At 40.7% G+C, this 67,840-nt stretch overlaps 1 protein-coding gene and 1 pseudogene across 1 annotated transcript; one reads left to right on the forward strand and one right to left on the reverse strand.

Annotated features, from left to right (window-relative positions):
* The first annotated feature begins 8,993 nt into the window (after positions 1-8,993).
* Sec62 (SEC62 preprotein translocation factor) lies at positions 8,994-29,687 on the forward strand. The gene is made up of 8 exons (XM_076573916.1): positions 8,994-9,153; positions 15,960-16,068; positions 16,948-17,053; positions 20,125-20,329; positions 20,761-20,853; positions 22,747-22,807; positions 24,965-25,084; positions 28,137-29,687. The coding sequence occupies exons 1-8, from the start codon at positions 9,118-9,120 to the stop codon at positions 28,598-28,600; spliced, it is 1,194 nt and encodes a 397-aa protein (XP_076430031.1). The 5' UTR covers positions 8,994-9,117; the 3' UTR covers positions 28,601-29,687.
* A 14,774-nt stretch (positions 29,688-44,461) lies between these two features.
* LOC102914076 (ATP synthase F(0) complex subunit g, mitochondrial pseudogene) lies at positions 44,462-47,559 on the reverse strand (annotated as a pseudogene).
* Between the last annotated feature and the right edge of the window lie 20,281 nt (positions 47,560-67,840).

A 67,840-nucleotide genomic window follows, 5' to 3' on the forward strand; every position in this document is an offset into this window, starting at 1 on the left:
CTGACAACCATCTCTAACTCCAGTTTTAGAGGATCTAATGCACTTTTCTGGCCTTCACAGGTCCCAGTCACAGGCATGGTACAAAGACATGTATGCAGGCAAAACACCTACACACGTAAAAATAAATTCTAAAAAAAGAATATAAGACATTCTATTTTAGCAGTTTCCTTTAGGGAAATACATGAATAACTCATAATGTAATTCGAGGGTAGATTACTAATTGCTAATTATAATAGCCTGCAGCAAATTATTTAGGTAACTGACAAAGCACCTGTTTTCTGCCCTGTTACTCTTCACTCCTCAGATATGTCATCAATGTACACCAGGTGAACATCAGCACTTGGGCAGAAGTCGGGAAATCATGTAAGAACAATGGGAGGTGACAGTGTCCATCTCCACATGGTGTCCAGGTCTAGCCCTGGTTTTCATGGTCCCCACAACTCCTAGGAACTTTGTGCCAGTTGATCCTCTCACATCTGTCCCCCATATTATTACATGTAACACAAATTGCTAAACGGTCTTATTAATTAAAAAAAAAACCCAGAGCCAGATATTGGGGTGAAAGCTGAAAGATCAGAGAAGCAAGCCAGCCATAGTCTTACCTCTACAAAATCTTCAACCTCAAGAGAGTGAGTTCCTGTTTCCTCACACCTTATATACCTTTCTGTGTCCTGTCATATTACTTCCTGGGATTAAAGGTATGTGTCACCACTGCCTGGTTCTGTTTCTCTCATGTAGCCCAGTGTGGCCTTGAACTCACAGAGATCCAGACAGATCTCTGCCTCCCAAGCAATAGGATTAAAGGTGTGTGCCACCACTGCCTGACCTCTATGTCTAATTTAGTGGCTGGCTCTGTTCTCCGATCCCCAGGTAAGCTTTATTGGGGTACACAATATATCACCACAATTACCTATTATTGTAGATGTTTAGTTTGCACAGAAAACAAGTTCAAGATTCTACTAACCTATGAGGATCTGTTGGCCTTTCTTTAAAAAAAAAAAAAAAAAAAAGGTTTCATGATTTAGGATTTCAAAATCTTGCCTCGCTTCTTAAATTTCTGGTAGGAAGCAGGCTTGTGGGGGAGTGATCTCCACAGGTCTCTGTTCTCAGGTAAATTTGCGCTGTGGGAAGTCAAGCAAAAATGGCCAGTTACTAGACTCGGGAGTTTTGCACAGTGAAATGTTTCTTTAGTCAAACCTAGGGGAACCTCTTAAAATGGTTCTCTCTAAATTCCACAGAGCCTTGGGCAATAATAAAAGCATCCCAACAGAATTATTTCTCTGTTCTCTAAGAAAAATAAATGGACTAAAGTGCCAGAGGACATTTTCATCATTTCTTACTGTCCCACCAACACTCATTTAGCTGAGCCAGATGACAAGTAGGAAGTGGAAAGAAAAATATCAGAAATGCATGGTCATGAAAGTGTGTATGGCGAGAGGATCCAAGTGTGTTCTAAGATGCTCATGGATCCCTAGGAGAGAAGAAAGGTAAGGGGGATGATCACTCCAAAGAAGAAATTGTGATGTTGGGAATAGGGGACTGGCACACATCAGCAGAAAGCCTCACTCCATTTCCCAGGCTGCCTTTGGACCTCGAGAGCTGATGAAATGCACTGGGCAGATATCAGGAGACCATCCATCTACCTGCTACTGCTAACAAGATCATAGAGTCTCGGGATTTCTCTGCCCGGAGTCCATTTTCTTATCTTTGTGGGAGAAAGAGCAACCTCAAAAATGCTAGAAGCAAGTGTCCAATCTTGGCTTCCTAGTAACTGGATTGAGGCTTCTCGAGAAGTTTCCTGAATGAAGCTGGCATTGCTGTCTTGAACACACTCCCTGCCCAGACACTTCTCCAGCAGCTGGCGGTCATCCAAGCAGGCCCAGCCTGCTGCTCCAACCTCCACATGGTTTTGTAAGCATCCATTCCTTTAATTAACATCTCTTTCGTGTTGAATATCTTTGCTAGTTTCTCTTTCTTTACTAACCTTGACTAATATAAAATAAAAATCTAAAACTCAATAGGCATCTATATGTAAATTAAAATATGATTAAGTTTTTAGTGATATTAAAAACAACAAAACAGCCAGGCGGTGGTGGTTCACGCCTTTGATCCCAGCACTCAGGAGGCAGAGGCGGGCGGATCTCTGTGAGTTCCAGGCCAGCCAGCCTGGTCTACAAAAGGAGTTCCAGGAAAGGTGCAAAGCTACACAGAGAAACCCTGTCCCAAAATAAAATAACAACAAAACAATATTTCAGTGAAGAGCACAAAATGATTTTGTGTGTGTTCTTACCCTCTGCAAAAATGTGTTTATTACAGTTTTTCAAGGGTACATTTCATTGTGTTTTTGTTGTTGTTTCCATTTTTTTGTGACAGGGTTTCTGTGTAGCTTTGGCTGTCCTAGAACTCATTTTGTAGACTAGGCTGGCTTTGAACTCAGAGATCTGCCTGCCTCTGCCTCCTGAGTGCTGAGATTAAAGGCATGTGCCACCTCTCTCGAATTTCATTTTTATTAAGAATTCAAAGAATCAACTCTTTTTAATATTTAAATCAAATTTCAGACAAAATTAGGCTTATGATTTATATTAAATTTGTTTTTGTTTTGACAACAGTACTAATTTATTAACAACATATTCCAAAACAATTTTTTTTTTTTTTGGTTTGCTTCTCTGTTGGTTTTTAGTAATCATTCTGACCAAAAGCAACTTGGGGAGAAAAGGGTTTTTGTTTTGGTTTTTGTTTTTTCGAGACAGGGTTTCTCTGTGTAGCTTTGCGCCTTTCCTGGATCTCACTCTGTAGTCCAGGCTGGCCTCGAACACACAAAGATCCACCAGGCTCTGCCTCCCGAGTGCTGGGATTAAAGGCGTGCGCAACCACTGCCGCCCGGCCGAGAAAAGTTTTTTGGCTTACAAGTTACAGTCCCTCATTAAGGAACAAAAAACTAAGTATTATCATTTCCTAGATACTATAAGCTGATCAGTGGGAACACATTTCTGTACTGCTCACTTCTGCTTACTGAAGTAGTACACCCTAAGAAATTGAATTTTCCAATTTCTATTCTTTAGTCATCCAGAGAAGAGATCCAGACTGGAGGATTTTTGTTTAGCAGCACGCGGTAAAAATTTTTCTCAACTTTCAAAAATATTTTCAACCAAATCGACTCTAAACAGTGAGATGTATCTGTTCTCTTAAAGCAGAGGAAGTTTGGGGTTTGTGAGGAACAGATGAGAAACGTCCTGGAGAGAGTGGACAGAGCAATGCAAGTGTACCAGAGCAACGAGGAGGAGCTACAGCGATGGCCAGGGAGCCCCTGCACAGGAAGACCTACTGTGAGCACCCCAACATTGGTAGGAGGTGTGGAAGAGGAAACCAGGAAAGAAAGATTAATTACAGAGGAAGAAAAGTAGAAGGCTGTGAGGGGTTCCGAGGAAAGAAAAAGGTAGCCTGTGTTCTTGGGTTTCAATACCATGTGTGCTCTTGTGATTTTCCCTGGCCCTCTGAGGTTCTTTAATGAGGGCCTTTGACAAAACAAACAAAACAGATGAGCAGAAGAAAATGCTGACCAGCCATGAAAGGGTAACAGAAAAGAAGTGAGAGCCTCACCATTCCGTTCCCAGCATACCCCTCACTCAAAATGTGCAAAAGCAGCCAGTAAATACACTTGGAGATTTTCATTTTAACAGAGAGAGATACAATTGTGGAGAATGGCTAGATAAAGGGCAAGGAAACTATGAGGAGGTAGATATGGGCTTAGATAGTAAGCCTTACTAAGGCTTGTTCATCTAGACTCATCTCAGTTCTACCTCCATTACCAGTTAGATAAGAGATGCTTCCCTCATCCTAGTACAGGGCAAGGGAGGGAGGCACTGTCAAGGCACATGTATGTCCTGATCTTATAGATGGATAACGGAAAGGCAGAGAACTAATTCTTCCAGTGTCTGCTCTTTGATAATTCTTTCAGGTCAAAACATTCCTTATACCAATATGGTATCACTAGGCATGATATATTGTTTCTCATATATCCAGCTAAGCACCCACATATCCACTCTAGGTGTTCACTAGACTTCTCAACATCAGCACCCCATTCTCAACACCAAATGCCACATTCCTGTCCTTCCCACAGGAAACCTCCTCCAGTCTTATCTTTCCCATTTTAGTAAGTTGCAAGCTCGTTTTCTAACCAAGTCAAAAATCTTAGTCATATGTTTTAGAGAGGAAGGTTATTCTAGAACAAGTCAGAAAAGCTGTTGGACACATTCTGAGTCATAACACTTTAAAGTTGTTTTGATTCTTCCCCTTCCCTCCCGTTCAGAACCTAGAACCCAGGCAATTTCCTACCACATCTGCAGCAACCACACAACTTCAGCCCCCCTCTCACATGTACAACCTCTACACTGAAGTCCTTCCTTTAATCCACGCATCTGCTCCCATACTCTACTTCAATACAATCCGAATCTTAAAACATGTACACCATGTCACTCCTTCACCTATAATTCACACTGCTGCCCACTGGAGCCCTATTTTAGAGTAAATCCCAGGCGTTAAAGTTGTCTCCGAAAGCCTGTACAATCTAACTCCATCTCCTCCAACCTACATCCCGGACTCCACCCTTCTTTTGGATCTACTTCAACCACCTATCTCCTTATCATTGCTCAAATACAACCTGACTCTACCAAGCCTAGATTTTATGAGTACTGCTCATTCTGTCTGTAGGTACAGTTTCCTTAGGTACTGCCTGGCCTTGCTCTTTCTTTCCTGTCTTGATCTGGTGCAAGATACCAAGAGGACTACTCTTCTCGTTGAACTGCACCCTCCTTCCAACAGCAAACTGTGGTGATATCATGTACCCTAATAAAATGTGCCTGAAGATCAGACAGAGAACAGAACAAGCCACTAGATTAAACATAGATGTGGGCAGTGGTGGCACACATCTTTAATCCCAGTACTTAGGAATCACACACTTTAATCCTAGCACTTGAGATCTCATGACTTTGCTACCAGTATTTGGGAATCACACGCTTTTAATCCCAGCACTAGGAAGGAAGTGATATGGCTGGGCGGAGAAAGGTGTGTAAGGCGTGAGGAGATGGAACTAACCCCTTTTTGGCTGGCTCCCTTTCGGCTAAGGACTCAGAGACATTCAGTCAGAGGATTCATGGAGTTGGCGAGGTGAGAAGTAGCTGTTGCTTGTTCCTTTGTCTTTTTGATCTCTCAGCATTTACCCCAATATCTGGCTCCAGCTTTTTATTAAAAGAATCATTAGGAATTTGTGCAGTAGCAAACAGTTCTTTCATGTCTCTACATTTCTCTCATAAGGCCTTTTAAGAAATTTTACAACTTACTTCATGTATTTATCTGTTCTCCCTAAAATATAAGTTCCATGAGGGTAGGGATAGTCATCTCATTCCTGTGTCACTATTATATCCCTTATTGCCTAGAAAAACACTGGTAGCAATCCCTTAGTGAACAGTGGATAAATCTTTTTCTAAAAAACTTGCAGTAAAGTCACTTATAGTTTTGTTTGTTTTTAGAAAAACAATGTAAGAAAGCTAATGCTACACACTTGGGGGAGAAATGGCAGCCAAACAGGAACGAGACTGCAAGGTCAGGACAAGAAGTGGCTCAGAGGAATGCCTCACTGCCACCACCAGTGGCATCGACGGACGTCAGCCACTGTACATGAGCAGTAACTAAGAGGGATCCAGAACTTTAACTCTTAGGCTCTAAGTACAAATATGAGCTGTTATTCATGTTTCTATACATGATAGGGAGCTGTGGCAGGGAGGTTAACAAGAGTACAAAAGATGGGATGGTGTGCAGAGAGGGTAGTTAAGGACAATGAGGAGGCTGCCACAGTAATTGCTCAGTGAGTAACCAAGATCTGATGAAGACAATGATAAGGAAGGGAAGAATCCCAAACATCTCGGTTGTACAATCGGCAGGCTGATGAATGACTAGCAGTAAGGCATGGTTGGGATACTTTCAAGGTTTCTAGCATGACTGAGTGGATAATGTAGTGACCAAAATTACAGACATGTAAAGGTGTTGCTGGGGAATGGAGATTTCTAGATCAATACCCAGTGCAGACATCCAGAAGAAAGCTGGAAATAAATATTCATGCAGGGTTTTAGCATTAAGCTGAAAGTGAGGCTGAGATTCTCCAGAATATGCCAAGAGGAGAAAGAAGCAAAAAAGAACAAGGAGGACATTTCTACAGGTTGAATATTCTTTATCCAAAATCCCCATGAACGTAATTGTCTCAAGTTTTGGTTTTTTATGGGAAAATTGAATCTTTTTATATGTGAGCTGTATTGGTTCAAATATATCTGGTACATCTAACTAGAAATTAGTGTGTCTGCATTTTTCCTGCAACTCATTACTTAAAGTCGGATATGGTCTTTCCTCCTGGTAGCATCATGCCAATATTCAAAATGTTTGAGATTTTGAAGCATTTTGGATGTTTGGATTAAGGATGACCAGCTGAAATTGCAACACCATCTTTGCACACAAAGCCCAGTGTACGTGTCTTGTAGGATTGGGAAGTAGGTGAGGCAAAAGTTCTGAGACTAGGGCCTCTGTGTCTCACACACACACACACACATCTTAGGAGAGAGCTGCCTAGTGTGGAGAAATTTTAACACTAAACAACATAGGGTGTTTCATAAGGGGAGATAGGTAGAGGTGGGTAGGTGAGGAGCCCTTTCTTCAGACCCCTACTAAAAATGAGTATTTGATGTTGAAACTTCTATCATCTAATTTTTGCACTATTAACATAAATCTTGTGTTTCCTTGTTTCGTGTAAATGGACCCTTTAAATGATTTTTTAAAAACTGACAACTGCTACTACAACTGAAATACACATTATCACTTTTCAAAGACAGTATGCTGTTGCCTGCAAAAGTCTCTGAACAAAGACTTGCTTAGCAAAAAAGGGGATAGGTTAAAGACATATTGTATCATAAAGGCCAAGACAGAGAATATGTGAATAATCATATTCACATATCAAATCAAATACCAAATATAATGCTAGCTGAAAGAACAGTGGACTTGAGAAATGAAATATTATGGATGGGAGAGAGAAAGAAGAAACCGAATTGTGGTCTAGAGTGCACAGCATGGAGAGCGTGAGGACAGTAAACTAAATTTCTTCCAGAGGTAATAAAGCTGTAGTTTGAGAAGGAGCTCATAACGGGTAATCTTGATATTCGACTTGGCTGAATCTGGAATTAGCTAAAAGCCAAGGGACACATCTATAGGGGATTTTCCTCATCGGGTTGTTTGAGGTGGGAAGACCCACCCTAAGTGTTGGTAGCACCTTTTTTGACAGCCCTTACAAAGGAGGCAGAAGGAAGCTTTGCTTTCGCCTGCCCTACTGATGCTTCTGCTGCTGCTGCGTTCCTTCCTTGTTCTCAGGATGCAGATTCTCCCAGGTTCTAAAATGTACCAAACATCTCTAGGAATCCTCCAGGTTTTCAGCTCCAGAGTGGGATGCTTAGCTACACAGCCTCAGGGACTAACCAACTACCAATGTGAGACAGCTGGACAACCCAAACCGCATTAGGTAAGCTGATGTAATAAATTCCCTTTTAATATACATTCAATCCGTCTGTTCCTCTCGAGAACCCTGACCTACACAGGACCACAAAGGAATTTCCATTCCTCGCCATCTACAGTACTTGCCAAATCCTCTGCACTTAGTAAGCACTCAGTCTCTACTAAATGAAACAGTGTTTCCATTTACATCGACTGTGCTATAGAAACAGTCCAGTGTCTTCCAGATGCAACAGCACAGGACAGAATCATCATTTAGGTAGGAAGGACTATCTTCTAAGTTGTGGGCTAACTGGTAAGAATCATTAGAGTCAGGTGGTGGTGGCTCACACCTTTAATTCCAGCACAGAGGAGGCAGAGGCAGGTGGATCTCTGTGAGTTGGAAGCCAGCCTGGTCTACTGAGTGAGTTTCAGAACAAGCTCCAAAGCTATACAGAAACCCTGTCTCCAAAAAACAAAACAAAACAAAAATAATCAGTTCTGCTCGCTGACAGCGCGCACCCAATGCTGTCGATGGGAAGGAAAAGAAATGGCCCCCTTGAGAATAGAATCGAATAGTTAAAAACAACAACAACAAAAACCCTTCAGGTATCTTACTTCATAAAAAGATCAGGCATCACACTGCTGCAGTTCACCTTATTATATAGTCACCATCATGCTAGACACATGAAACAAAGACTTCAAGGATTTTGAAACTATGTGCTTACAATGCAAAAGTGAAAAAAATCAGACTACCATATTGCATGATGTTTGGGGGAAGAGAAAATGGATAAATTCAACCTACACGCATCGCATGTACAAAATGGGAATGGACGACAAAAGGAAATTAAAATGGTTTGAAATTCCCAGTGTCATGGGAACTTGTGTCCAAGCACTAACTACCAATCTGACCACCACCACCACCACCACGACCTCTCTGGTCTGGAAGGCTCTAAAATAACAAGTCTCATAGGAAACTCGGACCAGAAGTGGCCTGCGGTCTCCTCGGTCCCCACTCGGCCTGGCGCTTCCCATCGTGGCTTCCCCGGGCTCTCCCTGACTTCTGGGCTCTGCGGATGGGGAGGCGCCCCCGACACCGAGCAAGGGCTGTTGACAGGTCCCCAGCCGCACCCTCGTTCGATGTCTCTGCCCGACTCTGAAGCTGCCTTTCATCTAAGAGGGGCTTCGCGGGGCTGAGGTGGGGGACGGGGCTGGCTGTGGCGGGCCGCGGCACCGGCGACGCCGCGGGCCGCGGGGCTCCAGGTCTCTCCTCGGGAAACGTCGCCCAGCGGCGGTGACTCGAGGGGTGGGGCCCGGGAATCTGTATTTAAAGCCAGCCAGGTGACGCCGGCGCGCAGTCGGTCGGAGAGCCGAGGCCCCGTCCCCGCCTCCCTCCAGGCGCCAGCCGGCATCGCCCGCCAGCGCCCCGGGCGCGCACCGAGGCCGCCGACGCCCGACGGCCTCCCCCGGCCCGGGGCCCCCCGCGGCGCCTTACATAACGGGCCGCGAGCCGCCGCGCTCTCGCGAGACTTCCCCCGCCTCCTCCCCCTCCTCGCTCCACGTCAGAAGGAACCGGGCGGAGCGGCCAACATGGCGGAACGCAGGCGACACAAGAAGCGGATCCAGGTAGCCCGGCGGGCCGGCGGGGCCGGGGGCTTGGGCGCGCCGGGAGGCGGCGGGAGGCGGGGGGCACGGCCCGACGGGACGGGCGGCGGCGGGACGTCCTCGCGGGGTCGCGGCGCCGGGACGGGCCCGAGGCGGCGCGGTGCGGGCGGCCGCTCGGCCGAGGGGTCTGCGGAGCGGCGGGGGGAGGACGGCAGGAGGCGCAGCGCTCGGAACCCCGCGGCCGGCCCCGCGTTCCTGCGGCGGCGGCGGGCCCGGGCCTGCGCGGGGAGCCCGGGGAGCCCGGCCCCGCGCCGCTCTTGCTGGCGCTCCCGAGATTGAGGCCACGGGAACTGGGGTAGGAGGAGGGCGACCCGAGGCGGCGCGGCCGGGTCCTTGTCCCCCCCCCCGCCCCCCCCGCCGCCCCCGGCCCGGCCTGCGGGCTCCCCCCGGCCCGGCCCGCGGGCTCCTCTTCCAGATGTTGAGTGGCGTCTGCCCTCTCCCCTCTCGGTAGTTCTCTGAACCGACCTGTCTGCTGGCCGCTGGCCGGCATCCTTCCCGGCGACGCGATGTAAACAAACGCTGCCCGGTCGGTGCTGCAGCGAGCTGGGGGCACCCGGCAGCCTCTCCCGGGCCAGCTTGTCGGTCTCGTGCCCTACATGACATCCCTCCCTCACCCCCTCCGACTGTCACCTGTGCTCCCTGGCCCGCAGGTCTCTCCCATCGGTGTATGTTAAACACCGGTGCGAGTGAGGGGTGCCTCCTGAGCTCACCCAGAAACCCAAAGGCAGAATAAGTTGATGACATGTGCTAAATTGTTAATTTGTCAGTCACTCATTCTTGTCTTTCTGTTCCTCGCTTAGGATGAGCTTTTCTATATTTTTCCATTTTCGTTTTATATCTATTTAGGTATCAGTGTTCAGTAAGTTTGGAATTTGGCAGGCATAACAAAAATAATTTTGAAGAGTACAGCAGGGAATTAGAAGCCTGTCCAAGTTCACATATGTCTTTACACCAAAGTGTCAAGACAATAGAAGTTTCTAATTATGCTGTTCCGAGGCTTTTGAAATTTAGTATTGTGGTTTAACATGGATAGTCATTTTATTATAATTTGTATTGAGGCTGTCAAATTTGTACCTCCTGTACTCCTTGTATTTACTCCTGGCAGTACAAATTTGAACTTTTTTTCTCTTTAATACATATTATTTTACAGTTTTATCTGCTTTTCATTATTGTCATAAAGGTGATAATGTACTTTTAAAATAGCTGCTCATATTTCAGTTATGAACTTAGGTTAAACAGAAAAGTAGGTGGAGAGGCTTTTTGGTAGTCTAAGGTAGTAGCCAAAAGCTGCGACTTCGTCATCTACACCTGGTTGTACTCCAGCTCCACCAATTAGCAAGGACTTTGAAGTTTTATTTTGGTTTTTTTTTTTCCCTCAACTTCTGCATTGGTAAGGATTGTTTGTCTTAAAAAACAGAAAACTTTTTAAGGTTGTAGAGTTGGTTTGAAAACATTAAGTAAATTAATGACTTATTAAAAGTTATTAAAAATGCTTGGCACATAACCTCTTTCTTGCTCTCCTTCACCAGAATAAAGAAATTAGGTTAGGTTATATTGGTTTTTGTTAAGCACTCCTTAGTAAGCTTAAAAACAATTAACAGCCACCTATTCAGTAAATTAACCATTAGTCTGTAAGTTATATGAAGTATGGCTGTTTACTTTCTGTTTGAGACTTTAGTTATTAAAAGTCAGCTTGGTATTATGAAATCAAAATGCTTTCCCATCCTCTAGATTTATTTCTATATGACAGTATAGAATGTTTGTGAAAGATCTTACAGTACTACTATAGTGCAGCGTAACAATTTTTAATGCTTATGTTTTGGTTATGTGTACATGTGTGTCTTTGTTATGTGCGCATGGGTCCAGGTGCCACTGGAGGCCAAAAAGGGATGTCAGCTTCCATGGAGCTAGAGTTACAGGCTTCCTGACAACAGTGTCAGCATCCAAATTGAGGTCTTCTGGGAAAGAAGTACATGCTTAACCACTGAGACATTTCTTTAGCCTCTTCCAACTATCTGAGGAGGCAATTCCTCAGTTCTTTTATTCCTGTCAAGAATCAAAAACTCTGATCTTGGCATTACTTTAGATAAAAAGATAATGTAATGACCAAGTTCAGAGTTTGTTACAGCACAAGCATTTATATACTAACTGTTGAGTTTCCTCGTGTTACTTGTTTTTGTTTTGAAATGATTTTTAAGTAGATTCTGTTGACCTTGAATGACAGTGGCTTTTTTGGGAGGGAAGGGATATTTGATACAAACACTTAAGTTGAGAGTTATGTTTTGTTTTGCTTTTATAGCCAATTCATTTGCTTTTTCCAGGACAGAATAATTTTAAAATTTTACCCCAACAGAGCCCGAAGCAAGGGGGCTATTACTGTATTTCTTTCTGGGACTCAGAATCGGGTCACTGAAACTTGAAGTGAGCGTACATGTTAGTTGACATTGTGTTGTAAAATTTTAATAACTGAGATTGTCTAACGAGTGATGTCAGCTCAAACTAAAGAAATACTTAAAAACAAAAAGTCTTGTTTAAAAAAAGCAACTATGTATTTTTAGGAAATAGTAACTATAGATTCACAAGGTACTAGAAGCATGTTTTAGAATTCTGGTATCATAAAGTTTAAAAATTGAAAAGAATCTGATAGAACTTATTTGGAATCCTCTATTCTGAGTTCGGTCTCTGGAGCTAAGAGGGCTCAGGGGCAGAGGCACTTGCCTGTTGACTTCAAGTTTGATCCCATAATATGGCAAGAGAGAACTGTCCTCTAGAATTGTCCTGAATTCACATGCACATGCTCACAGACACACACAGTTTTAAAAAAAAAAAAAAATACATCCAGTCCACAGTAGGCTTGGAGCTTACAGATCTCCCCCTCGTTTTCCTGACAAACTGATGTCCAGTGAGGTTGTGACTTGAACTAGGATTGCCTTTTAAGTTAGTCAGATTTAGACTAGTCATCTAATTCCCAGTGCAATATTCTTTCCACTTTATCATTGACTAAAGAAATAAGTTCTGAAGTACTTGAATCCCAAATTACTTTACATATATGTATTTAATTTAGTGTATATCTGTGTATCTTTGTGGAGATATGTGTGCCTTATTGCACCTGAGGATAGAAAAAGGCATCAAATTTTGTAAAACTGGAGTTACAGGCAGTGGTGGGCCACCCAGTGTAGGTGCTGGGAAGAATGCTAATGTGTATTCTTAACCACTGAGCTCTCCAGCTCCCCAAATTCTGAATATAAAATTTTATAACAAAGATTTAGTGTGACTTCCTGCTCAGAGACTCATTCCATATAGTATTCTGCTTGTATATAGAAACGAGTTCAGTTTGGAAATCTTCAGATGGCTTCTGTATCTTAGACTTGTATAACCTCCGTAGGTTATTTTTGTTATGCCCATCTGTCTCACTGGCAGTAACATCTGACATATCATGGGTTTATATGCCTCATTTCAGGAAAGAGAAGAAAAATGTTTGCAGACTCCAGGTCTGACTTCTCAGGACCTTCTGAAGGAAAGAGAAAGAAATCCAGTCCTCAGTTTGAAAATTCATCCTCTCCCACCTGCCAACATAGAGGGCTTAACAGAGAATTTTGCAGTGCATAGCAAACCTGTTGCCACAGGAAATATGATAGAAGCAAATTGGAGAGGGTCCTGCTGTTGTTAGCTTACAGAGCTGTCTTTATGCAAATAACTTATTTACGATTCCCTCTAGTTTTCAGAATATCTTCTATTAACCTGTTTGCGTTTTCATAAACATTTCTACTACTTTTTTGTGCCTGTGTTCAAATTTACAATGGACAAACTAAGACTTTTTCTTTTTTCACTCCACTATTGACAGACCAGTAAGTTTATTTCTTTTCAGTTGTAAATTATTTGAAATTCTGTAAGAGTAAAGCCCATGGCTTGCTCTGAATCTTTTTTTTCCTCCAAAAGGCTACAAATGACAACTTCTATTTCATTATAGTACTTAAGTATTGATATATTCTAAAATATATTAATTAAAATCTTTTATGAATGTTCTACCAGTCTTCCTAAGTAATTTTGGGCTGTGATTACCAGCAACCAGTAGATTTGGTATCTGGATGCAGGAAAAGGCAATCTAGCCTAAACTTGTTGGTTCTTTGCATCCTCCTTCAGAGACAACTGTGAGAGTTAATGGGGTTAAAAAGTCTTTTATTTGAGAATTGGTGAGCTGTTTTTTGTACGTTTTACAAGCATTTATTAATACTCTCAAAAGACTTTCACTTCTTAACAATTTAGTGCAAAAGTTGGGAAGATCTTCACAGTAAAAGGAACAAATGGGGAGCTAGTTTACTGTAGTCTAGTTTATAAACAAGGTAAGTGTATTTTATGCCCTGTTTAGGCTGCAGCAGGGCAGTCACACAGGACTTCCATGTATCCATCTTCCACTGTCCTTGCTAATGCCACTCTGGCAGCAGATGCTCCAAATGAGGGATTTTCATCAAGAGCTGTCTGTAGTAACTAGTATCAGTCACTGGTACTTTAGGAAAGTACTAGTAGACAGCTGAATTCTGTGCCCATTTGAGAACATTACTCACTTGTCACTTTTTCTGATTCTGTCTATTGTTGTTTACCTACCAAGGAAAATACAGAGTTGGGGGAAAAGTTGATTAACTCAAAAGTGAAATTTAAAGAATTTTTGCAGATACTTAACAGTGTCTGACTTCTTATAACAATCAACTTTTCTGAGTTTTTATATTTTGATATTTAACCAGATTTTACATGTGATCAGCAGTCGGGAAATTAGCACATTTATCTGTGCTAAGGGTTTAATTTAAGGACTGTATACCATGCCTAAAATGATGATTGTTCTCTAGAATCACCTTTCTTACACATTTCCTTTTTTAAAAAAAATATGTTGAGCATATCCATCCCAAGTCCTCCACATCCCTTCCTACCTCCTTACCCACCCAACTTTGTGTTTCCTTTTTATTGATTAACATAGAAATCTGACGTTTTGTATCTACTCATTTCACTTGCCTTTACCATTAATCCTATGTACTCTACATTTGAAATGTTTCAAATATGAATACTTCCTTCTGATTTTTAGACCAATATCATGTCACATTTATTCGACTGTTAACAGTAGTCTCCCAACTACTTTTCCTGCTTTGCATGTTTTTTTTCCTGTTCCTCTTGCCTACACTCATAAAAATAATATTTGTTACTTTCCTGGTTCTGTTCTATTAAAAAACATAGTGATCTTTCTGCTCCTTGTGGAATAAAGTTAAAATTTCTCAGCTTGCCTTAAGGACTCTATTCTCTCTGTACAAATTTAACTTCCTAGTACATTATAACTGATTTTTATTAGAGTCAAGTCTTGGCTCATTTTGAGCATCATTGTTTATGTTGTTCATTCAGTTTACTCAGAACTTGTCTTTCAAAATCAAGTTATTTGTAAGACACCTTTTTTGTACACTGATAATTTCACTTCTACTTTGTGTACTTCTAAAATATTTTTGTTTATTGCTCCTTTGGGAAAACAGCAATTGCTGTTTAGGGTATTTATGTAACAAAGTGCAGTTACCCATCCTACTGTACTAATATACGTTGTAGCATCCAAAGATTATAGATAAACACTCAGGAAGCTTGTATTTGATTGAATGGATGACTTAAATTTATTGAGACATCCTTATTTAATCGGGCTTCCTTCCTTTGATTTCAAATCAGTCCGTCCTGGTAACAAGTTACCAGTTGAATGGATAAACTTTTAAGTTGACAACGGATGCATTGAATGAGGAAAAAATATTTAGTAGATGTTGTTGTTATTATAAAATAGAATTGATTGGGCTGGGCGGTGGTGGTGCACGCCTTTAATCCCAGCACTCGAGAGGCAGAGCCAGGCGGATCTCTGTGAGTTCAAGGCCAGGCTGGGCTACCAAGTGAGCTCCAGGAAAGGTGCAAAGCTACGCAGAGAAACCCTGTCTCGAAAAACCAAAAAAAAAAAAAAAAAAAAAAGAATTGATTGAACTTTTAGTTTTCATTGCCACAAATAATTATAGCTGGGGGTAGCTGAGTTTGTCATGGAAAATTTGGGAACAGATAGAGAAGAAAAGACACAGGAAAGGATACAGCAACTTTTACAAACCGTTCTTTGTTACTGCACTGCCATTAATAGGAATATCCCTTTCTGCATTTCTGGTTTTGCCATAGTCTTAGCGGGTAAGAGAAAGTCCCAGACAGTGTCTGTCCCCAGGGGAAAGGAAGGGGACTCAGTGCCAGTCATCAGCACTTCAGCTCTTCTGGTCACTACCTTAATTAGAGAATTTTTACAAACTGTCATCCATTGATCGGGACACATGTCTTTGACGGTGGTTAAAACATTTATTTATGGCACCTCTTTCTACTTACTGTGCCATTTAGGCAGTCATTATTGGCAGGAGTCATTATTGGCAGCATCTTATCTTTTAAATTATTGTTTTGTGAGTATTAAAAGAAGCCATCCAAAATTGAAGAAAAACTATACAAAATAGTTAATATACTAGAAAAACAGTCTAATGATCTGTAGTTGAGGCCAACATGTACGACAGCCTTTGACCCTGTCTGTTTGTATTTAGAAGACATTGTTATTGAGTGTCCATTTTTTCTTTTGTACGTTATCAGATCTGCCCCAAGGAAAGTCTGAAAGCAAGCCCTGTATAGCACTTGAAAAGATTTACAGAACAGATATGCGAATTACTCCATAGAGCTTGAGTTTATCCCGTACATAAGCACACTAAATTAGTGTTCCTATGTTGCAGGAAGTCGGTGAACCGTCAAAAGAAGAGAAGGCTGTAGCCAAGTATCTTCGATTCAACTGTCCAACAAAGTCCACCAATATGATGGGTCATCGGGTTGATTATTTTATTGGTAGGGTTACATCTCTAAAATCTTACTACTGTACAAATTATGAAGTTACCTAAATATGTAGAAGTTACCTAAATATGTAGAAGTTATAAAAGAGCTTCCATGTGTGATTACTAAAGCTGAGTGATGAGCATATGGCAGTTGGTTATCCTCGTCTTTCCTTTTATAATTGAAAAGTAAAAGGATAAAGTGCTTTATAATTGGTTTTGCTGGAAATTTTAAAAGTAAAATTTATTTTCAGTATTCGTTATGAAATATTACCTTTTGTTCAGATAGTATGATTACAGGGGAATTAACTAGGTCCACTGTTCATGTATTATCCATTCCACCTCATGATAAGCTGATATCATCTATAATATAACCCATAGCTTATAAATGATGGTTATATTTTTCTGTCTTATCAATTAAACCTGAATTTCTTTATACAGAAGGAATTCCTTTTATGTTATTAATGATTTTGATATTCATTAAATTTTTTTAAAAAAATAAACATGCTAATCCCTAAATCTAATGTATTTATTTGCTAGTCACAGTAGTAGATTGTTCAGAGTGATTCTTTGGTTAGTTATCATAACTTGAGAATTTCCATTACCACTGAGGGAAGAAGGAAGTATTTGGGGTTATCTTTTATTGTGATCATTCAATGATTTTGATGGTTATATACAAATATTTTTGAGAAGACTTTTTATTACAAACATTTCCCCATTAGTTTATCTTGTTTTGAGTAATGTTTATTTGCCTTGTAAAGAACACTTATGGTAGTCATTAGACTTAATCTTCTATTCTGTTTTATTTCTGTTGTCAGAATGTTGACATTTATAGCATGATTTCATTAGACGTATTTACATACACTGGATTTTAAATAACAAATTTCTTCTGTAGCTTCAAAAGCAGTGGATTGCCTCTTGGATTCAAAGTGGGCAAAGGCCAAGAAAGGAGAGGAAGCTTTGTTTACAACCCGGGAGTCCGTGGTCGACTACTGCAACAGGTAATGTTGGCTGTGAGTCGTGTCGGCTGTGCCCATGGTGCGAAGCCGTCTAACTCCTTGTTCCTAACCGCAGTGAGCGCTACATGTGACCTGGATTTTATCTGTGGAAGTACATCGTTCTTAGACTTGCTATCATTTTAATTGTGTGTAGTTTGTAGTTCTGTGTATTTGCCAGGGCTACTAAATGAAAGAATCAAGAGAAAAGCTTAGACCTGTTTACATTGAATAAGTTCTGTGTGAGAAGTGGTCAGAGCAGTTTTTTCTCCGGATCTTTTCCAGCGATGGCTGTTAGCTCTGCTATCCTTAGGTTTTTAGTGGCTTCTCCCTGGACTAAGCCAAACTTACTTGCTGTTTTCAGTGATTGCTAATACAGTATTCCTCTTAAAATCAAAACAGCTGCACTGTCTTCGAAGTCTCTCCTTGAAGATTCCAAGATAAGTACATACACCTTGGGAACATACACGTTTTTCATTTAGTTAACTTTTCTCTGTAAAGAAACTTGGTAAAGATTTATACCTAGAAAGCCAAACCAAATTACCTTCCTCTTTCCGTTTAATAAATAAAAGCATGCTTACTAATCTGTATTAGCTAAATTTTGCTCTATGGTACCAAAGTTTAACATCTGAGTATTTGAGATTTTAGATTATAATTTTGCTTGGGAGGTAAATATAGCATTTAATGATGGCTGTGCTTAATAACACTTTTTAAGTATAACACTTTTTAAGTATCTGCCATCTCCCAGGTATAGTGGACATGTAGAGGCAGGAAGATCAAGAATTTGAGGTTATTCTTGCTTACAAAGTGAGTTGAAGGCCAACCTGGACTGCTTGAGATCCTGTCTTTAAAAGAAAAGAAAAAGAACATTATTCATCTGAGAACCCTCTTTAAAAATTGTTAAAGTTAATAATTATCAAATACTTCTTAAAATTCTTAGTTGCTGAATGACAGAGATGACCAGCGAGCATTTCAGAAACAAGTTTTATTTTGGGAGTAGTGCTGAACTAACAATGATACAGTTTATATTTACTGTCTTTTACAGTAATTTGTCTGATGAGAATTTCAAAATATAAACTTCCCTCTCTGCTTCAAGGTGTGTGTGTGTGTGTGTGTGTGTGTGTGTGTGTGTGTGTGTGTGTGTGTGTGTGTTATAAAAAGTTGAGAGATACTACAGCTGTAGGAATTGGGACACAGCCAAGTTAAAAGTCTGTCCAAGGCCATGCAGCAGTTTGGCTGAAGCTCTAAATGGAGTAGTCAGGTCCCTTCCTCGAAATGAAGATCAGTTCCCTTCCTCTCCATCCTTTCACCATATCTCAATAAGTTAATGAATTTATTGGAGCAAAAGTTAATCACTTGCCAATATACTGTTAAGGATATTAAATCTGTGAGCCTAAATCTCTCAGGAGAGCAGCCAGTATTAGTTCACATATTGTGGCCTTTTAGGAACCTTAATACTTTGTTATGTGACAAGTTTTAAAAGATACTGAGGCTGAAGAGATGGCTTAGGGGTTAAGAGCCCTTGCACAGGAACGCAGTTTATTTCCCAGCACCCATGTGGCAGATTATAACCCTCTGTTACTCCAGTTCCAGAGGATCTGGATCCCTTTTCTGACCTGTGAAGACACCAAATGCACACATACAGTGCACTTACATAGTGCGAGATACTCAATATACCATAAAAATATATACCTTTAAAGAGAAAGAGAGATAGCTGGAACTTGGAGAATGTCCCAGAGACAAACTCACTTTGAATTGTAAGTTATTCCTACTCATGTCTTGTTTGTGTTCTTTCTGCACTAAAATAAAGAACGGGACCTAAGATGATATCAGCCACTTCTGATATAACCATAAAGTCCTCATCAGGACTGTTCTCGTGGTTCCTGCCCAACTGTAGAGATAACCACAGTAAGACTTGTCCAGTTTCATTTCTAAAGCAACTAAGTGGAATCTGAGGGGAAATGCCGGAGTGGAAAAATTTGTGCTAGTATTTTAGGCATATTATCTTTTTCTTAAGATTTAGTTCTTTTTGTTTGATGTGTATAAGTATTTGCCTGCATATGTTTGTGTACTGTGTACCTGGTACCTGTGGAGGCTAGAAAAGGATATCAGATTTCCCTGGAACTAGAATGAAGAAATGGTTATGAGCTGCCATGTGAATGCCTGCAACCAAACCCCAGTCCTCTGCAAGAGTAACAAGTACTCTTAACTGCTGAGTCCTCTCTCCAGTCCTTATGGTGTCTTTTAGTCTATACTTTGTACCCAGAGTACAGAGTTTTCTTTACTCTAATTTCAGTAAGACGTGGTATCACCAGCCCACAATCTAGCATCTCAGAGTTCTCTTTACTCTTGTGTGTTTGCCACAGTCCTTCTCTAATCTGCCTTTTGGAGGAAGAATATTCCACATGATGGGAGCAGCCTTTGAAATTACTGACCTAGGAATACACTGTATTGCCTCATATATGGCACATTTTTTAGATTGTTCTTGTGAGAATCCTTATCAGAGTGCAGAAATGTCATCTTAGTATGTATAATCATCATCACTTAGTTGAAGATACTTATCACAGCAGTAGACTGAATGAAGAAGTACGTGTTGAGAAATATCCCTCCATAGAAGAACTGAATAGTACCAAGCAGTCGTGAACACACTTTTTTCTGCTGACATGTTGTAAATAAACTGTTTCCCTCTGTATTATTTTTACTCTTCCAATAAAGACATAAAATTCAGTGGGAATGAGTCTTAATTACTGTCATTGTGTCTAGAGACTATGTGGGTAAGTCTCAAATCAGTAACGTCCTTTATGTCAGTTCAAGTGACAGAGTTTTGACAGCTTTTCATAGTCTAATTGGCTATTAGGCCTTTTACCTTTGTGGAATTCCTTATACTTCTTTGTATGCTCACTATATTTCACTATGTTTTGCCATAGGCTTACTAATTGTAATTTCTTTTATGAATTGCCAGTTCATATCTTCCTTTGCTAATTTTTTGGGGTCTTGATATTTTCGCTTTTTTAAAAGGTTTGTTGTCTTTGTAATTGATGGGAATGGTAACACTAGAACTGTCACTTTTCCCCAAGGCTTTTAAAGAAACAGTTTTTTCATCGGGCTCTAAAAGTAATGAAAATGAAGTATGATAAAGACATAAAAAAAGAAAAAGATAAAGGAAAATCTGAAAGTGGGAAAGAAGAAGATAAAAAGAGCAAGAAAGAAAATATAAAAGAAGAAAAGACAAAAAAGGAAAAAGAGAAAAAAAAAGATGGTGAAAAGGAAGAGCCCAAAAAGGTAAGTTTCCCTGAAGTTAAACTAAAACATTTAAAATCTTTGTGAGGACTGGAGAGATGGTGCAGAGGCCCTTCTTCAGGGGACCCAGGGTCCATTTCCAGCACCCACATGGAGGCTCCTCACCTCTGTCAACTCCAGGTCTAGGGATGTCTTCTGGCCTTCTTGAGAATTCTGCATGCACGTGATGCAGACACATGCAGGAAAAACACCCAAACACATAAGTGAAAAGAGTGAAGATCATCTGTACACGTGATCTTTTACTGGCCTGTGTTCATAAAGCCTTTACAGCTATGGGAGATAACTGTCAGGACTATTTGTAAACACTGAGCTTAAGGATTTTTATTAGTGTTGAAAGTCAGGATTTTTCACCTCATGAATGTCACAGCTTTTGTTCCTGAAGTGTTTTATTCTACTCATTTGTCTATTCATAGGAAGAAACTCCAGGAACTCCAAAAAAGAAGGAAACTAAGAAAAAATTTAAACTTGAGCCACATGATGATCAAGTTTTTCTGGATGGAAATGAGGTAAGATTAGAATATTGGATTTGAGTATGATAGAATTCTAGTTTTTCATAGAAAATCTTAGAAATATATTTGATACCATCACTATGAAAAGAAATAATGTAGAAAAATCTAATGGTACATTTAAGTAAATGAAAATAACTTTCAAAAAAAAATCTATACTTTTCTAATGTAGTTTTATATAGAATCAGATTTGACTGGGTATGAGTGATATGAACCCTAAAATTACAGTAGCTTTAGTACAGGATAGATGCCGATTTCTTCCTCATTAATATTCTCTAGGGGTTGCCGGGCGTTGGTGGCGCACGCCTTTAATCCCAGCACTCGGGAGGCAGAGCCAGGCGGATCTCTGTGAGTTCGAGGCCAGCCTGGGCTACCAAGTGAGCTCCAGGACAGGCGCAAAAGCTACACAGAGAAACCCTGTCTCCAAACACCAAAAAAAAAAAAAAAAAAAAAAAAAATATTCTCTAGGGGTGAGCAGTACAGTCAGGAAGCTCCATGGCAGGCCCAAGCTCCTTCCTTTTTTCCTGTGTTAGAATCTTCTTGCCAAGGTGCCTCATGGTCCATGATGATTGTTAACCTTTAAACTACATTCACAGAGAAAAAGGAATGAGAGGCACATGCCTTCCTTTTTAGCAGACTATCTTATGGACACATACTTGGATGCACTTTTTACATTAGGAGTTTAATTTGTCCAGTTAAAATGCAGAATTTCTATTATTATCAAAGAGAAGACACAGAATGGCTCATGGGGATCACCTACTGATCTCTGGCTCTTCAACAATTCTCATCAGAAACAGCTATTGAGAAGACTGAGATTTTCAACATTGCTAATGCTTTGTTCAAGGAGATAGTTCCATTATACCTTTTGTAGTGAGATTTGTGTGGCGATGGCTGTGCATGAAGACTGTTATATGGTAGTCACTTAACTACTGCAAAAATAGTGACTATGTCCTAGCTGCTGAACTGTTGTAAATTTCAAGACATATTCTTTTTTGATACACTTAAACCAATTATCAGATATGCAAAAAGCGGTGGTTCCTGGGGCTCTCTGTTTGAAATTCTGCAGTGGGAAGAGCTCAGATATATTGAGTTAAGTGTTGAGCTTATCAGTATGTGCCAGATACTTCACAGGTGCTGGAAATGATATAGTAAAATACAATGAAAGCCTCTACAGGAAAGCTTTTATAGTCCACTATAGATATAGGCACCTAAACATCTTTCTGTATTACGTTGTAGTAAGCATTACTGGTGTGAGAACATCAATTAGGTACACTTAATTAAGAGGGATAAGGAGAGTCTGGAGATAATGGACACCTGACTTAAGCCTTCAGAACTGACTGGCAGGTTGCCCATTGTACCAGGAAAGAATTATAGGTCTGTTAGGGAGGAAGCAGGGTGAGCAAAAGCTGGATGCTTATCATCTTGTAAAGGTTAGGTTGTGTACACACACTCCCACACTCAAGGAACTGGACTTAAAATTGGAAAGTGTCTCTTTAAAATATGGGGTTTTCAGGTTTTATTTAGTGATGACTAACAAAATTAATGTTTGTGACTAATTCTCTGGGGAAAATGTAAAAGTAAAATAGAGGTTGAATTGAAATCCCAAGTGTTAGAAATACAAATAAATCAGAAAAAACAATAAAAGGTCTTGTTCAAAATTGAACTAGGAAATGGAAGAACACTGTAATTTACAGAAACTGAGCGAAAACTAAGAGTCTTTTAATGATGAGTATAGTTGTGATCTGAAAGGAAAAGCTCTTAGTGTGTTAGGAAGTCGGGGTGCCTTTGAGGAGCTGCAGTGTAAACATGACTTACTAATGGGACTGCAGTGTAGAGTAAACATTACTAATGTGACTAGAACTTTTAAGCACCGAGGTTTCTTGATTCTTCTAGGTTTATGTGTGGATCTATGACCCAGTTCACATTAAAACATTTGTCATGGGATTAATTCTTGGTAAGTAGGAGGATATAAGTAGCTTTTCAGTATAAGCTAATGTTTAGAGGGCAAAATGTAGCATCCCAAAGAAAAATATTTCTAAATTTAATACAAAGTAAAAATTGTTTAAGAGGGAACTGTCTAAAAGGATACTTTACATAAAATTAAAATATAAATAATAAACTAAAAGTGTTTGCGACAACTAAAAGACTTTTAAGAGATTAACATGGTAATCAACCTGGTTTTTTTAAAAAAAGATAAATGTAGCTCACAGAGGAAGAAACACACTGACCAGTCATTGTGAATAAGACTTAATCATAACAGAGCCAAGTAGCACAGATTAAGGTTACAGAAGTTAACAGTGAAAGTCCTGGGCGAGGAGACACACACTCCAACAACTGATGTCTTCTCTTCTTCACCTGCACACAGGCAGTTTGCAGTCCCTTTCCAATTGTAGATGTCAATACATTGACCCTGTAAGTCTTGCAGGAACTTATCCTATATTCACCCATGTTGTGCACACAGTTGAGCACAGTGTGTGCACTTCCTTGTTTACTATTTTAATCCACATACTTCATACTACATTTAAAGTAAACAGTCCAGCACATGTCGTTCAAGTTTTAAATGCCTGTGTCTTTTGACTACCGATGGCATGAAAAGAAGTCACTGTTAGCTTGTTCAGTGTGATTGGGCTTTGTTTGTGGCTGCAGTGCCTGGGATCAAACCCAGGGTCTTACACATGCTAGGCAAGCCCTTCACCACTGAGCTACATCCCAGCCTAGATAACTCCTTCTGTTATGTAGTCCAGTCCCCGCAGTATGCATGTACAGGTATATTCGCAGGGATTGTCTCTTTTCATGTAAAATGAAAGCAGTTCAGGTTCCTCAGAGGAAGAATGAGATAATGGCAGTGTAATAAACTCCTTTAAAGAATGGAAGAGAAAACTGCCAAAGAGTGGGAATTACAGAAGTCCATTTATTTAGAAAAGATTATTTGTAACTGTTTTATTGCCCTTAAGCAGTCTCTGGGGGTAGAATAAGCTTAGTAGTGTTTACTTATGAACAGTGGAACAAAAACTGAATGATTTCATCTTCACTATAGCCTTTCACTCATTTTTCATATGGGTATTAAACTTGTGCATGTATTTTTTTAAAGTTTGGAGCAAGATTGGGTGGGAAAGAATAATTAAACAAATTAGCAAAAACAAATACTAATTAAAATATGATTGGTCAGTAGGATGTTATAGGATCCCATTTAGAGGAACTTAAGTAAGACTTGGAACTGAATTAACACCAAAAGGGTAGTGCTGTAGGTTGCTTACAATGTGGTAGTCACTGTCGTTAACTCCTTCTAATATCTCATTCCAATAAGAACAGGTAGTTATCAAGCACAAGGTAAATTAGCTTTGGAAGGTGTACCTGGTTTACACATGATAGAGCAGGAATTGAATCCTGTTCTTAATGGGGAAGACCTAATAACGAGGCTGCTCATTTCTTAACAGTTTTCCCTGAGGCCCTACTATAATTAAAAAAAAACTAGAGGTGCTTATATATAGTTTCCCTAACCACACTGCCCATTTTTTCTTAAGAGTCTGTGAATCTAATTCCCCTGGGGAAGGCTGAGAAGGAGTCTTCAGAATTTTGAGAGTGGGGTATTATTTTATTGATTTTGTTGTTGTTGTTGATTTTGGTTTTTCTAGACAGGATTTCTCTGTGTAACAGCCCTGGCTGTCCTGGAACTTGTTTTGTAGACCAGGCTGGCCTCGAACTCTCAGAAATCCCCCTGCCTCTGCCTCCCGAGTGCTAGGATTAAAGGTTTGCACCTCCACCATCCAGCTGGTTTTTTTTTTTTTTTTAAGCTTCCTTACTCCTAATATTTTTTTTAAAAAGTTTCAAAATGACAGTAGTTGGTGATTTAATGAATAGTTTTAATTTATACAGTAATTTTTATAATTAATGTAATCTGGACTTTTAAAACATACTAACCTATTTTAAGAACTATATAAAGTGAAATTGCTGATAATTCATCATTTTTATGCAAATGGTACTTTTTTGCTTCAGGGATTTAACAGTTTCCCCCTAAGAAAAGAATGTATTCACTGTTAATTGTAGTCAAGCCATTAAAGTATTTGTTGTAAAAGTTTGAACTTCCTTGTCACTTCCTTTCTTACTCCAGTTATTGCAGTGATAGCAGCCACCCTCTTCCCTCTCTGGCCAGCAGAGATGAGAGTAGGTGTTTATTACCTCAGTGTGGGCGCAGGCTGCTTTGTAGCCAGCATTCTTCTCCTTGCTATTGGTAAGTGGTGAATAACACTGATCTTGGTATATATAAGGTAGGTATTGAGCACTTAGACCTTAACCCAGAGCTCCAGTGAAGCTGAAAAGCAAAATTAATCCAGAGAAGTCAAGAAGTGTGGGACCCTCCTTTCTAGGTCAAATCTCAGCTCAAACCTGATTGCATTGGCTCTGATCTGAGATTTGCCTATTTCTTTTCAAAACTTAATCTTGTATTAATACTGCATTTGATTAATGAACATAATTCTGTACAGTATAAAATATAATTTGTGTGTGTGTGTGTGCATTGACGAATGATTAAATCAAGTTAAAATACCCATTGCCTTGTTTAGCTATCATTTTTTATGGTGAGACATTTGAAATTTACTCTTAGTAATTTTGAAATATATAATATATTACTGTATTTTAACCTGCATTTAGTTTATGTTTTAAAATTAGCTATAATGAAGGTTTGTTTTTGCAGTGGTGAATCATTATTAGATATTTGAGAAAAGGTAAATGTAACTTGTATTAAATATGTAAGTTCAATTCATGTATTCAGTTAAGTGGTTCTAAACAATCTGTTTGCCACTTTAGGGACAATTACAACTTTTCACTTGGGTACCAAAATTAATTCTAGAAATTAAGAAACTAAATAACTGAAAACCAAATAGGAAAACAAAGTAAATGTTTTTTAGCATTCAGAATTATTGAGATCTTTCATGCCTTTTTTTAAAGACAGGATCTCACTATGTGAGACCAGGTTGGCCTCTAACTCACAGAGATCCACCTGCCTCTGCCTTTCCAAGTGCTAGAATTAAAGGCATGTGCCACCACTCCCAGCCAAGAATAGTACTGCTTTATAGAAAAATAAATCACCCACAGTGTTGATCTAGTTTCTATTGTTGAAAGACACACCTTGGTCAACATTGACTAAACTAGATGCATACTCTCTGATAGATAATTTTTATTTTTGTAAAGCATCATTACTATAGTGCTAAACAGTTACTCTATTCACACTTTTCCCCTGGTCGCCAGGGTATCCTGAGTTGAGGCCATCCCCCACATGAACCCAGGAGTTCATCTGCTAATTTTCAGTCTACCATAGTGACAGGACTCCGCCCCCCACATTTTTCTGTGATCCCTGACTAAATGAGCCCTTTTCTACCTAACTTTCACTTTTTTCATTCCTCTAGCTTAGTCACCTTGAGAAAAATCCTTTGATGCTTCTGCAGACAGCACAGCACAATTGTAGGCCGAGAAATAATAACCAATCCTATTAAACAGGTAGCTCGTGTCAGTGTGATGCCTGTATCAAGGAGAAAAACCGTAAACATTGAACTACATTTAGACTCGATAAAATTGATGTCACCTGGCTGTCAAACCAGTGAAATTTACAAAACTTCATTGACCTTTTTCAGGAAAGGGTTAGCTCTACACAGTGAATTAGTCTAGTGAATATTTTAATTCACTCATAGTCACTATAATTTATGTTAGATTGTTTTGACCTTTGAAATGTTGTTTCTTGAATTTTGAAAATATTTTTCCAGGTTCCTATGTATATAAATATGTAGTACGGATCAGAAGCAAACCCAACATGTAATTACAAATATATATTAAGCAAGGTCTCGTGTCTTGAGACCAAGCTAGCATCAAAATTGCTGTGTAGCAGAGGATGACCTTGAATTTATGACTCCCTGTTTCTGTGTCCCGAGTGCTGGCATTACAGGCATACATCACTATGCCTGGTTTTGTGTGGTGCTGGAAATGAAATCCAGGGCCTCTTCCTCCTGCTTGCTAGGCAGGCACTCCAACCGACTGAGCTAATTCTACCCTCCAAATTTTTCTTTGAAGTAGTTTTGATCTATGAAAAGAAAAATCACAAATCTGTACATAATTGGTAAATAATAGAAAACCATCTGAAATACTGAGGTTTCTGATAATATACTAAGCCAAGTGTGGTTACAAAACCCTGTTACCCCAGCTACTTGGAAGGCTGAGGCAGGACAGTCACAGGCTTTGGACAGTGTAGCCTGTCTCAGAATTTGAGGATAGGGGTTGAGGATAGTTTTGTGTTGCCTACCTGACAGGCCGCCCTGGATTCAAGCCCAAGTCCCAACGAAAACACCAAGAAAAGAGTTACTCATAGACTAACTGTTTGAGTAGTCTTGCTGTGTGAGCATTGCATTTTCCTGGAGTTTCTTTGGTTATTTCTTGTAGTTTTTAGATAAAATCCTGATGTATAAGCCCAAACCTTTCCTCCAAATGCTGAGATTGCAGGCATGCACCGCTATACCTAGTTTACATTTTTAGATACATAAAATTTTTCTTAATATTGAGGCAGTTGGTACTTAAACAAAATTTACCTAATTAATAAAACAAGAATTCGACAATAGAAATTTTCTAATGCCCGAATTCTTTTTCCAAAGCTGAGCTATCTTTTAGACAAGTTAGCATATGCTTTAGCTCCATAGCATATGTAAGGGTCCACTAAATTGTTTGCATTTATTTTAAAATCAGAAATAATATGTATTTCTGTATATACACTTATTCAGCAGTATATTTGCTTTTTTATAACATGTTGTATGTTGGATGTAGTTTTAGTATTTTTTTTTAATCAAGACAAGCACATAAGGACCAAGAAGTAAGGCTACATTGCATTTTCCTTTTTCACTGGTAGATTTCTTAATCATTCATAACTCTTACATGTTCTTCTTTCTTTACACCATGATCCCATGGATGCTTCAGTTTCCATCTGACTACTATGTTTACTGAAGTACATCACAAAATGCATAAATCCTAAGTGTATGTCCATGAAACAGCACCCAGATTTGAAAAAAAAATAGTAATTTTTTAAGAGTGTCATTATGACATTTGTGCCCTCAGTTGAGAACAGAATGCAGAATACTCTTGCAATATTGTCATCTGCTAAGCTGGTCTGATTTTAAATATTCATCTTTATGATGTGTAAATGTGCAAATAAAGCTAACTATTGTGTCAGTTCCTTATTCACAAACTCGCCCAGTGGTTGATTCAGTGCTTAATTTATTCAGGAGAAACTTTTCTCCCCACAGCTCGCTGTATTCTGTTCCTCATCATTTGGCTGATAACTGGAGGAAGACACCACTTTTGGTTCTTGCCAAACCTGACTGCTGATGTGGGCTTCATTGACTCCTTCAGGCCTCTATACACACACGAATACAAAGGACCAAAAGCAGACTCAAAGAAAGACGAGAGATCGGAAACCAAAAGGCAACAGAAGTCCGACAGTGAGGAAAAGTCAGACAGTGAGAAAAAGGAGGATGACGAGGGGAAAGTAGCAGCAGGAAATCATGGAACAGAAGGCTCAGGTGGAGAGCGCCACTCAGACACAGACAGTGACAGGAGGGAAGATGACCGCTCCCAACACAGTAGTGGGAACGGGAATGATTTTGAAATGATCACGAAAGAGGAACTGGAACAGCAGACAGATGGAGATTGTGATGAGGAGGATGACAAGGATGGAGAAATGCCTAAATCTGCACATGAAAAGTCATAATCCGACTCATTGGGGACTGAAGTGCAGCAGGTTGGGTTTTCTGTGTTGGGTGATCATCATAATGTACACATGACATTTGTAGCATTCTTTAAATCCATTTTCTGAGATGTATTTGACATTCAGTTACAGTCAGCCTTTTGTTTTGTAGGACATTGGTACTATTGGCCCAGTCGAAGCCATTAATAACTTTATCCATCAGATTATTTTACAGTGAGTAGGCCTCATTTTGGTAGTCATCAAAGAAACATTGTCTACAGTGACATTTAGATTAAGGGCATTTTTGATAGTTGTATGGCTTTTTACTGTTAGACTAATGGAAATCACTAAAGAAACTGCAGCATTTCAAATTATGCATAAGTATATAGCCATTTTGCAGTTTCTTTATGATGAAATGCTTAAACTCATTGTTCTTGGTAGTTATGCTTTTGTTTTTCTTCATGAAATTATACCAGAAAATTCCTTTTTAAGATTTTGAGTTAGCAGGGATCAAGAGCATTTCGTGGAAACAAACCAGCTAGTAACAGTACAGCAACATTTTTAATTTAGCTACAAATTCTCCTTTTCCAGCTTAGGAAGTTCAAACTGAATTGTGCATTCAATCCAGAGAAAGGTGGTCATCTCCAACAGAAAGTGAAGAGCAGTGATTGGAAGGTGAGGGCTCTTCCTTCCTCCCATCTCCTTGTCATAACATAAAATGTATTCTGTACATAATTTACAAATAAAATATTTTATTTTAATTGTTACTTATCATTTAGACATTTCTCAACACTTAAATTTGTAAAAGGAAAACCATGTAAGGGTATGTTTTTAGAGTTTCCATAACCACAGAACATCTGATCTTTCTACAGCAGCTTCAGTTGTGTGCCAACATTCCATGTATTTTAATGTGAGTACAAATGATTCTTATTTTAAGTAAGAACAGACTTAAAGTAGCTGTGTTGTATGCCTTAATGTTCATTTTGATTTTCAATCTTTACATCTAGAAATGGGGACTATGTTATCAGACCAGGAGGCACTGCTGTGAGAGACAATTTGCTGTTCTCAAATACCAATTAAAAATAAAGGATATAAAAGAAAACATAGAAAACCATTGGACTCTAATTGCTTCAAACTGGTTCTGCCATTTTATTTTTTTACACAGTTTAGTTACAAACCGTTTTTTTAAAAAAAGTCTTGTTTACTTACAAGTATTCATTCCTTGGAGCTACAGTTTTACACACTGATAGTGAGCAGTAAATGACTTTCCTCCAGTCACAGTGGTTTTGTTATAGTTAGTCAGTGGTGGAATATGTAAGGTCTTCATCTTCAGGCTGTTTCCCCTATGAGTGTTTGACTAAAAGATGACTTTTAATTGTGAGAAAGTGCATTCTGTGTGTATTGAAATCTTATGAAATATGGTTTGATTGTTTCTTTAGTCTTCCTTGTGTGTGGACAGAATTGGGGCTGTTGTCTTTTAAGGGTTTTCTCAAAGCACTGTGCGTTGATTGTAGTGCCTGGGTAGTTTTCATCCACGTTTGCAGAGCCCTGCTACTTCATTTACACAGTAAGGAAAAGGATAATTACAGCTTATGAACTTACTAGTTACAGTACATTAATACCTATTTGGGGCTGTGAAAATGGAACCAGAATGTTTTATAACAGTAAAACTGTTTTGTTAACCTTTACTATTATGGTACCCAGGCACTCAATATTTATGTGCAGGTTCTTTATATGTCCTGTGTCTAGTCTAAAAAGTGAGGAATGCTAGCTATAAAGTCCACCCATTGATATGTGTGGATTTCTACAGATTACTAGTAACATTTTTATAAATATTTGATGACCTTTGGGGGGGAATATTCGTACTGTAGTTAAATATGAAGTAGAAATTTCAGCTTAATTTCTATTGTATGCTTCAAGGTTGAACACTTTAAACAAATACAAAAATCAAAATGCTTCCTCTGTCCTAGTCTTCAGAAGTCTTTGTTGGCTAACTAAATATCCTTGTGTGCAAGCATGGAGAATTGTTTACAATAGCCAATGGAGTGGGGATTCTTAAAAAAGGATTTCAGATGCTGCTGTTAAGTAGAAGCACAAAGCTTTTGAGTAATGTGGGGTTTATTGTGGAGTGTGTGTATATTGGCCTAAGCAGGATTGAACTAATGAGGGCCTGAGTCCATGGAGATGGAAGAATAGTACATATGTGAATGTTCTCAAAATTAACGTATTATCATATAGGGTGCTTTTCCTTCTCCCTCCTACTGAATTCTTTAATTTTTAAATTATAAGGCCTTCTAGAGAATGTTAATTGATAATCTCAATGAATACTACTCAGAAAGTAATAAATTTTAATATATTACATTGAAATATGCAGTAGTGGTGGATTTTGGTGTTTTTTCCCTCTTTCTGGTTTTTTATTGTGAGAACCAATTAGCTTCTGGCTGGAAAATAATGTCATTTATAAGTTTGCTTTTTTAAAACTTAAGAATTGAAAAACAGTATGTACAGTTTTTCATTATGATTACATTTTCTGAAGTCTAGGACACAGGATTAGCAAATCCTGAACCACCATGTCTAAGGGAAATATGGGACTTGGCTTCTACAAGCCTCTGTTAATAGATTTAACCAACCAAAAGGAAACCTGTTTTAGCTGTCTGTTTAAAAGACACGGTAACATGTTATCGACTCCTTAACATTGAAGTCATGACCAATAGAGTATTAGCTTCTGCCCAGACATAACTCACATCATTGTATTTTCACCCTTAGGGAACATGAGATGGCATTTTAACACTACCTTTGGTGACCATTTTAAACAAAAGCATCAACAAAAAGCACAAAAGTGAAAAACAGATATTAAACAGCAAAAAAGCAGTGTAAGATGTAGAAAAAGGCAGCTCTGTTCAACTGCCTCTGCCCCCTGGAATAGAATATATTGGTGAATCATGCTCCAATATTGAGTAGTGTTTTAAATATTTACTCTGCCTGGAAATAGTTTCGAATTATATCATTAGTAAATTGCCTTTTCTCTATTATAGCTATATTTCAGGTCTATTCATTGCTTCAGTAATACTGAGCTCATTCATTCATATGTCAGAATCTACTAGGCACACTGGTGAATGAAAGTCCAGTTCTGCCACCATAGAGCTCCAAGCAGTGTGATGAGTGCCATGCAAGGGTTTGCTAGATACGCTGGGTAACTCTTACTTGCCCAGCTCCTGGTTCTGCTTACTGAGGGAACCTGAATGGAAATGAGCAGTGGGCTCCTGGCTTCTGGGGGTGGGTGGGGCAGAAGTGTCACAGCCAGAAATCCGGGAGGCTGTCTTGGCTGACAAAGGTCACCACTTTTCCTAAATACCCTTCCCTGCTCCTGTGCCGACACTCTTTGGTCAGGGTGACGTCTGTTCTGATGCTACCTCATGCGGTTTCTAAAGCTAAGTGCTTCCTCTGCAGGCCCTGTAAGATGAGTTGCTAAATGTTCTTATTAATAATAATAATAATAATAAACCCGCAACCAGATATTGGGTGAATTCTGAAAGATCAGAGAAGCAGAACAAGCCACAGCCAACCTCACCTTGATAACTCCTCATTCAATCCTGTTTCCTCTAGTCCTCAGACTGAAAGCCTCTGAGTCCTCACTCAATGGATCTCAGCTGAACTGCTGCTCAAAAGCCTCTAGTTCCTGGTTCTCGTGCTTTATATCCTTTCTGCTTCCTGCCATTACTTCCTGGGATTAAAAGCATGTGTCCTTCCCAAGCAAAGAGTGAGCTCTCAAGTGCTGGGATTAAAGGCCACCACGCCTGGCTCTGTTTCCATTGTGGCCTTGAGCTCACAGAGATCCAGACAGCTCTCTGCCTCCTGAGTGATAGGATTAAAGATGTGTGCTACCATTGCCTGGCCTGTGTCTAATCTAGTGGCTATTTTGTTCTCTGACCCCCAAATAAGTTTATTAGGGTGCACAATGTATTGGCGGACACAATATATCACCACAGGCCCTGTTCCCATACATACCAAAACTGCTGGTGTCTTCAGAGTGTCCATATAAAGCCTTTTTCTGCTGGCATTAAAACCAGATAACTACCTGCTTTTTAGCCTCATTTGCATATCCCACTTTCTTCATGCAAGTGTATGTAACAGATAAATGCATTAATACACGTGAACCTAGTTCAGAGTCGCTTAAACTTAGTTACATGGCTTTTCTACCCTGTCATTTTAACATGAAGAATACATCATTAAGTTAGCCATTTTAGAGTTGGAAGAAAAAAAAATACTTTTTTGTTATTGTTTTTTGGGTTTTTTTGAGACAGGGGTTCTTTGTGTAGTTTTGGTTCCTGTCCTGGATCTTGTTACGTAGACCAGGCTGACCTCGAAATCATAGAGATCTGCCTGGCTCTGCCTCCTGAGTGCTGGGATTAAAGGTGTGTGCCACCACCGCCTGGCATTTTTTTTTTTTTCAAAGATTTAATTTTGAGTGTGTGGGTTCCTGTGGAGGGCAGAAGAGGGTGTCAGGTCCCCTGGAGCTTGAGTTACAGGTAATTGGGAGCTACCCAATGTGGCTCAGGTCCATCATGAGTCCCCAGTCCCTGTGACCTCTGTTACCATGGCATTAAAGGGGGAGAACAGGATATTTTTCTCAAGTCAAATCATCATACCAAAGCCTCATTTTTACTTTAAGGGAATACCTAGACCACTTCACATTTTTTGTACCATAGGCCTTACGTCAAAATAAGGTGTCTTAGTGTTCTATTGCTGTGAAGAGACACCATGACCATGGCAACTCTTAATAAAAACACTTAGTTGGTTGGCTTACAGTTCAGAGGTTCAGTCTGTTATTTTGGTGGAACATGGTGGCACAGCAGGCAGACGTGCTGCTGGAGAAGGAGCTGGGAGTTCTGTATCTTGATCCAGAGGCAACAGGAAGTGAACTTCATGTAACTTGAGCAGAGGAGACCTCAATGCCCATCCCCCACAGCCATACACTTCCTCCAACAAGGCCACACCTCCTAATAGTGCCACTCTCTTTGGGGGCCTTTTTCTTTCAAACCACCACATAAGGTTTTTTTTTTGTTGTTGTTCATTTATTTTGTTTTTTAGACAGTGTTTGCATGTAGCCACATGGCAAAGTATGGACTTTGATTATGATTATGAGTATGACCTAAGTAATCATATTTGTCAGTGTGCCATTCCAAAATCCAGTGATACTTTATTTAATGTAATTCTTAACATTCACACCATGCCTCCTTCGTTAACACCAATAACAAACTTCACGTGTGTTCATAGGGTTTTAAGTAGATTATATCTTTTAGATAATAGTGAAGATTTTTCTTGTAGCAACCTTTTTAAATAGGAGAAGCAGGTCAGGCACCCCTCCTGATAATTCTTCAGTCATTTGGCAAACATCCCCAGAACAGCTGTTGTTGCCAGGCGCCATGTGATCGCCTAAGTCGAGGAGCATGGACTCATGCAGATGGTTACAACAGTGGTGTGTGGTGGTAAGCTATCAGGCTTGCCTGTGCCATCATAGAAATGAATGCCAGTGCAGAACAGGGAAGTCTGGAGAGGCTTGCCCTGGGTGTATCTTGATCTGAAAGGATGAGATATTATTATCTCAGGTCAAAAATAGAGACGATGCATCAAGATGTGTGTCTAGTTAGGGTTTCTAGGCTGAAATGACAAAAACCAATGTGGGGAGGAAAGGATCTGTTTCACTTTACATTGTAAATCCATCACTGAGGGAAGCCAGGGCAGGAACTGGAGGCGGGAACTGATGCAGAAGTCATGGAGGAGTGCTGCTTACTGGCGGTTTCTCCATGACTTGCTCAGTCTGCTTACTTGCTTTCTTTTTGTCTTTTACCCTGCGGGCGGGGGGGGGGGGGGGGAGATTGTTTTTTGTTTTGTTGTTTGGTTTGTTTTGGTTTTTGAGACAGGATTTCTCTGTGTAAAAGCCCTGGCTGGCCTCAAACTCACAGAGATCTGCCTGCCTCTGCCTCCCAAGTACTAGGATTAAAGGTGTGTGCTACCACCTCCCGGCTTTAATCTGCTTTTTTTAAAATTACGTTTTGAGATTATAATTTAAATCATTTTTTGAGACTACCATTTTCCCTTCCCTTTCCTCATTCCAAACCCTCCTCTATACCCCTCGTTTTTCAAATTCCTGGCTTCTATTTTTATTAATTTTTGTTATATGAATACATTCCCAAATACATAAATAAAATCTGCTCAGTCTGCATAATGTTACCTGTATGTGTGTTTTCAGGGCTGACTGCTTGGTATTGGAGAACCAATTGATGTGTTATTAGGGAAGACCATTTCTCCTGTCTGAGCATACCTGTAGTTTGTATAGGGTTGAGGCCTCATGGAATGTCCCCATTCCATGTTAGCATGTCTGTTGTCCTTGTTTAGCTCATGTTGAGGCAGTCATGTTGGTGACTTGATGGGTGTAAACTTCTGACCTTACTAGGAGACACAGTCTCACAGCAAACTCCCAAATCCTCTGGCTCTGACAGTCTTCCCAAACCTTCTTCTGCAATGACCCCTAAGGCTTCACTTCCAGGAGTTTGGTTGTATATATACTGTTGGGACTGAGCTCCACAATTCTAAATTTTGATTGCTTATGATTTTCTGTAAAGATCTCTGTCACAAAGAGAAGTTTCCTTATCTGTGGGTATAAAGACAAGTATTTAGAATGCAGTTATGGGTTCTGCCCATTTGTAAAGTGGCAGTTATAGGTTCTCTCCCAAGGTCCATGACTTCACTAGCCCTGGCTTAGTTGGCCAAGTTTCTGGTACCAGGCATGATTTCTCTCCTCTTGAAAGGGTCTTATATCCAGTTAGATAGTTGTTGGTTACTGCCAGATATGCATGCCACTGCACCCTTAGGGTTATTATGCCACCCATGCTGATCATTGTGGTTCCTAGGCATCATGGCTGGGTTGGACTGTTGGTGGCTTCCCTCCTTTGGAAGCTTGCCTGGCACCTTCTGGTACCATGAAAGTTAGTCCTCAGGCATTCAGGTCAGTTCCAGCCTAGGGGCCTCTGGGCCCTGTTTCTGAAATACATGGTGTTTTCAGCAATAGGAACTTTACCTTCCACTTCTGTCTTGGTGGGATAACCAAGGGCGGTAGAAATAGTCTGTGATGTTTGGGGAGTCTCTTGGATAATCGTGACCAGTAACCCAAAAGAGGGCTTCTCATGCCTGATGTTGGCTTTTGTTAGATTATCTTTGTCTCTTGAGAGCATTGCCAGCCCAGATGGGAAATTGTCATTTAAATTATATATGTTTATTTATATGCTGACTCAAGAGAATAAATTTAGGTAGTTAATAGTATGATTCCTTATGACTTTTTCAGAATCCTTCCTGTTTTACCCTCCTTTTTCCTGTGTTTATCAGCCTGCTTTGTTGTAAGTTGCAGGACCACCAGCACGGGTAGTACCACCCACAGTGAGCTGGCTCATCCACATCCATCATCAGTCAAGAAAATGCACCATAGGCTTGCCTATGGACCAAACTGTTGAGGATGTTTCCTCAATTCCCTCTTCCCAAATGACTATGGCTTATGTCACGTTGATAAAACTAGCTAACACAATGTGCAAATCAAGAACCAGCGTGGGCCTGGTATGCTCCTGGAACTACAAACAGTTTAAGTTTGGCTAGACGAGTTTGTACCACAGGAAAGATCACTGCATTAGTCCATTAGTTTGGGACATAATATGCCTCCCCAGTAGAATCACTACTCTGCACACTGAGGGTTAAAAGCAAAGCTCTTTAATGTGCTCGCCTGGATGGAGCTAATGTCCAAGGAAGAGCCAGCCTCAAACAGAAGAGTTTACTAGCTTGCATACACCCTAGGCTGTGCGTTTTATACATGCTGCCATCCTTAAATCTCCTTGAGGCTCCACATTTCGAACAGTTTAAACTGACAGGAGGCTGGAGTCTGACCACTCGGGCAGATGGGAGATCCACGCGGCAGATAGTAACAGAATTGTTTCTGGAGTTCACCAGTGTTTTCTTTTCAAATAGTTGTGACCCAGGGCGTCTTGCCCACCTGGCAGAATGATGTTTTTCCTGATAAGGGCACTGGGGACTTAATGGCTGGTTCTAAGTCGGGGCTGTCTTTGCTATGGGGACAGAGCCTAGCAGCTGGTGAATCCTGGTCAACAAATATTTACGTCGTAGAATCCTAAGCTGTGCTTCTCTCTAGCAGGCCTGGTTAGCAGACCACTTATGTTTGGGGTGTTTTGGAGGCAGTGCTCCTAAGTTCCGCTTGTGTGACTTAATGTCTCCGAAGCAAATACACTAGTAAACCCTTCATACCTTCATTTTTTATTTTATTACTCTGAGTTTCTCGGAAAGCACACCCTCTCCTCTGCAGTAGTCACACCATCTAGTCCAAGACTGGGTGCCCAGCCAAGCCCCTTACCTCCTTAGGGCGTCTTGAGTTCCAAGGACACCGTGGAGCAGACGATGGCAAGAGCAATGTTGCCTCCCCAAACAAAGCCTGTCCAGAAATAACCCTAGCACGGAACCAGCAGAGCACAGGGAAGACCAGGAATACATGAGACAGCAAGAACATGTCTGTGAGCCTCCAACTCTAGCTCTGCCCAAAGCCACCCCTGAGCTTTTTAGTCATGGAAGCCAAGGAGTGATTCATTTTTGCATAAGCTACTTTGAATGCAATTTCCATCTGGAACTGAAAGATGGCTGGCACACACAGTAATAAGTACCAACAGTGAAAAAAGATTCCATCAAACTTGTGTCTTAAAACACACTTTGTTATCCTGGAAATTCAGGGCAAACGATTTTGTTTTGCTCATTTCATTTTTGTTTTAGACAAGGTTTTGTTATCTAGCCATGACCCTTAACTAGCAATCATGTCGGTCTTGAATGCTAGGATTACAGGCATGGAGAGAATCTTGGAAAGAAAATGATACTGATTTTAGTAATCATTAAATTCCCCAAATACTTGCAGTAAGTCTTAGTTTTACACGTTCTAACTGCAATATCTGTTCTTGATTTAAATTTTTTTAATATTATTACAGAAACACTTATAAAAATAAACAGGAAACTTAGCCATCCCCTCCAGAGACAACAGCTCCTGTACTTTGAAATGCTGGATGTACAGCACATGTGTCTGTGTTTTCACAAAGGTGAGATGAGATCATAGCATGGGCACCTTACTCTTAGACTACTGAGAAATTACTGATCTGGAAAAGGAGTATGTGGGAAACCAGAACCACCAGCTTCAAGCTTTGAAGTGTGAACTCAACCCTGGAATAATTACATGCCAGATATAGACTATTAGTATGTTAAAAGCCATCATCGGAGAGTGTGGCTTGTGGTTGGTCTTCACCGCCCGTGGGTAGAAGGGCAGGACAACTGCAGCTGGATCAGCAGCGGCGTCTGGTTCTGGATTCATGAGTCTGTCTTTCCATTGCACCGCTTAATAAATTATTGACCAGACTTTTGTGGGTTCTCACTTCAGCCACCCACTCTTATATTTCCTTTGAGACAGGGTCTCTTACTAGCCTAGAACTTGCCAATAGCTGGGTAGCCAAAGCTCCAGGATTTGCTTGTCTACCTCCTCCAGCTGACTACTGAGCTTTGTCTATCAACTTGGCACAGCCTAGAGTCATCTGAGAGAGGAATTTGCCTAGCTCAGATTGGTCTGTGGACATGTCTGTGGGGGGAGAGGTGTTCTCTTGATTGTTAGTTGATAAAGAAGGGCCCAGTCCACTGTGAACAGTACTGTTCCTAGACAGCTGGTTCTAAACTGTGTAAGAAAACTAGCTCAGGAGCTGGAGAGATGGCTCGGTGGTTAACAGCACCCACTGTACCAGAATTTGGATCTCATCACTCATATAGCAGCTCATAACTGTCTGTAAACCTAGTTCCAGGGGATCCAATGTCCTCTTTTTTTTTAAGATTTATTTATTTATTATGTATACAGCATGTACGGCCAGAAGAGGGCACCAGATCTTATTACAGATGGTTGTGAGCCACTGTGTGGTTGCTGGGAATTGAACTCAGGACCTCTGGAAGAGCAGTCAGTGTTCTTAACCTCTAAGCCATTTCTCCAGCCCCACAATGTCCTCCTTTGACCTCCATGGGTACCAGACACACACGTGATGCACATACTACATTCAGACAAACATTCACACGCATAAAAATTAATCTTAGAAAAGGAGACTGAAAACTGAGGAAGGCAGCTAGCAAGTCCCAGCATCCTTCATGGCTTCTGCTGTACTCTTGGCTGTGAAGTGAGTTGCTTGGTTCAAAGTACTGTTGTGCCGAATGGTACGTGGGGCTACCTTGAGCTCCTGCTGTAACTCCCCTCAGTGATGGACTGTGACTTCTCATCTCCTAAATTGCTTTTGGTAACTGCCGGGAGCCATCCCTGGCAGTGGGTGTAAGAGGACGTAAGGAGTCTGCGGGAGAAGGAAGTGAGCCAGGCCATGGTGGTCAGGAGAATCTTGCAGCCTGACTGACTAGCAGCCAGAGTGTTTATTTATACAGAATTTAGTTAGCAGGGATACATTCATGATGTTCTAAAACATAGATCATATCATTTTTGGTTTTGGACATGTGTTTCACTTCCTTTTGTTCATCTTTTAGTCATCATTAATAAACTATAACAGAACAGAGTTATCATTTCCAATCATTTCCCTTCAGGTTTTGACATCATTAATAAACAGAGTTATCATTCTTACTTATTAACTCCATGACCCAATTTTTGAGACTCTAGAGGCATATGACAGCCCGTGCTCAGGCTGGTTACTTTGGTTGTTTCAAGGACACTAGACCAAAACAAAATCTTCAACCACACTGGGCATTTTGCCATGTCCCAAGCAGTGTATTATTAACTCTTAGTGGTCAGAGTGCCCAGGAAAAATCCTCAGGCCAAAGCTGCTGTTATTATTCAGATTCTGATATAATATAATCAATGTTCACATTTATATCTTCATAGAATTTGTCTATATGTCTAATCCTGGCATTCTGTTGTTCCTTGGTCATATGACATTATAGTGGCTCTACATGAGCTAACTTCTAACAGAGGGAGGTCCTGACACCTCATACTTTTATCATCTTTCCATTCCATACTTTACTTATCAATATGCCTCTATGTAGGGCAGAGTTGTATGCCATGTAATTGTCTGAGTGTACAGTGGGAAGAGGCTTATAATCTGAACTGTGGACAATTCCTCTAGCCCACCACATCTTGCTGACCTTTTTTAATTTTACTTTGTTTTGAATATCTTGTTCCTGAATAAGTACAGAAACAGATGTTTCAAGAATGTCTCATAGCCTCATAAAGAGACCTGTGGCTTCTTTATGTATCACAACCTCCAAGGCATAAGGAAGACCTTCAAGTAGATAAGGATAGCTCCCTAAAAGGGGGGGGGGTAGTATGTTCAGGACATTCCTGGGAGAAGGCATAAATGATTCATAAGGAATTTTCCATCAATCTGACATCTCCAAATTGCACAAATGTTAAAAGTGTCCCAAGTATGTACCAGGTGGAGATGAAAACCAAAGGTGACGTGGCAGCCATCATGTGGATCAGCTTTGCTGGATCTTGGTCAAGCAGCTGTGCTGGCTTTATGACTTCTGTCATTCCAATCAGATATGGCTGTGCCAGGTAACAGCGGTGTTTGTCGCAGATACAGAGGAGAAACTAGAAGATTGACACTGGGATTGCAAGGGCACACTGACAACACCCAGGCTTTTTGTAGGGCTTCTGGGTGTCACACTCCTTGTGCTTGTAAGGCAAGCACTTCACCAACTGAGCTGCCTCCCCATCATCACACACGCACCAACAGTTGTGTGAGCCGTAGTATGAGTGCCAAGCCTCAGTTATATACATGAATCATTTCCTGATAGCTGAGAACCAGCTCCTGCCAATGGGAACTCATTCCTACCCCTTTAACACCTCGTATTCTTCTTCCACCCCGTCACACCCTGAGAGGTGTATTGACAGGTGTTAAGTCCATCCTGGCTTGGTCCTGGAACCCTGACTGGGATGACAGGAGAATGAAGAAACACAGACACACATACAGAAAAGCTAGCTAGAGTCGGCTGGGCTTTGCTTACTCTGATGCAGGCACTGATAGGAAACCCAGAAACTCAGGCATGAGGTTAACTGGTCTCCGTGGGAGGTCCCTGTGGGAGAGCAGTCTCAGCTGCAAATACTCCTGAGTAAAAAACTGTAGTGTATACTATTTATACACTGGCCTTAGGTAATGGTCAGTCATTGGTCAATAATACTTGGACCCAAAGAAGGCTTTGTCATTTCCATAGATCCGATGCATCAGGGTTATTGATGTGGATGTGCCCATGTTAACAGTACACATTCACTCAGCCCTGCATCCACTCCCCACAGACAGAGATGAAGGAATGCTAGTTAGACTCCCAATATGGCCCGCAGGTTGGTTTTCCAGGATACAGGCACAGCTCTGCAACACCAAGGCAGAGAGCATCCAGAAAGTGATTCCAGGCCACCAGCCTTTCCTGTCTTCACTCAGCCAACACTGACTGAACCTCTGTTATGATCTGAACTATAAAGTTAGAAACATGTGCCCTTTGTAGTCTCTAAACCCAGGCAGCAATCCAGGAAGGAGCAAAGAGCCAACATCAACCTCATGTGACAACAAACAGGAAGAGATTCTCTTTTGCCCTAATCCTTGTCCTCTGCAAACTGTTGTTAAGGACGTGGTAAGTCAAGTACAGAGCAGAGCCCTATGTGCAGTGGAGGTCTTTGGGAAGAAAGAGGAGCATGAAGGAAACCTTGGGCAGGCAGGAGGGAATGGTGGGGAGCGTCAGGGAGGGTCATTAGCTGCTGCTACTCCTGACTCGGTGTGCTTCCTTCTTAGCATTGACAGGACACTTTCCCATATTTGGAATATTGCCTTCCAGGAGTTCACAAACCCCAGAGAAAGATACCTGTGATGGGTTAGACTAGAAAGCAAAGGGACAAAATAGCTCAGATGGGCCTCTTGGTTCAGATGCTCCAGCATAGAGTCCTAACATTCGGGACAATCGCAGAGAAATTCTGTTTGTCTCTTAAATAGCTGGTGTTAAGCTTGTGTAAAATGAAATCATAACTTCAGAATAGATAGCTGTTTACCCTCCTCCTGCCACATTAAAAAAAAAAAAAGGAAGCACAAAAGATGTGTTCTGTGCTGCTGAGAACAATCCCTTTTCCTTCCTGTTGCCTGGGGTTTTCTCTTGGTACAACATCTAATTACAGAATTTTTAAAATTTTCCAACAGATGTGTACTATACAACTCAGTGCCTCCAGTGGACAACGTCAGTTTCCCCCGACAGGCAAAGGTGACCAGAGCCCCACAGTGAAAGGGGTTGGCTGTAATGTGTACAACTCATTTTCTGTTGTCTTTTGATGTTCTGCTGCTAGCACAGCTTAATTGGGAAATTAAGAAACACTAATTAATATTTGTGTGGTACTGATTTTATTTTATTAAAAGTTAAGCATTTGAAACACCAAATTGATTTTCATTTTCCACTATAATCTTTTTAGTAAATGACACATATGCTGCTTATTTTTAATAAGCTTTTTAAAATTATTATATTTATTGATTTGAAGAGGGGTGTGCACATGCTAAGGCATGTACGTAGTAGTCAGAGAACAACTTTCAGGAGTCACTTCTCTTCCTACGTGGGTTCCCGGGAATGAGGTTGGGTTTCCAGGCTTGTCTGCAAGCGCCTCTGTCCACAGAGCCATCACCCCCCTGGCCCTAAAGAAACTCTTAGAATAAGTTCAGCAAACTTAGAAAAACATGCACAAATAATAGAGTTTCAATGAGTTATCACAAACACATCAGTCTGCCCCAAGCCCTCCCAGTCTCCCCCCTACCTCCGTCCCCTCCCCACCACACCGACCTTTGAAGTCATGAATTAGATTGGTCTCTGTTTGAACTTGGTGCAAGTGGGATTATTTTAAGTAAGACTTTGTGTACTTTTGCTCTTGTTTGGTTTGGGTTTTGTGGTGCTAGAGCCTGAACCCAATGACTTGTACATAATGTGCTCTGAGCTGCATCCCACCCTTTCCTCCCCTACCCACCCCACCCCGCCCCCCACAAGACTGAACCTAGGGAACTCAGGGATGCTTGTCAGGCACTGTACTGCTGAGCTACCTTTCCCGATGCTTTTGCACACTTTGGACTTGCAACATTGTAAGTTCTAGACTGTGTGTGGAAGCCTTTCCTTCGTTATTTTGGTACAGATGATTATCACTTCTGGGTGAGAGAGAACTATGGGTATACAGAGAGCCCTCACAGACTGGGGCTCCACTTAAACCTCCATTTCCTTATCTTCCCAATCCATGAGAGCACGGAGCCACCATTGTTTACTGAGGATGTGTTCCTGCCTGGAAGAGTAATTTCCAGAAAACTCGAATCATTCTACCTCAGCCCTGTGGAGAATGTTTCTGTGCTTGTCACTGTGAGTCAACCGGGTGCTGAGCCTTCTGTGTGCATTCTTGTCTGTGTGAGTGCTGCTAAGAGAAGGAAGCTCAGATCAAAAAAGAGAAGGAAGCTCAGATTAAAAGATAGTAATGAGTCCCCTACACAGGTTATTCAAGGGCACAATCTAATTAGAAATGGTAAGAGAGATACAAAGTAGTTTGAGGATTTTAAAGCCAGCAGAAACTTCACTCATTTGTGGGATCAGAAAAACTTTGAGATGGTGTTTAGGCTGTAGAGGACCAAGGCAATTAACAGATTGATCTGTGGACATAATCTAGGCCAAAGCTATATCCTTAGTAAAACCTATAGAGTAAGGGTGTGGTGACACATGTGTGACCCCAACATTTAGGAGGCTGAGCTAGGAGGATCGTGAATTCAAGGCCAGCCTGCACTACATCTCACCTGCTTCAAAAACAAAACAAACAAACAAACTTACAAGTATACAAAATAGACAGTCAGGCATTTGTAGATAATATTGAATGTGCAGTTTGCCTTAATCAGAGGGAATAAATACTGTGGCTGGCCTGGAAAGCCAGGTGGAAGTCATAGAGGAGAACTCAAATGTCAAGCTGAGAAAGGAAATCTGCACCCATTCTCAGTTTCTAGAACATTTGGATGCCCTCTCCCAACAGCTAAGTTCCACCAACTTCGCTTCTTACTCGAGTATCGGTTTACATTTCTTTTGAATAATACTCTTCTTTTTTCTTTTTCCATTTTCAAGTTGTGATGTGCATATGTTTTAGGCATATTTGCAAGTGATCACCTGTGTGCATGAGTGTGTATATACATAGGTGCACATGCATCTAGAGACCTTATTCTTTGAAGCAGGTCTCACAGTCAAGCCCAAAGCGTGTGGGTGGGACTGCTCTTGCTAGTAACTTGCCCTGGGGATCTGCTGTCTCTGCCTTCCAGGGTTGGAGTTACAAGCAGGTCAGCATGGCTCATCTGGCATTTACATGAGCTCTAGGAATCTGACCTCTGCTCCTCATATTTGTGTGGCAAGTGCCTAACCACTGGCCCATCTCCCCACTCCTCTGCTGAAGAATTCTTAGTCTCCACTGTAATTTAAGTGTAAGCTGGGTTTTGGACCTGACATTCTTCTGAAAATATTCCTGTCGAGATACTGTGTACTTGTTTCAAACAATGGAACCCGCTCTGTCTAAAGGAAGAAGAAAGGGGATTCATGTAGAAGGGCATTGAATTATTCCCAATATTGAATGGCAAGCTAGGAAAGTGAACATAGAATATAGAACAGAAGAAAGAGATCTCTGGAATCCTAAGACTCTGCCATCAGGTCTTCATGACCATTTAATATGTAGCAAGCTTTCTTGTCAGGATATCGTTGAACTGCCAGCTCTCAAATAATGACCCAGAGACTTATTATTAATTATAAAAGCTTGGCCCTTTTTTTTCAACAGCTAATATTTTATCAGATACAGTCTCATTACATGTGGTCCAAGAACATTCATATAGGAACTCAAATAAGATCAGATGTTAAAGATCAGTCTTCAAACATCATAGCCAACGATGCCACGTTTGCCTATCATCTCTCCGGCAAAAAACCATATCCACACCTCAGTGGCCACCAAACCATTCAGCATAGCTTCCTTAACTGTAAGGTGTTTGAAGCTACCAGTTTTAGCACTTTGGGTTATTTTTTTTTTCACTCTGAATAGCTGCAGAGAGTTCAGCAGGGGTTGGGGGAACCAGCTCAACCTTGGCGTATTGCCAAAATGTGGCCAAACGAGGCTTCAAGTAAGTCATGGCAGTGGTTATTAGCCCCAGGGCCTTCTCCTCGAAGTCACGGATGGTCTAGGGTGGAAGATCTGTCTCCTTGAACCAGCAACTGAAAGTCACCCTCAGAAGTGAAAGCTTGGCCTTTGCTTAGGCTTTTTCCCAACTAGCTCTTATAACTTAATTAACCCATATTTATTTTTTAATCTACGTTCTGCCACATGACTTGGTTACCTCTTTTAGTATGTCATATCCAACTTGCTCCTAGTTTGCTGGTGAAATCACCCACCTAGATTTCTACCCCCAGTTTCTCTCTCTGCCTGGAAGTCCTGCCTAGCTATTGACCCTTTAGTTCTTTATTTAACCAATCAGAAGGCACCTTAGGCAAGACACATCTTTACAGTATAAACAAATATTCTGCAACAATTGAACCCTCCCAGAACATGTCGGCATAAGTTGACCTGGCTGCCCTAACTCTTTGCAAAAGAGTCAAGATCCTCAGTGAGAGGAGTCATCTGCTTGAACCTGAGTTATACTCTGGCCTCTCTCCCTGGAGCCAAGAGGAAGAGCAGCAAGGGTTTCTCTTGATGGTTAATTGTTAGCTTTATACAACCTAGAATCACCTGGGAAGAGGATAGTCTAGAGTAGGTTGGCCAGTGGGCATATCTGTGAGGGGATTGTCTTGATTCCCATTGATGTGGGAAGACCTAGTCTGAAAGTGGGCAGCACCACTGTCTGGTTTGGGGCCCTAGATTGTCTAAGAGTGGAGGAAAACAGTAGAGTACTGGGCATGTGTGCAATCATTTGCCTCTGCTCTTGACTGTGGATGTAACTAGCTGCTTCAAGTTCGTGCCTTGACTTCCCAGAAATGATGGCCTGTTATCTGGAATTGTAAGCTAAGGAAAGCCTTTCTGAAAGTTGATTTTCATCTGTGTTTTATCACATAGAAATAAAACTAGAAAGGCCCCCCCCCCAAATAGACAAGGATTTATATCATCTCTCAGCGTCTAAGCCAAGTAGTCTCTCTCTGATCTTCATCTCGGTTTACCTCCGTGTCACTCTTCAGCACCAGCTACTGAACCTCTCACTTCCCACATCAGCTCCAGGGAAATGGCTTTTTCCTGGCTCTTCTTGGCCTGGCCACTTCTCCATTCCCTTCTTACGTCTCAGGGCTCCTCAAATGCCTGTCTTGATCCATCCTCACTTCACAAACTCCTCAATTAGTTGTGAAGTGAGTTGTGAAGCTGGATTTTTTTCATCAGCTTCCGATGTGACCTTAAATCTTTTGCCCGGTCTTTACTCTTATCATGGACCTAAGTCACATGGTACTTCAGTGACAGCATGTCTCAAATGGAGTTTTAATCTCAGTTCTGAAAAGCTTCTCAAATGACAACTGGCCCAGTTAGAAACATAGTCATCCTCAGTCCCTAACTACATTGGCCACTAATTTTATTCCTAGTACTTCAGAACCATTCCTTTACTTAGGAGATATTTAATGTCATGTGACTCTATCATGCTGCTTCCTAATTAGCTCAGTGCTGTATTGTCTTATGATGAGAGTGATGGTGTGAAGAACTGAGGTGGACTAGATGACTAAGAAGATAAAGATACAAAGATGGAGAGAGACAGAGACAGAATAAGAATATAATGAGAAAGGATTCCAGGTTTCTGGCCCAACCAACCAGAAAAGCCAAAACAAAACTGGGACTTCAGAAGAACATCTGATTTGAAAGGTAGATCAAGATAGTTTGTTCAGTTTTGACCATACCCTGTTTGAAATGGGACAACTGGATTGAAATGTCTAGGCAACTATGGTATAATAATGATAGGCAAGGAAAAAGGAGAGATTTGGAGACCACACTTTTGTAGTAATTCACTCAACTATCTGTTGGTAGATAAAATCATGAAGGGGTGAGATTGACAACCAGGAACAGACAGAAAACAAAGACCCATGAGCCAAGGTTGATCACTGTGTCAGAGCAGGCAGAGGAGGTACCCATCTAGAGGCTATGAGGAGAAGCTCCTGAGAGTAGGAGCTGAGCAAGGAATGTAGAAGACAAGGATAAGGTGACAAATAGTGCAATCAGATGTCACAGAAGGTGCAGTGGGTTCTGCTATGGTGGAGGTGTCGTCTAAACACCCAGGAAAGCTCTTCAAGTGCTAATACACTCATTGGGAGTAGCAGAGAGTTGCCACAGGAATACCTGTACCGTAATAAACTCTGAGCATGTCCTAAGAAGTTGCGGCAAGGGCAGATTTTTAAGTAAAATGGGGAGGATTGCATAATTATATTTTGATTCAACAATCTCTGGCTACAAAGATTGATCACAGGGTGTTTGAGGCTCAGTGGCAAAGGTGTTACATGTCAGAGGTCAGAAGATGTCTGAGTCCATTTAAGTCTGATCATTTTCACAACTGTCCATGTCTCTTGAAGAGTAGTTTTGTCACAGTGGGGTCAAGGGGAGTAAACAGGAATGGAGTGAGTGCAGTCTTTAAACTGTCTGAAGCTGGGAGACACATCCACAAGAGACAAGTTTGGTGAGGTGGATGTACTGGTTACTCTCTCCTTGAGGTACAGACTACCTGATAAAGGTGTTATAAAGGAAGGGCTTGTCCTGGCTCACGTTTGTGTGTGCAGTCCTCTGTGGTGGGGAGTCATGAGAGCAGTGCATGAGGCGGCTGGACACATCCCATCCGCAGTCAGAAAGCAGAGAGGTGAATGCTGGTGCTCGCCTCAGTCCTCTCCATTCATCCCAGGCCCCCAACCTGTGCCATAGCGCGTGGCCACAGTGAGGTGGGCCTTCCCACCTCAGTTCATCTAGAAACGCCCTCACAAACATGCCAAGAAGTTTGCATCCTAGGTTCTTTCAAGCCGACTGTTGGTATTAACTATCACCGTGGGCTTCATTCACACCAAAACTGCTCTGTGGAAAGCCAGTGTTAGAGAATGAAAACCCAAGCCACAGCCTGGAAGAAAATATTTGCCAACTGCCATCTGATGAAGGGCTTGTATCCAAAATAGACGCAAAGTAAGCACAAGAAAGATACCCCGGTTATACGTCACAAAGAAAGTGAAAGTCAGTTCCATTAGTGACTAGCATCAGCTTTGCATGGCATAATGAAATACCTTCCACAACTAACCTAGAAAGGCAAAGGTTTGTTTTAATTCGTGGTTCTGAAGATTGCAGTTTATAGTAGATGACCCTGTCGTTCTGGAGAGAACAGCCAGACCCCTTGTGTGGGAGTGCACCATCATGCCCAGCTTTTTACATGGATGCCTGGGGTCCAGATTCAAGTCTTCGTGCTTGTGTATCAGGTGCCAACTGAGCCATATCCCCAATAGTTCTGAAGAGCAGTGTAGGGAAACATAAGTACTGCTATTGTAGAATGGCATATCACGGAGAGTTCTTTAGTGAAGCTAACTGACAGTGAGGGTCTGGTGCTGCCCAGAGCCATGTAGAAACAAAACAAGTGTTAGAAATTGAGGCTGCTTCGATGACCCTGGGAAAGCTGGCCTTGCCTCTTGCTGGACACTGCAGCAAAAGAGCTGGCCCCGACCCTCACAGAAGAGAAGCTGACCCTGGTGCCATGGGCGTAGAGGAGCTGGTTCTGCCCCTCACCTGAGAGGAGTGCCCCAAGTATCCCAGACTGACTAGCTCAGTTACCACCCAGGCCAACAGCCAGGCCTTGGGTTGGCCCATCCTAGCATCTACGAAGTCTAGGACCTGCTGGAGCTCATGAAGGGACTGGTCCTGTGGAAGCTCTGGCCAGCCGAGGGATATCCTAGAGGAGTTTCTGTGATGATGGTGTACCAAAAACCAGAGGTCTTGAACTAGACCAGTGACTCATCACAATAAACATTTGCTAGGAAAGCTGACTGGACAAAAGGGTACACTGTGTGACACACTGCACTCAATACCACCAGGACGAACGAAGAGGTTTTGGAGAGGTGGGAAGGATGAGAAAAGGTTTTTGTTTTGTTTTGTTTTATTCTTGTTTTTGTTTGCTTGCTATGTTTTGGTTTGGTTTGATATTTTTAAATTTTCTTTTGGGGGTGCTGCAGAGTGAGGGGAGGATTGGGGGGACTGTAAGGTGAGTAGAATTGGGATGCATGATGTGAAATTCCCAAAGAATCAATAAAGAAATTATGTTATTAAAAAAGGAAAAGAAAAAGAAACTGAGCCGGGCGGTGGTGGCGCACGCCTTTAATCCCAGCACTCGGGAGGCAGAGCCAGGCGGATCTCTGTGAGTTCGAGGCCAGCCTGGGCTACCAAGTGAGCTCCAGGAAAGGCGCAAAGCTACACAGAGAAACCCTGTCTCGAAAAACCAAAAAAAAAAAAAAGAAAAAGAAACTGAGGCTGACAGAATAGGCCAAAAAACACACACTGGAGATGAGAGCACCAGAAAGGAGCTGCTGAGGCTGTGAGGGACTGGCCTGGGGCATAAATCATTCACCTGCTCACAGGAACCAGTGAACCTAGCAAATATAACTGCCTGGCAACCTTAGTGATTAGTTGTTTGAAACACAGATATCACTGCAGACTTCAGTTACATTTCATAATGATGCCATGTAAATTGTATCTGGCACTTCTGGAAACATCCACATCCATTATGGCATCATTATCCACAGCCACTGTGTATCTGTCTGTTTACAAAGAACGTGCCAACTTAGAGAAGGAAGAGTGGGGGTCTGGATTCAGATAGCCCTAGATGGTAAGCTCTGCCTCACCCACCTCTTTCTGAAAAGTACTTGGTCTGGGAAGGGTCAGGGTCCTCCACACAGCCCCTGTGCTGTGATTTTGGCTTTAGCTTGGACCACCTGGCTACTCTTAGAATTATCCAAAGTCTGGGCCTGATGCTCCAGCTTTGCACATGTCTTAGAGACAGTGTGTGTGTGTGTGTGTGTGTGTGTGTGTGTGTGTGTGTGTGTGTGTGTGTGTGGAGAAGAGAGAGAGAGAGAGAGAGAGAGAGAGAGAGAGAGAGAGAGAGAGAGAGAGAGAGAGACATCCCTTCTTACTGAAGTGGGTAAGGCTCAAGTCCCTCCCATGTCCTCACCAGTTCTTTTCTCCACACTCTTTATTACAGCCATCCCAGCCGGGGTTGATTTCCACTCTTTGTGGCTAAGATGATTGTGGATAACCTCAAAATAACTGAATTCTAAACCTTTCAGGTAACACACCCCACCACTGTTTACAACACTTCAACTTTGGGGGAGGATTAAATTTGTTCTTTGACAGTTTCACACACACACACACACACACACACACACACACACACACACACACACAATGCAGTCTGGTCACACTTGCCTCCCACTCTCTTACCACTTAATACTAACCCTCCCTTCTCCCAACGAGTCTGCTTCCAATTTTTACATCTTTATGTTTTGTGACTCACCCAGTTCTCTAGTAAGGGCAGCCCACAGGAGTATAGTATAGTTAGGAACTGTCTACTGGAGCATGGGCACCTCACCAGACTCACACCACTAATACACTAACTCCTCTCCACAGCAGCCCTCAGCAGCCACCAGTGCCCCAGGAGCGTGATACCATAGGGCCATCACGTATTTTTTTAAGTCGAGGAACTACGTTTTGACATGAGAACAGAACATGAAGAAGTCAATATTGTATAACCACAGAAGGCACAATCCTACAAACCATAGGATACTGACCACACTCGAAATGAGTAAATCCTGATTGTATCCGAGCCCTATTGCCAATCCTAGCACCTGGAGCCCACACCAAAATCTAGTCACAAGCCCTTGGTTATTGATATATCCTGGGGAGAGTCTGGAACCCAAACTGCTGGTAGCTGATGGGTGGAGAAATGCCCCGGCTCTTCTCCTCTAGGAGAGTAATTCTCAAAAGTATTTTTATCTTTTTTAAATTGAGAAAATTCATATACCATAAAACTTACTTCAAAGTGTTGACCCCAATGTTTTAATACATATTCACACAATTATATGATTATTATCACTATTAACAAGCAAACAACAACAACCAAAGGCCCTCTGCCCTCTGCCCTCTGCCCTCTGCCCATAGACACAGCTGCTGTACTTTGGATGGGTTTGTCTATGTTGGAAATTCATAAACAGAATCATGTATTGTGTGGCATTTTGCAATTGGTGTACTTCATTTATCATGATGTCTTCTGGCTAATTTATAATATTGTGCATCAGGAATCCCTTCCTTTGTACCATTGAATCGCATTTCAAGATGTGGATAATTCACATTTTGTTTACTCATCAACTCATGGACATTTGGAGTTTCCTACTTCCGGTAACTCTAAGTAATATTGCCATGAACATTCATATACACGTTTTTGTGTGAGCATACTTCTCCAGTTCTATCATATATATATATATATATATATATATATATATATATATATATATATATATATAGGAGTGAGATTGCCAGCCACAGGGTAGGTCTATGTTTAGCTTTCTGAAAATGGGAAAACTGTTCTCCAAAACAGCTGTGCATTTTTCATTACTGCCAGTAATGAAAGAGAGTTCTAGTTCTTCTATATTCTCACCAACACTTCACATCATATTTTTCCTTTCCTTTCCTTTCCTTTCCTTTCCTTTCCTTTCCCTTTCTCTCTCTCTCTCTCCCTCCCTCCCTCCCTCCCTCCCTCCCTCCCTCCCTCCCTCCCTCCCTCCCTCCCTCCCTCCCTCCCTCTCTCTCTCTCTCTCTCTCTCTCTCTCTCTCTCTCTCTCTCTCTCTCTCTTTCTTAAGACAAGGTCTCCCTTTGTAGTCCTGGCTGGCCTGGAACTCATTGAAATCCATCTATCTCTGCCTCCTGACGGAGTGCTAGGATTAAAACCGTGTGCCACCACACCCAGAAGCACCATCTTTTTTGAAATTATCTTCTCATTATACAGTAGATGTGAAATAATTTCTGGTGTGGTTTTGATTTGCGTTTCTCTAAGGATGAATGATACTAGTTGTATCAGTCTTGAACTTACTGCCCACTTATATTATCTCCTTTGGAAAACAAAACAAACGTGCAAATCTTCACCCATTGTTGTATGGTGCTGGTTAACAGTGCAGCCAACCGGTTCACTTTTTGAGATGTGTGCATTGTGCCGCCTCCTGGGGTTCACCGGTGGGATTGCACTCAGTTTGCTCACACTGATAGCTTGCTTGATGACATGTGCTCTTGTCGTTTCACCAGCTGCATTGGTTTTCAAAGACTACTGTAACAAAGTGCCACGAAAGAGGGGCCTAAACCCGAAAACTACACAGCGTTGTCTGAAGCCTGAGATCAGAATCAGTAGGATGGGTCCTTCTGAGAGCTGCAAGGGACATCTGTTCCATGCCTCTTCTTGATTCTCATTATTTTCTGCCACTTTGTGACATTCCTTGTCCAGTAGAAGGATTAGCCCACTGTTCACCTCCCTCTTCTCACAGTGTTCCTTCGTATGAGTATCTGAGCCCTACTTTCCCTTTCTAGGATGACACCAGTCACACAGAGGCCCATCCTGCTCCAGTGTCATCTCATGCTAATTAAACACATCTGCAGTGACCTTCTTTCCAAATGAGATCCCATCTGAGGTCCCGGGGTCAGAACACCAGTATGTGAGTTTGGGCAAAGGATTCATATGAAAGCCCATAATCTCTTCCTTGCCTCGCCTCCCTATACCAACCTGATGCTTCTCTGAGGTCGCTGTTCCATATGCTGCACGCACTTGACTCCTTATTACAGAGCCTGTTTCCAGAGATATCAAAGTTAAAGCAAAACCAGCCAATGTCTTGTCAGTTTAATGGTCACCGCATCTCCATGTCCTTCCGACAGGTTGGGAGTTTCCAGTAACACTATTCTCAAAACGGACCTGGGATTTTGACTGGAAGTAATCATGGGCCTTTCCCAAAGAATTGGTTTTGATGGTAATTCCAGGAATAGAATTCCATTCACTAAAGGTTTGCAGTTTATGTTGTAGCAGGGTCTCAGACCTTTGTAGGCCCCCAGACATTAGCACAACTGACTCCATGATGGAAGTACCATTCGGGCCATAAAACTCAGCACATAGACAACACTACCAACCAAAAAACAAAACAAAACAAGCAAACAAACAAAAAAAACAAAGACCTAGACCATCAAAGTCCATAGTTCTGAGAAAGTCTCTACATGTACTAACCTTGCTTTTTTGGCTTCTGTAGTTCTACTTCTGACTAACTGTTCTTGTTAACTGAAATATGTCAACTCAGAACATGTATTTTATGCTTAAAAGCTCACCCTGAGAAAGGCTCAGTGCAACACTGAGATCCCAAATACTCAGCGTAGTCTCTGGCCAGCTAATGAAGACTTTCTACCGGCTTAATACCATGTCTGAGCAGTCTTTCCTGGTGGATACCGACAACTGTATGGTGAGTTTTCAAGGCATAAGAACAATTACAGATGAAGTAGTACTTTAGGAGGAAAGGTTTTGAGCAAATTTATGCAGATTTAATATGAAACCTCACCACACAAGTTAAATTTTTGGATCCACAAACACACAAAATTTGGCCAGATCTTAGCCGAGGATCTATCATCCACAATGTCCTTGCTATCTTTCAGTTACAATCCAGATGCCTCTTCTTCCAGGTTATTCCCAAATTAACCCATGTGAAATCCAAGAGTGATATGGGAACTCTTCCTCATATAAGCTGGAGCCTTCTAGATCCTGGCAACCATCTTGCCAAGTGTAGGACATGAGCATTAAGCCAACTCGCAGAATGGCAGACACAAGAAAGGTCATGAAGAGAAAACTTCTGAGGACAACATTGAAATCTCTGGATCAAATTATAACAGTTTTTGTCAATCTCTTCATTTTTCAGGGTCCTGCAGAGATAGAAGAATTGCAGACAGATTTTTCTTTTGGGCTGCCAGCACATAAAAAAATGACATGGAGACTTATTATTAATCATGAAAGCATGGCCTATAGCTTAGGCTTGTCCCACTAGCTCTTATAACTTAAATTAACCCATTTATATTAATTGTATTTTGCCAGGTGGCTTTTCACCTTTCTTCCATCTTGCACCTCCTGATTCTCCATGTCCTCTGCTATTTCTCTTGCACCTCAGTTCATCTCCTCTTCTCTCTCTCTTCACAAAAGTCCTGCCTAACCTATTCCTGCTAGCTATTGGCCATTTAAGTTGTTATTAAACCAATCAGAAGACACTGTGGCAAAGACACATCTTTACAGTGTATGAAAAAAGATTATTCCACAACATTTCCCCCTTTTTTGTCTAAATAAAAAAAAGGTTTTAACTCTTAACACAGTAAGACTATATACAATAAGAAGAATTATCAGGTATTGTCTAAATAAAAAGGTGAGGTTTTAACCCTAACATAGTAAAACTATATACAATTATCAGGTAAGTATTATATTCACAGGGTCCAGTCCATTTGTATTTGGCACATTCAGAGAAAATACTCTATTATCTATCTTATCTTGGTAAATTAGTTTTATATCTAAACCATTTTCTATCATAACTTGTATTACCATCTTAAAACTATCTTTATAGACCTCAAAACATTTTTTTGATTAATAATTTAAGCTTTTATGTCTCTCAAACTTATACATTTTACACCTCTTTTGTGAGTTTTCTTTTTTGAATTTGGTAACAAAGAAAACTGTAACTATAACTACCTTGTCTTTAACTCCACCAGAGACCAAAGAAGGATAAAATATTACCTTAGTAAACAGGAAGTGCAGAGCAAACAACTTCCAAAACTATAGAAATGACAGAAACAACTGGTTGCCTGGACAGTCACCTAAGTTTCCTCTGTAGCATTGGGGCATCCATCTTCGGCCTATAGGCCTAAAATATCTGACAGACTTTTCTATAAAGCATGAATTTTAAAGAACTGTCCTACTTTGTCTTGGCAAAGTTTGGCAGTTGCCTTCTTTTATGTCCTGCTTATCCAGTTTGGACAGCATTCTGTCAGCAGTGAGGCAAGGGCAATTTCTTTGCCCAGTGACTAACTTTGCCACAAATGAAAGCAAACTTCATATGGAGTTTCTTTGGTGCCATCATCCTCTTTTGAAGTAAATTGGTACAGATCTGTCTCACTGTCATGAAAAGCTTTATATTATTAAAATATTTTTTTCTTTTTTCTTTCTTTTTTTTTAAGATTTTATTTATTTATTATGAATACAGAAGAGGATGCCAGATTTCATTACAGATGGTTGTGAGCCACCATGTGGTTGCTGGGAATTGAACTCAGGACCTCTGGAAGAGCAGTCAGTGCTCTCAACCTCTGAGCCATCTCTCCAGCCCTTAAAATATTTTAAATGCCACATTCTGTTGGTCTTTGAAGTGTTTAGAGGCCACCTATCTATTTAAAATATATCTGTTTGACCTTGAAAACATACCTAATATGGTATGATGACTAACTACTAACCTGTTTTTCTTTATTATCCTAAATAGTTTGTAGTATTAGCTTTGTCTAAAACTTTACATTGCATTTTTAAATGAGCTGCATAGGTACAATACATAAAACAAGAATGAAATACATATACAGTATAACAAAAATAACCTTAAATTTGTATCAATATGCAAAAGTTCATACCAATATAAAATATTTGAGACTAGTGGTTGTTTAAAAGTAAACTCAACAATCCACTCTTTATCCCATCTTTTCTATACTACATCCCCCTCTTTCGCTTCAGAAAGAGACCCCTGAATCCAATATCCTTTGTTTAGCTTTCTCCCTAAGCATGACCAGGAACAATTTGTAATCAACCTCCGTAAATGATGACAAACATCCATAATCCATGGAATAACCAAACACCACCCACCCCACCTCTTGGGAATGTGGGTGTCATGTTCTCTAGACTGCTTCCTACTGTCTGTGGGCACTGGCATCTTTAGGGGACCTGAGAAAACTGAGATAATGGTCAAGTCCTGAGAAAACTGCCATAGCATTTGTTGTCTAGTCTCTGTGCAATGGGAAAGTGCAAGCCTTATCTGTAGACGTGGCTAAAATAGTCTATGGGGCTGGACCATCTCAGCCAGCAGCCTTGAAGATGTTCTGGATGCAGAACTCTGAGGAAGCTGCAACAGAGGCATCTGAGAGGCTGGATCACCTGGGCCACCCGTTTTCATTGATGTGTAGTCCCCTTGCTCTGAAAACACACAAACTTTCAAAGGAAACACACAAGTATGGACTGTGTGTTGTACACAAAGCAGCCAAAGATGATTTTTTGTTTTATGTTTGAGCAGGTAAAATATACATCACTTGTCTTGTGGTTTATCTAGATTTATTCCTTTTTTTTTATTGTTCCCCTTGTTTGCTTTCTTTTTTTTTTTTTTAATTTTATTTATTATGTATACAGTATTCTGCCTGCATGTGTGTCTGCAGACCAGAAGAGGGCACCAGATCTCATTACAGATGGTTGTGAGCCACCATGTGGTTGCTGGGAATTGAACTCAGGACCTCTGGAAGAACAGTCAGTGCTCTTAACCTCTGAGCCATCTCTCCATCCCTAGGTTTATTTTTTTATGTCTGTTGCCAGGATTTTCAGGGGGTTTCACCTGATCAAACTTGATCTCTGTGAACCTTGAATGAATCCACAGCCTCTCATTTTCTGTGAAAACAAAAGCATAACCTCTTCCCCAAAGCAATACATTTTCTGGCTTCCATTTTAAAGTTATGGCATTCATAAAGTATCTAAGCTGGTTTAATTCAGGAGTTCTTCTTACAATCCCATGTCTCTCAGCAGCTATCATTCTCTCATCAGCAATCAAAACATTCAAAGTCAACAGACTCCATACAGGATCCAGACTCCCTGTGTATTTTCCATCTTTACATAGTTTATCTTTTTTATATTATTTTACTTTCTCTTTACAGACTTTATTTTATTATTTATAAACTATTTTTTTCTATGACTGCCTATACCCATTTTCTTTTCTTTTTTAAGCCTATGCACATTTTTAAACATACTTTAACTTATTTAGCGCTTTTTCTCCATGTATAGCTGTCTTTCCTGAATACCTGCAGCCTTCTCTGATCATGTGAGACAAATCTTAAACTGCCATGTCAGCCACTGCACACTCAGCTTAGCGTATGGCACTGGCATGTGGCACTGGCACATGGCTGGCAAGCAAGAGCAGCCACTTCCTCTGTATGATGCCCAGCACCCACCCGATGAGAGACTGCAGGACTAGGAAACTATGTCTGGCTCCTTGTCCAGAACTTTTCTTACCTTTCTCAGACCCTATGTTTGGATATTCAAGCCCCACGTTGGGCTCCATATGTAGATGGACTTTTCTTTGGGCTACCAGCTCACAAAAAAACAACATGGAGAAATACTATTAATTGTGAGAGCTTGGCCTATAGCTTAGACTTGTCCCACTTGCTCTTATAACTTAAATTAAACCACTTATATTAATCTATATGTTACCTCATGGCCTTTTACCTCTCTTCCATATTGCACCTCTTGTTTCCTCTCTCTGTCTTCTGCTGTCTCTCCCACACCTCAATTAATTTCCTCTTCTCTGTGTGTGTAAGACCCATATAAACTCTTCCTGCCTAGCTATTGGCCATTCAGCTCTTTATTAAACCAATTAGAAGGCACCTTGGCAAAGACACATCTTCACAGTGTACAGAAATATTTTTCCACAATACAGGGTTGTTTCAGAAACATTGTTTTCAGTAGACTCTCCCATACCTGTGTTTGTGATATTCCACCCTTACCTCGCAAAGAGACTAAGCAACACTGCGCAAACTGCCTGCCTGCTGTAACATATTAGCACTGGGTCAATGGCTTTATTTATTTAGCTATGTATTTTGAAATATTTAATATCCACAATTTTTAAAATATTCAAGGTCAAAAGTGGGAAATATATGTCGTGGAGGTAAGATCAAGCTGGGTGTTGTGTGCTAGTTTCTAGAGGTTCTGAAGAAGAATCTAGAGCCTTCCACACCCCTGACTCATGGCCCCTTTCCTCTGTCTTCAAAGCTGGCACTAGCAATAACCTCCATCCTCATAACTACTGCTCTGGTCCTCCTGCTCCCTCCCTCAATTATGAGCACTATGTGAGGACCTTGGACCTATGAAGATAATCCATGATAGTTACTCAGCACAAATCCATTAACTTTTCACATCCACACTGTAAAGTGACAGACATTCTAGAGGGTTCTTGGGGCCAAAATGTGGCCAACTTTGGGTAAAGCATTAATCTACCCATCAGTGACTTTTTTTTCTCCTTTACTACATGTATTTATTGTTATACTTAGCCCCTCATAAAACTCTGGACTGAATTCATTTAGTATTTGTTTTTTCCTCTTTCTTTCTATCTTTTTTTAAAATGCCCTACAGTCCAATCTTTTTGTTGTTGTTGTTGTTGTTAAAGATTTATTTATTTATTATGTATACAATGTTCTGCCTGCATGTGTCCCTGCACTCCAGAAGAGGGCACCAGGTCTTACTATAGATGGTTGTGACCATGTGGTTGCTGGGAATTGAACTCAGGTTCTCCAGAAGAGCAGCCAGTGCTCTTAACCACTGAGCCATCTCTCCAGCCCCCCCCTTCTATCTTGTCATCCATTTGATGACCACTTTCTGAGCACCCAATCTGTGGGCTGACTGCTAAGCTAGGAATGATAGGGATGTAGCCATGTATCCAAACTCTACCCTCAAGGGACCTACAACCAGTTTCCCAGGATTGCCTTGATAGAAGTCCAAATAAAAATGAGACAGCCTTTGTGAAGGGACATTGTAAACACGGTAGTCACAATGCTGTGATGGCTAATCTTGGTTATTAATTTGACTACATCTGGAATCAACCAAAACCCAAGCAGCTAGGCATACTTGAGGGATTTTCCTGACTGGATCATTTAAAATGGGAAGACCCACCCTAAATCTAGGTCATTTGAGGTCAGAAGACCCAGACTAACCTGGGGCCATACCTTGGGATGGCATCCTATGTAAAAAGGACTTGGAAGAAAGAAGCTTTTTTCATTTTGCCTGCTTGCCTTCACTCTTGCTGGCAAGTTCATCTATCCTCTTCCTAAGGCATTCTTTTGCTGGTATTAGAACCTGTTTCTTCAGGATTCTAAGGCTGAAGACCAGCAGCTCTCTAGGACTTCCTTGGGACTCCAGCACCAGATCAGGACTGCTGCAATATCTAGTGTTATGAACCGAACAGCAACTGGATCCTCCGCCTTTCCATCAAGAGACATCCTTTGATGGCTATTCTTGACCCTCAGTTTGACTACATCTGGAATTACTAAGACCCCCAAGTAGAGAGCATACCTGTGAGGGATTTTTGCTTAATTTGAAGTGGGAAGACCTTGCAGTGGGATGACACACCTTTAATCCAGATCTTTTGAGCTGGGAAAACCAACCTCTAATGTGGGTCACGCCTTCGCTAGAAGCCTATGTAAGGACATGGAAGAAGGAAGTTTTTGCTCTTTGCTGCTTGTTCCTGCCTTAGTAGCAAGTCCATTCCTTCACTGGAATTAGAGCCTACATCTTTGCGATTCCAATGTATTCTGAAGGCCAGCTGAGCCATCTGGCCTCATGGACTGAACTACTACTTGATTCTTGGACCTTCCATTCATAGACAGCCATTGTTGGATTAGCTGGACCACTGCCTGTAAGTCATTCTAATAAATCCCCTTTGTGTGTATGTATGTATATATATATATATATATATATATATATATATATATATATATATATAGAGAGAGAGAGAGAGAGAGAGAGACAGAGAGAGACAGAGAGAGACAGAGAGACAGAGAGATTCATTCTATAAGTTCTCTTACTCTACAGAACCCTAACATACATATCTACTGTTGGACTACTCGGACCACAGCCTGTGACCCACTCTAATCCTACGTATTCATTCTATCAGTTCTGTTACTTTAGAGAACCCTGACCTTTGCTGACTTCCTACCATGGGGTCATTAGAACACTGACTATATGGGGACAGTCAGCAAACGTGGGTAATGCTCACACAGAGGAATTGCATCCAAGGTTCCAACCTTTGCTTTTCACCAAGAGCAAGACTGCCATTCTTTCCCCAAGTAGCTGCTGAGGCTGCAGAGGCCTCTCTACCCTCACCCAAAGGCTTTTTGTGGAATTCACCATCACCTCTAGCCTCACTACCCTCCACTCCAAGGACAAACAAAGCTTACTTGCTTTATTTATTTAAATTATAATTAGCATGTACTCACACCACAGGGACATTTGCATACACATGTATCATCTATTTTGTTCCTATTCACCCTTCATTGCCCTCTTCTGTCCCCATACTCACCTTCTGCTGTTCCCCTTCTTCACCCAGATAGTTCCACTTTTACTTTCTTGTTGTTTGTTTATGTGTGTGTGTGTGTATACATATATCTGCATATGCTTGTGTATGTGTGCATACATGTATGTCTGTATACATTTGGAGGTCTGCGGTCATTCCTCAGACACAATTCACTTTGTGTTTTGAAACGGTTTCTCACTGATCTGAAACTCACACAACAGGCTATACACACCAAGAATCTACTTGTCTACACCGCCTCAGCACTGGTATTTCAAGTGTGTGCCACCATACCCAGCTTTTTAAACATGCATTTTATGTTTAAAACATGAGTGTGAATGGGGCTCACACTCAGGTCTTCATGTGTTGGGAGCCATGCAGCCTAGTCTCAGATCAGCATATGACTACCTGTCCAATGGGTTTCCTCAGTGCAAGGCTCCTGTGGAAATGGACTCTCACTTGGCAAGGACCAGTGGTTCACAGGACAGCATAGGAATTTGCAAAATGCATGCAGCTTGCAGGCTCTTTTCTCTCTCATTATATTGGTGATTCTTTGGGTGGTTTTTAGTTTTTACTTTGTCAGTCACACATGCAATAGCTGTAATTTTCCCTGGAATTCTGCTCTTTCTTGAATATTTTTCCCTAAGATTCAACAGGGGGCTAATGCTTCTTAAATCTCTTATCTTGAATTACTACAACTCCCAACCCTGGGAACTTTTCTGACTCAATGGAGGTAGTTAGGTACATATGAGAAAATAACACTTGGAATAATTACCATGTCTAACAGTTCTGGAAAAGAGAGCAGGACGTGCACACATGGACTAGGGAGAAATCCTCAGGAATACACATAGTGCCAACTGTTGAGAGTAAGCTGCCGGGACACCAAGCACAGAATCATTGGTAGGATCTGGTATGCTCCAAGAGGAAAAAATGCAGTGTAAACTGTGGGATGGACAGATCCCTCTTTCTCATGCATGGGAGCTTATATTGGTGGAAGAAGCATGGTATAGTGGGTTGGGGAAAGAGTGCCTTATTGAAATCTGCCTTTTATAGAGAGACTGAGACATGGACTCTCCTTTAGAAAAGGGAACCATATAAAAATATATCTTGCAGACATAAAAATTGTCTGGGTTTGAATATTGTTGTCCTTAAAGCGTTGTGCCCATGTCTATGACTTTTTAACTTTGTAACCACAGTAGCCGCCAGCTGACATCAGTGCTGCAGAGCAGGATGTGTCTGCGTCAATACTTAGTGAAGCCTGAAAATGCTGACCTCTGTGTCTAGAATAAAGTTATGCAGGGGAGTGGGAAAGTGTATTTGGGGAAGCATAAAGGGGAACAATGGAGATTTCATAATGATCACAATGTATTCCTTAAATTATTATGTATTTCTTAAAGTCAAAAAATGGAAGCCAATAATAAAGCTGTTCATGTAACCATGGTAAGAAAACTGTTTAAATATAAATAAAGACGGCCCGAGCTATTTGGGGCCACTTGAGTGCAATCCACTTGGTGGTCAGAAGTTTTCCTTGTGCCGACGCCCCTTTCCCGTCCTAGGACCTGAACCCTAGCCAAAGCTGGGCCCCAGCGTTCATGCTCACACTGCAAACACTTCAGCAATTGAGAAATGTGATAGCTATCTTTCTATGTCTGCCTTCCTTCATTCAACATTACTGTCTCCAGTTCTACCCATCCCCCAAAGAGCAGCTTCTGGTGAACACCACAGCCATTTCTTGGGAGATGTCCCCACAAACGAGTTTCAGTTTCAATGCTTGACAAAACACTTGGCCCCTGACAAGTCTTTATCTTTTAGAGACACATACTGCAGTCTGTAGTGGGATTGGCTTCAGAAGAAGTACAAGGAGGAAGTGGGTGGCAGGGACTGAAACCAGCCAGGTGGTGAGTTAACTGCTGGAACTGCAGAACGGGAACACGGGGCCTTAGGATACTAGTTACTTTGCATATTTAAAATATCTGTAATGAAAACAGTTAAGAGAGAACATCTTCCTACATGCTATCAAACATCATATGGAGATATTTAATGACTGAAATGATTGCCTAAATTTTGTAAGTGAATGTAAGTTTATGAATATTGATGAGTTATTTTGATAATTGCAATTAAAAACAATGAGGACAGAGTGCTCTATATTACACCTGCTGGTTGCCTGGACGCTATAATATTGCTTTTCTCTAAAGGGTAAACAAACACACAGAAAAAAAATGAGGGCATTGTTCCAGTAATTGAACTAAAGGCTAAGGGCACCTAATATGGGGGAATATAGCTTAACTTACTAAAAGATAGTTGTGGCTTGTTGGAATGGAGGTGAGGAACTAGCTTAACCTGTCTTCAAATGTTCATATACCAATTTCCCACTATTGTCATTGAAATGAAATTTGTCTAATGGATGTGTTTCATTTTACAGAGTTTGGAAAATTAAAGTATGTGCACCATACCATAGATACATATTCAGGATTTCAATGGGCAACTGCTTTAAGTTCTGAAAAGATTCTGTAATCACACATTTATTAGAAGTTATGGGTAGTGTAGGGATACCTGTACAAATTAAGACTGATGATGCTCTAGCATATGTCTCTAGTAAAACGAAACAGTTTTTGCATATTACAACATAAAACATACTACAGGTATACCACAAAACTCTATAGGACAAGCAGTTATAGAACATTCTAATTACACTTTAAAAGATAGGCTTAATAAACAGAAAGGTGTAATAAAGATCCCCGGAGATAGATTACACAGTGCTTTATTAACTTTAAATTTTAAATGCTAATGAGAAAGGAACAAAAGCTGCTGAGAGACATTGGATAGTAGAAAAAAACTGATATTACCCTTAGCCCATTATGCACCACGAGAAAGGAGAGAGACAATGCATATGGTTTCCAAAGATTTTAATAACTCACCACAGAAGCAGATCACTGACCAATCAGGGCTGCAGGACAAGGACTCAGGAGCCTTTTTCCTCCTGACAGCCCTGCCTGAGCAGGAGGAGAATTAGGATTTGTAAGCACAAAAATCACAAACATTTCTTGCCAAGTTACACTTACAATTTTCACCAATCAGGATTTAGAGATTAGGGACTCTCCTTGTGTATTCCATCATTGTCAACCAATATACAAAGCAAGCCTTTAGGTCCAACCAATCAGACTCATTTGTTCTTTCTGTTTTCAGGAACATCCATAATGTTTCTAGAGAACTAAGGATGCATAATGGCTATTTCTATGGTTTAAGGAGGAGTAGGTCAGCCATTGGAAAGTTCTCAGCTCCTCTGGGACTTGGGAACCTGAACTTTATTTCATCCTACAGGTAATGGAGTCTGAAGTCAAAATGGAAGTACTTAGACCAAGGTGCTTTTGCCTGCCATCTTCAAATTAAATCAGCCTGTATATTTTAAAGATATGTTGACCTCAGAATGGAAACCAGGATGTGTGTTACATTGGGGAAGAGGTTTTGCCTTTGTTTCCACAGGAGAAGAAATGCTATGGATACCATCAAGATTCATATAGATTAGATTCATACAGGAGAGATCTCCTGAACAAGGAGAGGCAATAGTTCATCAGACAGCTTGAGCATTCAATCCAAACTAACAAATGCATTTCATCTGATCAGGCATGAAAAAAATAAAAATAAAAAAATAACAATAGCTTTGAATGATAATTTACCAAAGACACACAAAGAAAAAATGGGTTTTCTTAAACCATGTGTCTTAACTCCGTGTTAGAATATTACACTGTAGATTTCCAAATGGCCCACACCATCTTGGACATAAGCTTTTTGAGTTTTTTTCCTAAATAAAAGGGATATTTTTGTTGTCTGTTATTAAAAACACAGTTAAGATATTTAAAATGGCCAGGTGGTGGTGATGCACACCTTTAATCCTAGCACTTGGGAGGCAGAGGCAGGCGGATCTCTGTGAATTCCAAGCCAGCCTGGTCTACAGAGCTAGTTCCAGGACAGCCAGGACTACTAAAGAAATCCTGCTTCAAAAAAAAAAAAAAGATATTTAAAATGTTTTAAGTAAATTCAAAGGGTTACTACAGTTTAAACTTGCTTGCTAAATCTCTAAGAGTTGGAGTGTTTTGGAGCTAAAATAAAATATTTGAGCAGGGTGGTGGTAGCCCATGCCTTTAATCCCAGAAGAAATAGGAGGACCTCTATGAGTTATTTGTTTTCTAAATTCTAGAGCTACAGTGAACAATGTGGTTTACATGCCTTTAATCCCACCACCTAGGGACAAGATTCAGATACAGCTCCTAATGGATATGCTTGAATCCTAGAGAAATCACATATCATATTTACAGATTATTATAAAAATGCTCTACAGGGTTATTAGAAAGGCAGCTAATTTCCAATGGGACCAGGAACAAAGAGCAACTTTCAAAATTGCTAGTAAGTTCTTCTCCATGCATGCAACCCTGACCAATATTGAACCAGATGGTAACCTAATTATGAATATCATATTTATTGGTGAATTGGAAACTGGGGACTCTGAATAAGGTAGAAAGGAGTCTACCAACATTTTTCTGTTGGCTTCTGTTGCAAACACTTTGCATACCTGGAGAATAAATACTCTCTCCTTGAGAAACATATCTGGACATTTTATGAGGCATGGAGAACCTTATACTCAGTCATTGCCAACCACCCCATGGTCATAAGAGCACCCCTTACAATGATGGATTGGATCTGTTTGAAGACAGAGTTCTTCACAGACTTAGCCATGGAAGGAAAGGTATTACAATGAAGCTAGTACCCATCTGAATTCCTTTGTGACCAGGATGTGGTAGCAAAGGGGTCAGTGCCTTACTATACTGAGGAAATAGCTCAGTTTCCCATAATCACCACCCCTAAACCACTCCCCCTCCCCCAAAAGAGGCACCATTGCACAGTGGGGACCAATGAAATGATCACAACATTTGGCTAAGGTATGGTTTACTGATGGTTCATCAACCACTGATGGAACGAAAACTAATGGAAAGTGGCAGCCTGTAGAGGGGGATGGAAATGGCTATTCCTGAGGAAGGAACCACCAAATCAGCACAACACACTGAAGTAATAGCAGCACTGTTGGTGATAAGACAGACATAAGGAAGGCCAAAGGAAAATGTCTTCTCCGGTTCATGGTGTGAGTGTGCAATAGTACAGCTATGTGGTCATCAAAATGGAAAACCACTGATGGCAGACAAATGGCAAAGGTACCTGATCATGGGAGGCATGAGTGTAAATGGCAAAACCTAGGAAAACTTGGCAAAGACATCAAATTTTATGTAGTTTATACAAGCAAGACAGACAAAATGTCTGAAAATAATGAAATAGTGGACAAATTGGCATCGTGTTTAATTAAGACTAGAATATTGAAGTTTTCCAGGGAACAAATTCAGAATAAATCAACAAGAATGGTAGATTACACATTCAAAAATCTTGAAAGTTTACCCCTAACACTAAAAAATAAGGGTAAATGGAGAACCAAATTAAACCAAGACAACTCTATGAAAATAACTATTATAAGGAATCCATAGCCAGGCAACGGTTCACACCTTTAATCCCAGCACTTGGGAGGCAGAAGCAGCCACATAAGATTTATAGTGACTTAAATTTAAAAGCCACTTGCCAAAGGGAGGCTGAAATCTAAAGGGAATGTTCTTTGTGATCTAAAAACAAATATACTTTAACCTTGAATTTATATATAAAGAGAAAGGGGAATATAGGTGTATTTATCCACCAAACTACGCTATATTTAAACTATATAAAAGTTTCAATTTTTCAAAAAGAATTTTTTAATTGAAAGATAAAATTTTTTTCTGTTGCCAAAAAAAAACATTTTGCCCTAGCAAAAATATAACCTGACAAAAAAAGGAATCCCCAGAGTTAGGGTTGGGGCAGGGCTTTGCTTTTATCTTTCCATGAGAATAAAAGCATCCGACTAAGGAATCCAGAGACCACTAGACAGGTCTAAAGAAAAAGGATGGGTCATTGGGAGAAGATGTCCCAGGAAAAAAAGATAACCTTTGAGGACTCCAAGAATATGATGGAATTCTGCAATGACAAATCCACCTAGATTGTGGTAATGCCGCTAAGCTAACAAACACCACTGATCAGCTTCCAACTACAAGCTGCTCAGGACATTCAAATTGCTGAGTTCATTTGAGACTACATGATTTCTGTCTGGATGACCTGTTCATTAGTGAGAGTTGGGTGTTAAAGACCCATTATTAATGTGTATAGTTCAATGTTTGATTTAAGCTTTAGTAATGTGTCTTTTACAAATGTGGGTGCCCTTACATTTGGGACATACATGTTCAGAATTGAGACATCATTGTGGTGGATTTTTCCTTTGATGAGTATGTCCTTCCCCATCTCTTTTGATTAATTTTGGTTGGAAGTCTATTTTGTTAGATATTAGAATGGCTACACAAGCTTGCTTCTTGGGTTCGTTTGCTTAGAAAATCTTTTTCCAACACTTTGTTCCAAGATAATATTTTTTTTTATGTTGAGCTATGTTTCTTGTATGAAGCAAAATTATGGATTCTGTTTTTGCATCCATTCTGTTAGCATATGTCTTTTTATTGGGGAATTGAGTCCATTAATATTGAGAGATACTAATAGCTAATGATTATTAATTCCAGTCACTTTGATAGTGGTAGTGTGTGTGTGTGTGTGTGTGTGTGTGTGTGTGTGTGTGTGTACGCACACAGACTTCCCTTCTTTTGGTTTTGCTGGTGTGAAATTATTTATTTTCTGTTTTCCTGGGTGTAGTTAACCTCATTGGGTTAGAATTTTCCTTCTAGTATTTTCTGTAGGGCTGAATTTGTGGACAGATATTGTTTAAATTTGGTTTTGTCATGGAATATCTTGTTTTCTCCATCCATTGTGATTAAAAGTTTTGCTGGGTATAGTAGTCTGGGCTGGCATCTGTGGTCTTTTAGAGTCTGCAGTACATCTGTCCATCTGGCTTATAGAGTCCCCATTGAGAAGTCAGGTGTAATTCTATTATGTCTGCCTTTACAGGCTACTTGGACTTTTTCCCTTGCAGCTTTTAATATTCTTTCTTTGTTCTGTATGTTTAGTGTTTTGATAATTATGTGGTGAGGGAACTTTCTTTTCTGCTCCTATCTATTTGGTTTTCTGTGTGCTTCTTGTACCTTGATGGGCATATTTTTCTTTAGATTTGGAACTTTTTCTTCTGTGATTTTGTTGAAAGTATTTTCTGGGCCTTTGAGCTGGGAATCTTGTTCTTTTTCTATTCCTATTATTCTTAGGTTTGGTTTTTTCACAATGTCCCAGATTTCCTGGATGTTTTTGTGTTAGGAACTTTTTAAATTTAACATTTAACATTTTCTTTGATTAATGTATCAGTTTTTTCTATTGTATCTTCAATGCCTGAGATTTTCTCTTCCATCTCTTGTATTCTGTTGGTGATGCTTGACTCTGTAGTTCCTGTTCACTTACCCAGATTTTCCACTTCCAGAGTTCTCTCAGTTTGTGTTGTCTTTATTACTTCTATTTCCATTTTCAGGTCTTGAACTGTTTTATTCATTTATTTCACCTGTTTTGGGCAGGTTTTCCTGAATTTCTTTAAGAGATTTTTCATTTCCTCTTTAAGGGTCTCTATCATCTTCATAAGATTGGATTCAAGGTCTTCTTCTCGTGCTTCAGCTGTGTTGGAATATCCAGGACTTGCTGTGGTAGGACAGCTGGGCTCTGGTGATGCCACACTGTCCTGGCTGTTGTTGATTGTGTTCTTACACTGACCTCTGGTCATCTGGGTTTGGGCTTGTTTAGGTGCTGATTTCTGATTT

The sequence above is a fragment of the Peromyscus maniculatus genome, chromosome 6 (assembly GCF_049852395.1).
Source record: "Peromyscus maniculatus bairdii isolate BWxNUB_F1_BW_parent chromosome 6, HU_Pman_BW_mat_3.1, whole genome shotgun sequence".
NCBI lineage: Eukaryota > Metazoa > Chordata > Mammalia > Rodentia > Cricetidae > Peromyscus > Peromyscus maniculatus.

What these genes read in the sequence shown, in the direction of transcription:
- Sec62 (XM_076573916.1), top strand. Translation starts at nt 9,118, where the DNA reads ATGGCGGAACGCAGGCGACACAAGAAGCGGATCCAG. An exon ending in TCGGGTTGATTATTTTATTG is followed by an intron (nt 16,069 to 16,947) that starts GTAGGGTTACAT and finishes TTTCTTCTGTAG; the next exon opens with CTTCAAAAGCAGTGGATTGC. An exon ending in GTGGTCGACTACTGCAACAG is followed by an intron (nt 17,054 to 20,124) that starts GTAATGTTGGCT and finishes CTTTTCCCCAAG; the next exon opens with GCTTTTAAAGAAACAGTTTT.